The 72,089-nt window shown below is 39.5% G+C and overlaps 3 protein-coding genes across 3 annotated transcripts; 1 reads left to right on the forward strand and 2 right to left on the reverse strand.

Moving 5' to 3' along the window:
• The first annotated feature begins 2,183 nt into the window (after window positions 1–2,183).
• Window positions 2,184–9,433, forward strand: mep1a.2 (meprin A, alpha (PABA peptide hydrolase), tandem duplicate 2). The gene is made up of 13 exons (XM_030772195.1): window positions 2,184–2,277; window positions 2,742–2,795; window positions 2,995–3,035; window positions 3,152–3,227; window positions 3,389–3,506; window positions 4,241–4,416; window positions 4,609–4,830; window positions 5,384–5,530; window positions 5,938–6,153; window positions 6,569–7,009; window positions 8,439–8,606; window positions 8,781–8,967; window positions 9,283–9,433. The coding sequence occupies exons 1-13, from the start codon at window positions 2,184–2,186 to the stop codon at window positions 9,431–9,433; spliced, it is 2,091 nt and encodes a 696-aa protein (XP_030628055.1).
• Window positions 9,434–10,344: 911 nt separating this feature from the next.
• adgrf3b (adhesion G protein-coupled receptor F3b) lies at window positions 10,345–28,813 on the reverse strand. The gene is made up of 18 exons (XM_030772196.1): window positions 28,745–28,813; window positions 28,402–28,550; window positions 18,430–18,490; window positions 18,278–18,290; window positions 17,866–18,009; window positions 16,369–16,524; window positions 16,183–16,241; window positions 15,641–15,699; window positions 15,368–15,456; window positions 15,041–15,289; window positions 14,656–14,889; window positions 13,211–13,395; window positions 12,882–13,061; window positions 11,150–12,475; window positions 10,977–11,018; window positions 10,834–10,869; window positions 10,641–10,710; window positions 10,345–10,492 (listed from the first exon to the last, which is right to left on the reverse strand). Exons 1-17 carry the CDS (start codon window positions 28,811–28,813, stop codon window positions 10,651–10,653), a joined length of 3,111 nt encoding a protein of 1,036 aa, XP_030628056.1. The 3' UTR covers window positions 10,345–10,492; window positions 10,641–10,650.
• A 2,732-nt stretch (window positions 28,814–31,545) lies between these two features.
• LOC115810272 (adhesion G-protein coupled receptor F1-like) lies at window positions 31,546–39,424 on the reverse strand. Its single transcript, XM_030772197.1, has 9 exons — window positions 39,277–39,424; window positions 38,414–38,605; window positions 37,075–37,262; window positions 36,356–36,526; window positions 33,505–34,887; window positions 32,968–33,009; window positions 32,769–32,828; window positions 31,737–31,794; window positions 31,546–31,613 (listed from the first exon to the last, which is right to left on the reverse strand). Exons 1-9 carry the CDS (start codon window positions 39,422–39,424, stop codon window positions 31,546–31,548), a joined length of 2,310 nt encoding a protein of 769 aa, XP_030628057.1.
• Between the last annotated feature and the right edge of the window lie 32,665 nt (window positions 39,425–72,089).

Here is a 72,089-nt window from a genome sequence, read left to right on the forward strand (position 1 = left end):
TCTATATGTGTTATCACATCGCTGAATTAAGCCATTAACGGTGCTGAAACAACGCAACTCATTTTTATCAATACAAGTTGTATTCTTCTCATTGTCACAGACGTCATAAGCAAGCCCGGTCTGAGTGCTGCATGTGTTTCACAGTAGAAAGTGACTTGTGTGTTTTCTGTCTGTGAACAGGGGTGAAATCGTGCAGAGATGTAAATGCGACTCAGAGGGATCAAGACTGTGGCCATTTGTGTATGTAATTATGCATGAAAAGGAGTTTAATCTGTTATTAGTTTTGTCCACTCATATTCCAAAAAATGCTCAGCAATGTATCATAATCATATACTTATTATGTACCTCATACAACCATGCACTTACATACTGCCGGTTTTATTCCCTTCCCTTATTAAAGTCTCAGGACAACATTGGATAGGCCTTTTCATTATAAAATCTAAAGTTATACTCAGACACACACACACACACACGCAGCCTCACACACACACAATGTCACTATTTTACCGTCAACTTTGTGCACATGTAGTGTTATATAGTTATATAATCATATCCATCATACATCTTACTATCTGGTTCTTATGGTAGCTGCCATGATTACTCAGCATTTTTTCAGTTCTGTAACGGTTCTCCTACAAACAGCAAGTTCCTGTCTCTCTCTCTCTCTCTCTCTCTCTCTCTCTCTCTCTCATCTCTTATTCACTCACACACACACACACACATGCACACGCACACGCACACACACACACACTCTCTCTCTTTCTTCCTCTTATATTGTCTGTGATTCAAACACCCAAGGCCTTACACTCTGACACATGCAGTTTCACATAAACAGCAAGAGTAGGTATGAAGACTAGGTATGACTGTATCCATCAGTTTAATGTGGAGTTTTAAAAACAATGTAAAATAGCATAGTTGGTGTGTGCTTGACCGACTCTTGGTGCTGTACTGTTTCACCCTTCTCTCCTCTTCAGCCTTCATAATAAAACCTCTGCTGGTTCATTCAAATTAAAGTATACTCTTCCAAACAAAACAGTCTGTAAAACTGATGTTTGCTTTTCTTTTTTTGAACAAAACAAACAAACAAACAAACAAAGTATATATATATATACAGCATACACACACACACACACACACACACACACATACATACATATATATATATTTAGATTTATATGAATTTTGATTTAGACACTAGAATTTTGTATCAGCATTTTGGTGCTTACTGCATGTAAGCATAGTTCAAACAAAAACATAGAGCCACATTCTACACTGGGGGCCTATCAGACATGATCAGCTGGTACACGGATGGATTGCTTCGTAAAACGTGAAAAATGTGGTTTGCCATAACCTCACATGTGCGATCCCAGTGAGATTGTGCGCAGTCACAGACACTGTCAAGAACACTAATTGTACCCCTGCTAAACACATGTATTACAAACGTCACATCGCCAAGCTTTATTGACAGCAAGAGACTACTCTAAAAAGCTTACTGACTCCTAGTCAGTCTTTAACTGTTGTGATGTGGAAACATTATATCACAGAGTTACCTTGTTATTGTTGTAGTGCTTCACTCCAACAGGAACAATTATGGGATCCGGATGTTCATCATGTAAAAAAGCCGTGTATCTGTTTGTAGTCCATAGATATCGAGGCAAAGCTACACAGACACACACACACACACACACACACACACACACACACACACACAAACTGAGACCACTGACACCTCAGAACAGGTGGGGTGTAGTATATTTTTGCATTTGGCTTCCTATGTGCTGAAGTAGCATCAGGAAATGTTATGGTTTAAGTTTCAGTGGTTTAATCTTCCGATCAGCTAATAGGAGTCTGGTTAAATACTATATATGCAAAATAGGTTTGCTCCTTTGTCAGATCGTTGGGTGGCAAACAAAAACATCAGCAACAACCTGCGTTCATAATATCGTCACTTTATCAATTATTAGACGAGATTAGAGCAAGGCTGTTCATGTTTCTTAGCAAGGCGCCCACGTGAGTTGAGCTGTATGAAAATGCTGACATTTAGTTATGTCCTTTGGTTATGAGCCTCCATATAACCAAAGGTCACAGAAAAAAAATGTTCACACCAAGTGATCGCTGGTAATTATTCTCTACGTTGCCAGATCAAAGTATCACAGTCCTCACAGACTTTATTGGTGAAGATAATGCCTGTCAAGAGACACAAAGTTTTGCTCCACTGGATTTACCATGGGCTCCTTGTGGATGATCGTCCCACTGTCTCTATTATTCGTGTTCAAGGTATTGAAAAGTTAAATCGCATGTTTAATCTTGTCTTTATTCAGGGTATCTTTTTTAATAACTTTAGGGCATTTTTTTCCTTTCATCAATTGTGCTTTCATAGTAAATAAACAACCTCACAATCAGAGTGAAATAAATTTACTTGTCATCTGTTTTAGGTTCACAGTCTTCCTACAGAACATGGTAGGTTTTGCTGCTTAATTTCCTCTTCTTCTGAGAAGCCCTGGGGTTGTACTGGTCAACATTTGAGTTCACTGTTCATTTACAAAACAGTAATCTGCGCATCAGTGGATATTGTTTATAACATGTTAACTGCTTTGTATTTTTATCGCTATTGTATTAAAGTGGTGTGAATCTTAAATACCAATTTGTGAATTTTGAATACATTTTTGGCGAATTGAGCTTGAACGACAAACTATTGATGAAGTTGTGTCTGTTCCTCATCGGCCAATGGTGAACATCAGGTGTAGATGCCGATGCGGGAGAATTACGTGAAGACATCTTTGACATAAATCTAGGTTTGTATTTATTTACAATAGAGGAAATGCATACAGTAATTTAAAATCCAACAATAATAATATCCAATTTAAACTCTAAAGAGAATATTGTAAATTGAAACAAAGCTGTATTTACTTGCAACATTTAAGTGTTGAAAACGTCTGGGAGGTTGCTTAGATTGATGCGTTGCGCAACCACTATCTCATGTTTGCATTTCAGAGTCCAAAAAAGAACTGTTTGAGGGAGATATTGTTGGTGATGTAAGTAATCTAATCTTGTAAATATCACGTAAACATTCATTCAGTCATGTTAGATACTACAGATGGAAAGAACTACTGTTGTTTATAACATATATGTTAATATTGTGTTTCTACAGATAAGGAGGAATGCAATCTTGGATGAAACAAAAAGATGGAAATTCCCCATTCCTTATATACTGACAGATTCACTAGGTACCCATACCACCATCAAATCCTTCATCTTATCAACAGTATCACTGACAAATATGAAGCACTATTATACTGTCTCTCTCTCTCTGTCTCTGTCTCTCTCTCTCTCTGTGTTTGTGTATGTGTGCATGTATGTGTGTGTGTGTATGTTTGCTCTTTTAAAGAACTGAATGCCAAGGGTGTAATTCTCCAGGCGATGGAAATGTACAGGCTCAAATCTTGTGTGGACTTCAAGCCCTATGAGGACGAGAGCACCTACATATCCTTCTCCAAACAGGATGGGTAAACTTTGCGAAAATCATACACCGATCAAGGCTGTGCTTTTGCAATTTTATTGACTCTGCTTTGCAAAGCGTTATGGGAAGAAGAGATTAGAAACCCTTATCTTTGCATCTGACCACATGCACCTTTAACATTTCTTGACCTACGCAGCTTTTTCTCCCCAGAAGATTTCGGTTTGGCTTTCAGGCAATTCACTTACATTTCATATGCTAGCATCTTCAGCTTGTAATGCACATGTTTTTGCATTGTCTTTGAAGCTCAAAGTGTTTTTACCAATTGGTTTGAAATGAACAGGTTCAAACTTTTATCTACATTACATTTACATACCTCTTATGTACATCCGTCCATAAGAATGAACAACATTAACTTGTGAAAAAGTATTTTGTACAAAGTATTTTGCACAACAAAATATTTGTGCAACAATGGCACATGATTTTGTTTCTTGCAAAAGACAAAATGATGCAGCTTTTCTTTGCAAAAGCGGTAGTTGTTATGAAATGGTTATGCAGATATTGTGTTGCATGAGGTTCTGCTCGTTATGATACAGTTATCAAGATGTGTCTGTGATAGATTTCATCATATAAATTCTGTCATAGGTTGGTCCAGTTGCATAAACTATGTAATTTGTGGATTCTCTGTGTATGTACACATTCATTGATTTAATAAAAGAAATTCCCATGCAAGTGAAGTTTATATTTCAAAATGCTCTCTTATTGTATCGCTGTACGTCTCAGGTGCTGGTCATATGTGGGAGATTTTCAAACGGGTCAGGACCTGTCCATTGGAGAAAGGTGTGACACTAAGGCCATTGTAGAACATGAGCTCCTCCACGCTCTTGGCTTTTACCATGAACAGTCACGGTCTGATCGGGACGACTATGTCCAGATCTGGTGGGATCAAATCATACCAGGTAAGGTACCAACAAATGAGGAAGTAAAGGTTTAAAAAAAAATTAAATAACAATATAAGTACATGATGTCTATATGCAAAATTAAATCTGGTTTGTACCTCACCAAAGATGACATTTTGACCCCACAAAAATCTTACTTTTGTATTTGATGACTGATGAACGCATGCATTTTCATGCTTTTCCCATGTGTAGGAAAAGAACACAACTTTAACAAGTATGAGGATGATTTCATTACCGATCTGAACACCCCCTATGATTATGAGTCTATCATGCACTACAGGCCCTTGTCTTTCAACAAGAATGCAAGTATACCAACCATCACCACCGCCATCCCCGCTTTCAATGATGTCATTGGACAGCGGTTGGACTTCAGTGCCGTTGACATTGAGAGGTTAAACCGCATGTATGACTGCGGTGAGTCACACAAATTTGGAACCTGATGGCTGAGTAACTTACTGAGAAATGATAATGGATAGTTACCTAGCAGCTGAAACCGTAATATTACTTGCCACATATGTAATGAAGAACTCAGATTCCTCATTTTGGGAGGTGGGTGGGGTGGGGGTCTCAGTGGATAGTACACATTTAGTTGTCTCAGTATTCAAATTTAAAATAACTGACTCCTTATGGTGGATACCAGAGTGACGCTTGACTTTACGCTTCTTCCGCCAACAAAATGCCAAATAATGGAATTACTCCCAGAATTTTGTTGCTTTCCTCCAGTGGAAGCACAGACACTTACAGAATTTATGCCAAGGCTCACAGACACTGTTATGTGTCAGCATCACTTATTCCATCACTTCCTCTTGAGGTGAAGCCAATGTCCAATAGTAGCACAAATCTCCAAAATTCCATATGGTTGTTAATACTGTTCACTTGTAACATATTGTAGCGCCCTCTTCAGGCTGTTTGTTTGTTGTACATGGTACACGAAGGTATATTTCACCAATGTTTATGTGCATTGTAGCTTCCACACTTACTCTCCTGGACCAGTGTGCCTTCGAGCAGATCAACATCTGCGGCATGATCCAGAATGAGGCCGATGGTGCAGACTGGGTCCAAACTGTGACTTCTCCAGGGGACCAGGACCACACTCTTGGAGGAAAATGCAGGGGTATGAAAGAACGTTATGCAACCCCTTATCTTGAGTGTGCATGCTGATCTCAGGGACATTCAAAGTCAGAGATCTGTTCACATGTCAGTCAGTCTGTGACATGTAGTGGTTAGCGTACAATATCACTCACTGTTTCAAACAGCAGGAGTTCTGAATGCAGAGGCTGGAGTTGAACAGTGCAGTTGTATCTAACTGAAGAAAATTACTTTTGTTTGTCACTATTCACTGAATTAGTTTTTTTATTGACTGAAAATAAAAAAACCTTTGAAGCTGCGCACAAATTATTGACAGTTTTATAAGTTGAGAATGAGTTTGCCTGTCCACCTTGGGACAAAGAGAGTACCAATGTTCTTCATCGTAATGTTGGTTGCTTCAGTCAAAACAACATATTATTCATTTTTATATAGATGCTGGCTACTTCATGAAGTTCGACACATCAAATAAAGAAGTAGGACACAGCGCACTGCTGGAGTCCCGAATCCTCTACCCCAAGAGAAAACAACAGTGCCTCCAATTCTTCTACAAAACCACAGGGGGCGCTGGTGACCTACTGACCATCTGGGTTCGTACAGATGATGGCACAGGCAATGTTCGGCAGATGCAGAAAGTTCACACTATCACCGGTATGATTAGTAGTTACACTATAGCTCACTGGTATACTTTTTACATTACTGTCTGATGTGAATGATGAACAGCCTCTTCTGACTGTGTGTTGTAAACAATGCTTTTGGACACCTTAATTTATTTCACTTCTTTTATGGAAACGAAAGTACTATATATCAAGGGTGCTTGGGCCATGTTTCTCTAGAGCAGCTGCTTTGTGCTCTCATCTTAGGACCACTTTGATTTTTTTCCCTAAGAAACATAATTGCACACTTCATCCATTCAGAAATTCATTATGACTGTAGAATTTCCCAACTGAATATATTTACTATAAATTAACCAGCAGGTTAACATGGGGAGTAGATTTTCAAGTCAAGTCATTACTCAACCAGATCTTAAGTTTTGAAAAATAGGTGTCCTGTTTACATTTTTCAGGAGACAGCGATGAGTCCTGGAAGATAGCCCATGTCACTCTAAATGCTGAGAAGAAGTTCCGGTACATCTTCCAGGGCACGGTGGGTTCAAAGAAAACATCGGGAGGAATCTTCATTGATGATGTCACCCTGTCTGAGATGGCATGCCCAAACGCTGTCTGGCAAATCCGGAACTTCACACATTTACTAACAAGCATGCCTCAGTGGGACAGCATCAGAAGTGAGCGGTTCTTCAGCTCCGAGGGCTACAGTTATGGAATAAGCGTGTATCCAAATGGCAGGAATTCCTCAGGCTACTTGGCAGTGACATTTAACCTGTACAGTGGGGAGAATGATGCTGTGCTGGAGTGGCCTGCTGCAAACAGACAGGTGACTATCACCGTGATGGACCAGGACCCCGATGTTACACAGCAAATGTCCAACAGCAGGAGCTTCACCACTGGTCAGTCTCATGATCTTATTATCTTATTATTATTTTTATTTAATTTTTTATTTATTGTGGGAAAAATGATGATCAAATACTTCTACAACAAGTACAACAGTGTAACTGTGTATGTGTCTCTGGGTGAGTTCATGTGTGCTTCCCTCCTGTCAAACCAACTCTGGGCAACTATTGAATACGCAAATGTGCACAATAAAGAGCACTTCAATAATTTGGGATTATTATGGAGTCAGTAACATTCCTCTTAAAGTGCTGAAGTCCCATAGGAATCACTTTGAGTCATGACATAATACACAATTACTCAGGTGCTCATAAGCACCATTGTTAGCTAAAACAGATGTGTATGTGGGCTTTGACAACAGATCTGAAAATGCGTTAGATACACAGGGAGATGTTAGGTACAAATCTCATTTAGCTTTATCACATATTTTTTTTTTTTAAACAATTCAAAGTCAAAGCTATTATGAAAGCAGGCATTTGAACGCCTTTTCCAGTTCCAGGTCACAATATGCTAAGACCAGAGGAGCAAAAATCCAGTCCTGGAAAACAGATGTGTGCACTCTTTAGCCAATCAGAGACCATATGTCTCTTGGTTGACTAGAAATGCAGAACTTTTCCCCTCCTGGGCTGGGTTTGGGCACCTCTGGCATAAATAGTATGTGTATTCATAACATCCCGCGTAGACACTTAATCAGAACATATTATCCAACATGATGACATATTTGCGCTGGTAAGATTTGTGATGAATAACATACTTGAAGTTACTACATTCAAAACAGATGATAGTTAGTGTTTGAACGTCAGATAAAACGTGAGAGTACCGAGTCTTGTTTTGGCTCCTCTGGGTTTTGTATATTGCGAGGACTCATTGACTTTTGAAAGGAAGGGGACAAGTGGGCAACTTGGATGGTAAATCAGTAGTGGCTGTTACGGTGATAAGATTTGAACAGCTATATCTTTCTTGTTTTACTATTTGCTTAAAATGTGAATATGAAATGTTTCAGCACTGAGGTTGCCAGCATCTCTGTGACTTGTGGGGCTACAGAATGTTCATCCAAGGTAGCTGAATGAATAGATTATCCATTTAGCATTAGTGAACTATGGGGGTGGCCCAAATCTATATATGACACAACAACCATTTTCCACAGTTACTACACAACCCACAAAATGGCACACGTAAAAGTGCATATCCATGTAAAAGTGCATATCAGTGAAGAGGATAATGAATATCCTTAGTCTAAATGCCTTACAGAGTTATATTAAGACTATTTTACATATGTTTGTATGTATGCTTGTATGTATATATGTATGTATCTGCCTGCCTGCCTGTCTGTCCGTCTATCTATCTATCTATCTATCTATCTATCTATCTATCTATCTATCTATCTATCTATCTATCTATCTATCTACCCATCTATCTATTTTCCAGACACAAACCCAAGGTGGAATAAGCCATCCACTACTGGAGTGTTTGATGAGAGCTGTCAGTGTTTCCGGAGCAGTGATTATGGATGGAGCACCTTCATGTCCCATCAGCAGCTGAGTAGAAGAAGCTTCCTGAAGAACGACGACCTAATTGTCACTGTCAACGTAGATGGTGACTCACTTAACAATGCTAAAGATTAAATCCAGGCCACATAATGAAGTCCGCTTTGATCTCTTTAAACAAGAAGTAATATGAAATATTTTTGGAGTGTGCTCTCAAGCATATGAGCTCTTCTTCTTCGTTCACAGTATATTCACATTCATTTGTCTTAAAATATGTCTCCAGATCTAACACATCTCATAAAGACAGAGGTTCCAGTCAAACCCAAAACATCCATTGATCTTCAAGCGGTGGAGCAGAACCATGAAGCTCCCAAACCCAGGAGGGCACGCTCTGTAAGGGATCACTGCCAACCGAACCCCTGCCTGAATGGAGGCGTTTGTGTCCAAAATGAGGGCAAAGCCACGTGCAGGTTGGTATGATACCAGGGTTGGGCAGTCTTCAGTCTCGGGGGATTATATAGAATCATAATGAAACAATACATTTACTTTGTTCAGTGATTTATTTTTTCCATTACAATATAATACAATGCATCTCTATACATCCATACTTCATTTAAATGTATATATGTATTTCACACACACACACACACACACACACACATATATATGTATGTATGTATGTATGTATCTATAGGCAATTCTACTCACTACATATAGTTTTTCATTTTTGGACTACATGGTGACACAGTAGCATGCATACTGAGAGCAATGAATGCTTTCCCCAGGTGTGCCTCTGGCAAAGCCGTGGTCTACTCAGGAGACATGTGTGAGAAGCAGCATGTTGATGGGGGAATCATGGGAGTTTTCATCGGTGGGATTGCAGGCACTGTGGTTCTTACTGGTGCCATTATAGCAGTCTTACGCAAACCACACTGAAAAAACTATCTGTGTTATCTGCTTTATTTGTAATGTCTCTAATCATCTTTTTCTTTCTTCTCTTTTCTCTTTTCCCTTAATTATGCAACCTTTGGCCAAACACAGGGCTTCCTTTTTTTTTAAGTAGCCATGAGATATTTTAAGGAGGTGCCCTTTATCACAAGAGAAACATAACAAAAATGTTCAAATAAAGCTTGAATGATACTTGACATTGGTGGTACTAATAGTTTATCTTTATCTTTTTATTCCACCATTTACAGCTGGAATCGACTTAAATTAGAGACTAATTATGCAGAGTATTACAGATAGCAGTGTAAACATAAAATGGCTTCCCACTGTTTCATGTGCTATATCCAGACAACTCAGAGATGAAAACATTTGTTTGTAATTGTTATAAGTGTGTGTACCCAAATCCATTACAAAATTTCTTGTCCAGTTGTAGCAATTCAAAGATGAAACTGCAACTGTAATTGGTAAAATGGCAAAATGCTGTTTTTCTTGACAGTGACAAACTATTAAATTAAAACTATGCGGTCATTAGAGTTCATCTCAGTTCCTTTTTGGTTCAGACAGTGTTTTATGGCATAAACAAAAGAACGTTCAGGAATGATTTGAATATTGACTATTGCAGAATTTGCAGTTACAGACAGAATAAGTAACACACTAACAATAATATTTTAATGTTGTGTTGCAAGTCCTCCTCTCTTTATAAATGTAGAAAAGCTAGATTAGCAAACTTAGACTAACAAAGACTAACAAGCTGTCTTGATTGCCTGTACTCAGGGGGAAAAAAAAGAAAAAGAAATCAAACAAACGAAAAAACAAAACACAGCTATGCAACTTTTGGGCCTCTGTCAAAATTTCATTAGTTCAGTGGGTTCTCTGTCAGTACAGCAAAGACTGCTAAATGATTTGTGAATGCCACTGTATCACTAACTGAAATGACTGCCTTCATGTTGGACTGGCCAGGCCGTCTTTGAGCTGCTGAAATTAGTACTCTATTCTTCTTTGTTGTCTTGCAGTGGTATTATCCTAATATTGAGCATCTGTTTTTTCCACCTGTGACCAAAACATTTAGAAAGTAAATGACTTGTGCGCTGTTGTTTGTGCATATGTGTGTGTGTGTGTGTGTGTGTGAGTACACGTGTATGTGTGTGACATATGTCTGTATGTGTACGTGAGAGTGATCTGTTTAATGCTTGCTTACCTGCTGTGTGTCAGTTCTTTGAGAAAGAGGCTGAGGTCAGGTGCCTCTTGCTTTCACTTTTGGTTGGTTTCTAATGAGCAAAAAATCAACAAAAAAAAGCAAATTCAGTTTTCTGATGTTTTTTTTTTTTTGACATGTATAAAAATATAGAAAATAAAGTTTTGAAAACATTTGGGAAAACTCATGAACTCACCCCACCAAGCACATATTTTAAAACCTCATCTCTGACCTTAAACATAAAAGACGAGAAAAGAGAGGACAGAGTGTTAGAAATGTGAGTCTTTCATCTTAGGTCTCGCAAAGTTTCTAATACATCATATAAAATAGGCGAAATACCCGTTTTTCTCCAAAAACTCCTGTTAGTAATATGAAGAGGCCCTGAAAACACATAAACCAGTGATTTAAAATATTTTTTTTCCATAAGACCCATTGATAGTCACTGCAGTTATGTGTGTACGTGTGGGTGTGTGTGTGTATGAGTGTGTGTTTTAAGAGTTAAATGGCTGTACCTGTAAGGAGTTGACAATAGTGAAAGCGTAATTAACCAAGATAGTTGTTATATTCGTGCTGTCCGTCATTAAAAATACAAATAATCCTAAAATCCACGTGCCGCCAAATATAGGTGTTAAGAAGACAATTGCTTTGATGATGCTCTTTGCAGCCTCTTTTTCATCTATTTTATTGTTCTCAGCAACATTTGGTCTCAAGAGTGTAAAGATGACTACAATCATGGAGAACATGTTGATGAACACAATGGTTCCAACTGGGAAGAGGAAGGCATGGATCGACCCTCTTAGTGGTGCCTCGTAAGTAAGCCAACAAGAGGATCTGTCGTGGTACTTTATATTGGTTCCTTTGTCATAATACACATATGTGGTGGCCACGGTGACGGTGGGACAGAAGTAGCCGATGAAAATGGAGAGTATCATATACGTCTTCTTCCTAAGTGGAGAGAATACGAAGATGAGTTGGTGAAGAAGCATGATGCTCAGACAAAGCATCCAAAAAAACATCGCCAGATAGAAAAAGTGTTTGGCCACCACTAGGACGAGACACAAGGTGTCAGAAAGTTTATCTGGGAAGGAAGATGCGATGAAGCTACAGTCAGCCAGTAGCAGACAAATCGCAATGTTGACCAGAGAAGTGTGACGAAAATGCGAGAGGTTGGATTTGACCACAGCGTTCCACACCAAAGCCTCAATGAGAATGAAGACTACAAGGGAGCAGATGGAAATGCCCAGTCCAATGTAGGTAATCTCTTCCATTAGTGGCAAGGGAATGGCATGTTTGGACATCAGGATGGTAAAGGGAGTGAGATGGTCGCATTCACAGATACTGGTATCGTTGGGACCAGCTGTCCAATTACAGCCTTCTTGCGACCATTTGTTTTCTGTGATGTTCCAGAACACACATTGCACTTTGGCATTTTCTGGCTTGCGTTCGCTCAGCGGGAAGGCCAGCTTGATAGCCACTGATGAGCCCGTGTTGTTCTCCACAGTAGCCGATACCACGATGCTGGGATATTCTGAGTTATTGAAGTTCCCCTTTGGAAGACGAGATGCTATTTTCTGAATCCCTACTGTTTTTACACTACCTGCAGATGAATTCACCTCAACATCTACATTAAAAATGACCTTGCTGCAGACAGTATTGTTCCTGCACACCTGAACCTGTATGTTTGTAGTGTTATGTCCTTCGCTCATGTTTAGTCTAATGTTTTTAACCAGGCCCTCTACAGCCGTGAGATACTTAATAGACATGTCATAATCTTTCTCTGGATCTCCTGAATCCCAGGTGGTGGCATTAAGCATCCTGCTGGCTGAGTCAACAAAATCCTGGAAGAGAATGACACTGAATTTATTTCTTTGTTCATCATTTTTCTGTTTAAATTTTATGATTTGTACAAATTCCTTTCCTGTTGTCTGTCTAATTCAGTCACTTTTTCAAAGACTATGCAGATGCTTCTCAGTCAGCTATGCAGTGGAAATTGTTTCTTCCCAATTTAAATGTATTTTGGGTTCAAATGTAGAATAAAATTAAACACAAGCATGTGTAAGTTAACTAGGTAACTAAAATGGGCTATGAACATTAAACGATTAAAAATAATAATGACCAAGATTCAAGATGTTAAATGAAAGGAGGCGTAGTTTAATCAAATCAGAAAATGTCTACCTCATGAGGTTATGTGAACTATGAAGACTGGCTGTGTGTGAAATAGGACAGCAAAATGCATTTGCTCACAGGCATTAGCGACTCTTCAAACACAATGTATTCTGTTGCTTTATTCATTGAATAGAGGACATCAATTGAAGCCTGCACGTCACCATAGGTGGCCTCCTCTCCGCTATCTGTAGTGTTCTTCAAACTAGAGAAGATATGAACAGCAACTTCCTGAGTTGCTCCAAGTCCTAATTCAAAATCCTGTGAGGATGAAGATGAATTATGACATTTAAATTATAATTTGGACAGATCATTTGCATGAACTCTTTTTTTGTTTGTTTGTTTCTAGTAAATTTGTAATCATTCTATTCTGTTCTAGTCACTGTTCCAAAGAATGCACACATACTTACTGCTGCTAAATTGCGCACTTTATTGAGCTCCTCTTTGACGCAGAAGGAGACCTCAGTGTCCCACTTATTTCCGTTGCATTTGCGTCTTATTTCTCCTACTCTACCAGACTCACAGGCTGCTAATGCTGTCTCCCCATCCTTGGTTTTCGGCCACACACCTTCCGCTTCACAAACTTTTTCTCCATCTGAACAAAAACTTTACATTAGCTAGGAGTTTCAAACATGTGAAATGATTCAAACTGATACACACCACTCTCTCTCTCTCTCTCTCTCTCTCTCTCTCCCTCTCTCTCTCTCTCTCTCACACACACACACACACACACACACACACCAAAACATAGCAGTACTAAGACTAGTTGAAAACACATTTGTAATAATTATTCACATTTGTTCACAGAAGTGGAAAAAAAACCTAAATTAATATTGCTTTCTCCTCCCTAAAATTCAAAGACTGTGTTGTCAGAAAGAACTGATTTATAAAACAGTGTTTGGAATATATCCTTTGAAACAAAACACAAAACACTGCTTGAAGATTAATGATAGAAGAAAAAAAGTCTGGATATAGAACAAACAAGCGTGCCCAACATAGTTAAACCATGAACAGTTTCACATTTACCCCCCCCCCCCCCACACACACACACACATTATATATATTGCAAAGGACAACCATTTATTAAATCTCCAAAATTAATTAAATATAACTTACCACGTATTATTGGTATGGTTATGCTGGCTTCATTTTTCTGATTCCTACTATTTGTGAAACTACAGGTTCCGAGGACGCTTTTAGTTCCTGAACCACAGCTGATGGCTTCTGTGGCAGCGTAAGTGATCATTAAGTCCTTCACTGAAAATCAGAAACAGCATTGTAAATATGATTTATGATAGTAAAAAAATCCTTTTCTTGTCTCAGACCACAGAGAAACCTTCACTTCACTGCCTAAACTGTCTTAAATTAGCTAACCGAAGTCTTAAATCACATTCAACAACCTGGTAATATTCAATTCAATTCAATTCAATTCAGTTCAGTTCAGTTCAGTTCAGTTCAGTTCAATTCAGTTCAATCATATTATATTCAATTCAATTCAATTATATTTGTATGGCGTTTTTTTACAATGGACAATATCACAAAGCAGCTTTACAGGATGCCTGACCTAATACCCTCAGCGTGCAAGCCCAAGGCGACAGTGGTAAAAAAAAACTCCCTTAGACAGAGATAGGAAGGAACAAAGAGTCAGTAGGGGGAGCACATCTGCCTCTCACAGTCCCAGCCAAAAACTGTGATATTACCTTAATACTTTTGGTCCAAGTCATGCAATGTAAGTGGCCAGTTTCAGATGGAAAATACTGGGTCCTTTGTATAAAACCCTACTATTGCAGTAACTGTTTTAAGTGCTACCCCTGCTGAATGAGCTATTTTAAAACAAGTTGGTTGCGGTTCTTACTTGGACCGGTGTTGTGTGTTGCAACTTTCCCATTGAATTTAAAGAGGACAGTGTATGGCTCAGTGCTGTTCTGAATGGTGCAACTGACAGTAACTTGAACTGATTGTACATCAATGCAGTCTGCAGACTGGGGATTACTTGTTATTGTTATTTTATCCGGCAAGACAGCAACCCTCAGCTCTGTAGAAGCTATATGTGACACTGATCCTTTCATAAAGTGGCATCTGTAAGTACCTGGGGACATAAAAATGCACAAGATGTGATGGATAAATTTGAATTTACAGGGAAAAAAACCCCTAAAGTACTTCTTTTAAAGAATGAGGACCGTTACATTTAGAGAACAGGCAGAATAGGAGGAAGCTTTCACATAAATGAGAGTGATTACCTGCCCAGATTTCTGTGACATTGAGAAGCGTTAGTGAAGTTACGTTTGTACAGCTAGATGTGACTTTCACTTGTGTTCCAGGTCCAAGTTCTGTTTCCGCATTCTGTCTCAATACCTCCCATTTGCAACTTTCTGCAGTCTCCTCTGTAGTACAATTCAGTATTTGTTGTGATTTATAGCACACTTTATCCTGAGGTGCATACATAGTCACCATTCCTAAAGAACAAAGGAAAACAAATACATTCAAGGCTTGTACTTATACACTTAAATACATACAGCATGCGGGGGGGTGCTTACCAGTTGACTGAACGGAGATGATTAGTTGGCTTTGCAAAGTTGAAATGATACTTTGAAGTTTAGCAGTGCTAACTGGTGCACTGAGATCCACTTCAAATTCAGTCTCCGTATTTCCTTCTCTTTTGGTGAGAGAAAGAAAAGAAAAAAGGTCTGTTAAAGAAGACCTATAATGGGACTTCTGATATGTAAAATGAACTACGCTTGATGTATTGCAAATCAGTCAACCACAGAAAATATCCAGTTTCATATGTTTCAAATTGTAGACAGCGGTTCCATAAGTACTGGAGGGGAGCATTGTATTACCTGGGTCCAGTTACATTCAGTGAGTTAAATCCATTCAGCTTTTCAAATTGGGTGGTCAGCTAAAATTTAAAGAGCACAGACGTAAATATTGATGAAGATTTTTTGTGAAACATTTCTAATAGCGTGATAGTGATAACTCCAGTTGATTCCTTGATATTTGCTGCATTTGCGATGGTTACTATTTATCATCAGTAATCACTGATTATTTATGACACAACTTCCACAAAAGAGAAATCTGACAAGGAAGTGTTCTTTAGTTCAAAGGTTGTTAAGAATTTGCAAAATTTAGAGGTGCACCAGGGCCACAGTAGGATAGCTGCACAGGACTAATTCAGTAAAACTACTAAACCACTGATGAGCCAGATTTTCAGAGTATTTTTGTTGAAAATAGAATTTGAATATTTGCATGTCCAATCACAAAATATTATCTTCCAAAGAAACAAGAGTTTTCCTTGGAAAGTTAGACATCATCCAAACAAAATAGTGGTTTCATGCAAAGTATCTGATTAAATAACATTACAAAGAGGGACTTTAACACATACCATGGTGCTTATAGAATCCAGTGAAGTCAGGGTGGTTTGAACAGTACCTCTGAGAGACACTATACCAAGAAAGAAATAGTTTAAACAAGTGGGTGCTGTTGGATCTTTTGGATCCCTTCATGTGATAGATTTCTAGTTGTCGCATGAGTGACTGAACAAGTATCGGCAAACCAACAGACTCCATACCGTTAACTTTGGGAATACACAGAGGCGTAAAGTGGGATACATTCTCCTTGCATGGTAGTGTACTGCAACATGTCGGAAAAGCATTGCACACGGCACCACTCCAAAGGTAGCCTGAGGCACACGAACAGTTCGTCTGGTCGCCAATGAGCTCACACTCTGAAAGAAAAAAACAAACAACAAAACCCATAAACAAAACACACACACACACACACAAACTCCAATGCTTTCACCATAAATGAGCCAAAATCCACAACTACAGTTGAAAGTGTCACAAAATGACTGATCTTGATCACTTTAGATAGATTTCAAGGCCACTAGTTTACTGTTCTGCCTGAATCAACTCGCAAGCTCTTAAAGGTGGTTGCTGATATACTCTTTACATATTTTCCTGAATCAACATGCAAGCTCTTGATTGCAATTGTAATTACATATCAGTTTATCAGCTGATATATTTTATATGCATATTCTGCTCAGAAATTTTTCTTTTACCTTTAAAATTGCTTTGCAGAGCTATATGTTTTGTTTCAGATTGCAGCTGACAATGAAATAGTCACTGAAATAGTTGTCCTAATATCAATGTCAATTTGTCAATTGGGTTAAATAAAAGTCACACAGGAAAATAAATGTAGTAGAAAAAAAAATTAAATTCTCCAGATGTGCTCTGCAGTTTGCATATTCTGAGGCTGGTTTCACACATTTCACAATATATTTTCAGTTCATGGAGTTGAACAAATTGCAACATGCTGGAGACTGTTGAGTCCTGTTAATGTTTAAATTAAAATGCTTCACATTATTTTTTAAAGAAACAAGACAAAAATAAATTAAGAAAAGCAAATTCAAAACTTAAGCCAACCCAAAGCAGCACATTTTATTTGAGGTGTAGCAGTCAGTCTGTCTGGCTATGAGGGTGTGTGCTCCCGGCATTCAAACGCGCTCTGATAAAGACAAGAGCACGCTTTCACAGAAGACGCCATTCAAATAAGTCTAAAGATTTCCATTTACTTTCCATTTACGGGTGTGTGAGTAAGTGAGGCTGGACTGCGATTCGGGAAACTGTCATAAAAGTTTTCAAGACCATTTCCTGTCATTAGACATTGCAGGCCAGTTGCCTGCACCACTGCTGATTCTGAATATGAACAGTGATCACAGGGTTGGGTTGTCATTCAAAATACCATCAACAGTTTCAATGTCCTTTTGAGACTGGACTGTGTATCCAGCTGCTTTGCAAGTGGTTATCTTTCTGCTGACAGCCAAATTTGACCACAGTGTTTGTCATGTTTATTTACACTTAATTAAAGACATTTGTTAATTGATACTGAAGTTGACCTGATGTACAGTTTATGCTGTAACCTAATTCATCGAATGCAAATATAATTTAGATAGTGTGCACACAGGGCAAGATGCACAGCCCATGCAAATTATGTAAAAGCTGGATATTTCATCCCTTGGATGTACTGAACTTTGCTTTTTTCATGAATATTACATTAAGAAACTTACCAGCAATAATATTGGCGCTGACAATGACAACAGTGACGACAGGGTCCCCTATGGGGACAGATAGTTGCACGATACCCTCCAGAGGCCCAGCAACATCTAAGGTGGCATTTCCTTCAATTAAGAGCTCACCTGCATAGAACTCTTCTGAGGGTTCAGAGGGGAAAAGTGTGTGAAAAGGTGCAAACACACATTTGTAATATGGCTATTGCACAGGTTTTGGACTAGGAGTTTTACGGTAGAGAGGACTATTATTACACAGATTGTGAGTGTGAGTGTGTGTGTGCGTGTGTGTGTGTGCGCTTGCGTGCATACGAGTGTGCGTGTGTGTGTGCGTGTGTGTGTGTGTATTGCATCTGTAATAAATCTGTAATTATGTGGAGCCGCGGACACTAACATAAACAAAAGCACTCACCTGTTGTTGTACCCTGCTCAATGAAAGAAAAAGTGAGGCAAATCACTGTATTGTATTCCTCATGATATTAATAATATATAGCATGACAGACCACTTTCATCAGTAATATTCTTCTAGCCAGTGGAAAAACAATGCGTTTTTTTTTTTTTTACCTGATTGAAACAGATTCGCATGCTACAGAGTAGCAAGCCTGCTCTCAGCAACAGCATGAACCTGAGGGAGAGATCAAAGATGAGCAATCACTAACTATTACAAATTATAATGATAAATACCAACTAATACCAACTAATAAACACATACAATTCCTGAGGTCACTCATTCGCTCACTCTATCTATTATCTATCTATCTATCTATCTATCTATCTATCTATCTATCTATCTATCTATCTGTCTAATAAATATCACATATTTTAGTGCATCTAGATCATACCAACATTTGACCTGCCAAGTTTGCCTCACATACAGGCCCTTCTAATATATCAGTTGAAATGACTTTCTCTTGAACATTTTTCTTAAAAAAAAAAAAAAAAACTGTAATAGTTGTATTCCATACTGAATTTATATATGAATATATGTATGTGTACAATTACAGACATCAAGCCTAAATAATATTGAAGCCTAATTAATATTGGATAACATTGTATAACATAGTAACATATTTCAAACAGGATTTAAAACAGATTTTTCAGTATGACTTCAATTCAATGCAGACTCACGTTCAAAAAGTAGACAAGACACAACCAAAAAGTTTTACAGTAATTCACCTATATTTTAGATCACACTTTATGTTGCAGAGTTCAAAGAGCTTCATACTCGTGTCTCAAAATGACTCTATGACCCTCTGGCTCTAGGTGAATCAGCGATTACCACAGAAGATGTACTTGTTCTGATAGTTCAGCCCAATAAAATATTTAATAAAAACAAATAAATACATAACCAAACTGATGCCTTAAATCCAGAAACGTACTCTTGATTGTATTCATATTGTGTGAAATATCACACAAATGGGATACTGTTACACTTTAGGTGCACTGTGGTTTTGAAAAACCACAAAACGGACCCAGAGAAAAAGGTCTCACTGTGTCTGGTATCTTTGTTACTTGTTTATTTACATACTAACCACACTAGGACAGTTTTACTCTGGCACACAAATAGACTGTCTCACACACACAATGGCCACTGCGAGCGAATGGGGATGACTCACTGACATACCCACAATTAAAGTCTAAAGCACTATGCATGTAGTATGTGTACATAATAATTGTACTAATGCCATCACTGTGCGTTACTGAAGGGGAAGAGATATAAAGGAAAGGAAACACACATTTTTATGAGACTCCCCAATAATGATACTGGACAGCTGAAAGATGTAATTCTACAATAAATATCTAAATGTTGTTTTGATATATGTTTCCACCATCTTTACTTTTACAAAATTTTAACAGAACACAATATTACAACTTCACTAAGACATCTTCACATTGTCCTGTTAAAAACACACAGCTGATGAAAGACAGATTTATGCATGGATGTATAAATGAAGGATGGAGAGAAAGGGAAAAAAAGACAAACCAACCTTGATGCCTGCATTGTGAAACCAAAAGTTCAGCAATGAGAATGAAAAGTGTAATCCATGATAAAAAGTCAAGTCTGCAGAGCACAGCGTGCCTCCGGAATGAACCTCAAGTGAAAAAGCTAATGGAAAAAGTTAACAAAGCTGAGCTCTCAGAACTCTCGGCTCTATTTGCATGAGGCTCGTGTAGGTTAGAAGTCAGCACCCATCACTGTACCTACTTGTTTTCCATTGGGATTTGGATAACAAATCCACCTAATAAAAGCAAAAAAAAAAAAAAAAGAGAGAGAGAGAGAGGGAGAGAACCTTCGGAGAGACGACATCTTCTTGAAAAGCAGATCTAGTTTGACATGAAAAGAATAAGCCATGTTTTCTATAAACCTTACACCTGACTTAAAAAGCAGCTGTCTTTTTTTTTTTTTTTAGCATAAGGGTAACAGAACTTTCTACATTTTGTGGTTCATTTGTTGGGTCAATATCCTTTTCCTGTATGCTAGTTTACAGTGGTGCTAGAAATTTTGTAATTCTTCAGAACTCTTTTATGAATTTCTGCATACATTTGATTTAACATGTGATCAGATTTTGATCTAAGTCATACAACCAGATTAAGAGAACCTAAAGAGTAAATGACATAGAAAATATCACTCATTCAATCATTTTTTTTACTCTTTTACTCATTTATTGATCAAAATGATTCAACGTTCAATGTCTTTTTTGGAAAAAGTAAGAGAACCTAAGCTTTCAGTCACTTGTGTGACCCCCTTTGGTAGCAGTAACTTCAGCTAAGCATTTATGGTAACTTTCGATCAGTCCCGCACATTAACTTGGAGGTATTTTGACCAGTTCCTTCCTACAGAACTGCTTCAACTTGGTGATGCTGGTGGACTTTCTTGCATGAACTCTATGGTTCAGGTACTGCCACAGCATTTCTGTTGGATTAAGATCTTAAACTCTTTTATCCACTGACACGTTTCACCGCTGGGATGAGATTCTTATGCTGGAATACAGTGTCAGGTCTTCACCAAACATGTTTCTCACTTGAGACAAAAAGCTATGATTACGACTCAATGACTTATTCCTTCAGTAGTTTTCTGGCTCTGCCAGCTGGTCAAACTTTAAATGAGGAACAATGTTCTTCCTGGAGACAAGTGACTTTCTCCTTACTCCTTTCTTCAAAGCACACCATTCCTACTCAATGTTTTCCTGATGGTGGACTCATGAATACTGACATTAGCCAGTGCAAGAGGGGCCTGTAGATCCTTAGACATGACCCTGTGGTTGTCGATGATCTCCTTGAATATTATATACCTTAGAATCAAGTGTATGTTTTTTAAATAGGCCAGGGCCACCCAAACTCACATTCTCTGATGACCCTTTGATTGACACTCCTAGCTCTAATATTCCCCTTAACTGAACTGATCATCTTAGAGCTTCACAAACTTTTTTTTTAACAGAGACATTTAATGCTGGTTAATTTTGTATGTTATTTGTTTTTTGGACGGTTCTCTTTATCCATGTTTATGAGATTTAGGATGAGACCTTTCACATCTCCATATGAGTTACTCTCCACAAGTATTACTTCATCTCACATCCAATTTTTCAAAGAAGTCCACCCTCTATTTTTTTTGTTTGTTTAATTTAATTTAATTATTTATTTATTTATTTATTTTTTGCATCAGTACGGTTGTGACACTGTAGTTCTGAACTGGCCAAATATCTCTCACAGCTCTCGCTCTCACATCCTCTGTCTCTATATTCATCTCTTTTATCTCTTCAGAATTTACACTTGAGGGTCTAGAGTTTAATCAGATTTTGACTGGTGATGGAGGCACACTTTGGTGATCAACAAGCAAAGCGCAATCACTCTGAGCAGAACAGGAAACAGATGCCGTCAGTGAATGGTGCGGAGAACTTTCCTGTGTAACAAAAGAGGTCAAAATTTCTTAATATGCAAACATATATGGTCCATAGCAGCACAGAGAAACTCTTTGCCCTTTGTTGCAGAAACAAACCACATCCAAAATGCTGATGTAATTCCAGCCGGTGTATGTTGGCTTGAGACTGCATTGAAATCTAATGACATTGTTTAATATATAGTAACACGTGATAGCATCTACACTGGTTTTCGTCAGCCTGTCTCCATCACTCTGTCAACATTGAGTCAGTTTACAATGCATCAAGTTAAGCACTATAGAAGAAGAAGAGACAGTTCATCTTCATCATCAAGACACATACTGTCATACTGACATTTGCCTGAACAAGCAGACACCTCACTCATTATACAAGTTGCCTGAAAATACTGAAGACAGAAAAAGTGCATGCAAACCAACTAAGAAAAAATACTAGTAGAAAGGGAGACACAGTCTCAAAACAAGCAGAACAGAAGTATTGTACAGAGCAGAAGTATTGCACAACAGGAATGCTAAAATTTCATTTGCCATTTAAACAAAAATGGGTATACTTTAATTCAATTGCATCTTGACACACTATGCAGGTGGAGACAGTGGAGTTTACCTGACAGTTTTTGAAGTAATTACTCCACATGATGTTTCTCCCCAGATGATTTAAAGTAGAGTTCCTATCGGACGTCATAGAACCTAACTATTTGTGCTGTATTTCTTCCATTTGTCATATCATAGTAAACAGGGCCGTGCACAGACATTTTGGGAGGCAGGTGCTCAAGCAAAGAAGAAAGGGCACCCCTCTCATAATTATTTACAAAAAATAAAGTTACATACAGTAGCACATCTTTTATTTACTTACATATTTATTTATTTCAATACCCATACACTCAGCAGATTTCTACAAAATGATCAGTTCACACAGAGACGACGGTCTTTAGCATTCACTATTTCTACATTTATCACAAGGACAGGCAACAGCAATGAAAACAATGCCACATTGTCCATGCTTTCATGGGTAAGACTGCTTGGTGACAGAGTTGATTATTACAACAGTAAACCTCACCAGACTGTAACTGTCAGTGGCTAAACAGCATAGGCACCCTACATAGCTACTTCTTCTGCAGACAAATTGTAATAGACTATTTGTCATTTGGCAATGTTTTAATAATATTTAAGGCAAGTACATGACATAGATTACTGCAAGTGTTGTCATGTCGACCTAACTTACATAAAGTTAGTTCAACTGTAATGCTGACAAAATAATATTCTAATATTATATACTAATATTCAGCGATAGTAGCTTCATGTCTTATTTAGAATTGTGGGCCTATAATAAGATCTCAATAAAATTAGAAAAGCAGTTAAACTTTCATATCTGAGCTTGTAAAGGTCCTGGACTACTGTACTGAAATGACAATAAGTTGGCTTGCCCAAAACCACGTGTAAATTCTGTGTCACAGGAGTAAGAATCGATAATTTACTAAACTATATCTTAAAGCTTTTGCTAGTCAGTATGACCATGTAAACAGTGGACGAATCATACATTTGCACATTTTCTTGTGACAGGTGACAGATCAACTAACATTTCTGATATCCAAATATAATTGCATAGACTATTAACGCAATGCATATTTATTTGTTTTAGTTGCCGGACAAAGGAACTATCCTACGTCTTCACTGACGACGCTATTTTACGACAGACTGGCTTGCTTGTTATTAAGCTTAATGGTGGGCTATTGCCTAAGTTAGGCTGACTGTATTGAGACGTTTTAATAGTGGTTTAATTTCACAACAGTGACAAACAGTGCCGAGGCTTAGAGCAAATACTCTCGTTACCTGGCTGTCACCAATGAAGGGAGGTCAGAAACACGTAGATGCTGCTCTGCAGTGCGCTCGATTTGCATGCGTTAACTGTGGTGGCTGTGACATGGGATGTCGAACAGGGAGGGGCAGGGGCTCGTTCGGTCTTGCAGAGTTATAGCTCAAATGCAGTTGTCGGACATTACAACACGCTTTTAATTGAGAATTCACGGCATCATGCCATGGGCCAAATTTAAATCTTAAATACAAAATTAGAAAAAGCAATAAAAAAAAATGTCCTGCAAAAAGGGCACTTATCTAGTCAGAGGCCAACAAGGCAGGTGCTTGAGCACCACCTGGGGTCTATCTGTGCATGTGCCTGATAGTAAAGGTTTAGACATGGTTAAAAGGGACCTGCTTTTTGATGGGCCAAAAGAGTCAACAACCAGAAGTGCACACATGACGTTCTAATAGAAATCCTGTTAGGTTTCAGCATACTGCTACAGGTTCTTTATTGGCCTAAACAGACTTATTCACTGTATCCTGTGTATCCTGTTTATTTCACAACCAGTTGTGAATCACCTGTGAATCAATACATGAATCAATAATGTTTTGAATCATTTTAGTGAGGTGGCGTGTGTGTTTCTAAAACATAGTTGCACTTCCGACCCCTGACTGTTGGCTGCATTCTGTGTGCAGTTAAGACAAACATGTTGTGACTGCTTTGATTTTGTGCTTTGCAAACACCAGTCTCCTTTTTGCTCAATCCAACCTGGTCATGCTCTCAACTACTATTGAGCTAACTACTGCAAACATGAGCAAATGATTTTTTTAATGGTTTATTTCATTATTAAAAGTAATGTTTGCAATGACATACAATATACACTAATAAACAATCAAATGCCAGACATTTCGTGGGGGTATTTCAGAAAGCAGGTTTTGTGAAAACTCAGAGTTGGATAATGCAGAGAAAGTAATAACCCTCCCAATAGTGGAGCCCTGTGGCTTTATTCTCCTAGCAAAACAAAGCCATAGGGATCTTCTATTAGGAGGTTTACTACTTTCTCTGAGTTAACTGAGTTTTCACTAAACCTGCTGTCTGAAATACCCCCCATGAGTTGTTGCATGGGCTAAATGTTTGATACAGTTTGAGCTAGCTATGGCAACCAAACTACTTTGCATTGCACAGAATGCTATAATTAGGTGTGACATTTTACTGTTTTTAAGTCTCATTCAGAAATAAGAACTGTTCATTATCCAATCAGATCTGAGTATTCAGCAAAGGCATGACATTACATCACACAACTAGCATATTTGAAAGTTTTAGCTCTCTGATATGAAAGCAGCCAAAGATATAGATTACAAACTGTCTCAATATGAAGTGACTGATAGACCACATACAGGAGATGCAACTCTCAAACTTGATCACCATTACAGATCTACTTGGAGCAACTTCAATCATCTTCATGTTAACTCAAGACATCACGAGACTTGTAGATGCTTTTCCAGTGTGCTCTTGTGTGAACTTGCACTTGATTACTGTCATTTGTTCACAGCAACACACATATCCATACGATGATTTGAGCAATTTAGAAGAACCAAGGCAAGTAACTTTGGAAATTTGCAAATGTCTTTGTTGTTCTTGAGTTATTTGTTAGGCAAATCGGCATACTCGCTGTTTTGCGTGTTTATTCAAAGCTAGGTAAAACTATTCGATTTGATTCTGATGTCAGTATGTCTTTGAACCTTGGTCTGCAGAGAGGTCACGTCACAGTTACCATAAAAGACAACATACCAAAGCTAAGGTGGGCACTCTTTCTCATCACAGCTTTACAGCCACATGACAAAACAAAACAAACAAAATAAAACAAAGTGAAAACGTCAAAGTGAAAAATGTATAATCTGGCCAGGCCATAGCATGTGAGTAAGTGGAAGGATTTTCAGTTGTGGCCTGAATTACATTTACATGATAATTTACATGGTAATTACTATGTTTTTATTTTCACAAATTATTTCATGTCTTTCTTCTGGATGGACAACACCAACGTCACCTGTCTGCCTTGCCAGGTCACTATAAGAGATCAGAAAGAGTTGAGACAATGGCCCTCATTTACGAAACGAACGTACGACAAAAAAATGAGCATACATTCATTTCCACGCAAAGCTCGGCATTTATCAATATGGACGTGAGCGGTGGCCACGATCAAATCTCATGTCAAGTCTCAACTAGTGTACACAAGTTTTCGAGTCGTGGTTTTGCAGTGCAGCATAGTGGCGAGTCTGAGAATTGTTATTAGACCATAAATTCTGACTGGCATCTAAGCATATGCAGCCACATATTCATCAAGTAACAATATGTAGCCTATGGAAAAATATTTTATTCTGTAAAGGCCTGCATCAACTGGTATGTTTCATATATCCCAACATAAATATATATTTTCAAATTGTTTGCAGTTAACGGGGTTAACAGTTTATTTGGTGTGGGATTAATTTGTCTTTAACTTTGAGATAGACTACTTGTTAGACTAAGCTACTGTGACATAATTACAAGCAATTAAAAGCAGTGAGTAGATATGGAAGCTCTAATGTGCCTTGAATTTATATTTAATTTAGATGCCGTTTTCTCTTGATATCGTGTTATTTTTCTTTGTTTTCTCGAGAAAACAAAGCTTCGTTATTTCGTGATAATGACATAAAGTCGAGATCTCGAGAAAACAAAGAAAAATAACACACTATAAAGAGAAAACGGCGTCTAAATTAAATGTAAATTCAAGGCATCTTTGGGCTTCCATGGGTAGGCAAACCGATTTGCAATGTGATTGGCTCAATTGGACATGCGATGTCTGAGTTTCCATTTCAAGGTCGGAGTACGTACTCCCGTTCTTGGGAGTTTGAACTCACAAGTTCAGCTTAGGTGTCTGGACTCCCAATGATGCAGGAGGATGCAGTACACTCAAACTACATTTGAAACAGCAGCGTTCTTGCTGGCTAGAGGCTCTGGAGTTAGCTTGCTTGGTCTGCTAGTAGATGTCACATCTCCAAACATTTAGGACTTTCAAGGAGGCGCTACTGACCTATATTCGAATTCTGAAATATTAATTTCTCACCTGAAAAATCTTAAAAACTGCATTTGATGACAGAACAACAGTCATAATACAAAATTTACAGTTATGTGGTAGCTTACCTGACGCTATTGCCATTATTTTTGTGAAATTTGGGTGAAAAGCAGTCTGGGAAACTTGACTGCCGAAGTTCACACAAGTCAGCTCTTGATGCATCCTTGATAAAACCTATGAATCGAGAACACATCCGGGTATTCGATCTGTTCTTGGCTAGATGTGAACTTTGAAATGGAACAGCACTTAGGCCATGACTGATGACGTTTCTCAAGTTCACGAAAACACAAGCACGGTGGAGAATTCTTATTGAGAAACGGCTTTTCTCTTCTTGAATGCATTATGCCCCTCCATGTTGTAAATTCTAGGGGCAAGGCCTCTAAGGCGAGAATATTTGGGGCGTGATATTTAAATGACGATCGTTTTCGGGCGCCACATTTATTAACACCCGATCATTCTTATGCTGTAACTGGCGAGATACAACGTTTCAAGAATCACACGTGAACTCAGTTGTGAGATGATTTCTGCCCTTGGATCTGCACTATTTTCTATGTTAGATTGATAAAAAAGGGCCAGTGTGAGGAAAAGGTGCCCCCCCCCCCCCCCCCCCCCAGCAAACACAGGGCGTTCAGCCAGCGTAAACTAACGTTAGCCTATGGTTGTCCTATGGTTAGATTTACAAGAACCTTCTCCCAACATTTAGAGAACGTTCACTCCAGATTATTATGCATCAGAACATTCCCCAAATGTTTTGGGAGCTAAAAACTCAAACGTGCTCCTTTGCTTACATTGTGGTTTTCACACAATATTCCTATTTGGTTGTATTTTGGTATTTATTCACACAACCATATGAGAACGTTCCTAGAACATTGCACAGAGGTTGCAGTGTAAACAGCATAATTACCAGAGGTGGACAAAGTACACAACTCCATTACTTGAGTCAAAGTATAGATACTCCTGGTCAAATATTACTCCAATACAAATAAAAGTTATTCAGTTAAATTTTTACTTGAGTTAAAATACTGGAGTACTTGCTTTTAAAAATACCTAAGTATTCAAAAGTACATTTTCTTTTTAATTTCAACACATTGTCGTATTCTTGCCACAATGCATTTACAGAGCCTAATGACTCTGAAACAACATACTGAATGCACTGACTTGCTTGTAGAACCTGTAGAATAATAAGCTTGTGGACTATGCTACAAAGCCTATGGAAACACAGTTGAATCGAATGTTTCCTCTATAAAAGACAGAGTATAGCTTCAGTTAAATAGGCCCTAGGTTAACTCAGACTGGCCGTAAAAGGATAAACACGTCATAATGTTGTAGGATGGGTTCATTTTACTTCTGCTACATAGCATTGCCTGAAATGTGAAACAGCTGGATTTACAATAAAACCCTGGATTTACTATATGCTAACATTAAGGACGCATATAGCTCTACAGCCCTTCCCCCCACTTGGCAGATCGGATCACAACCTGATCCACCTCTCACCCCAGTATAAGCCTCTAGCCCAGCGGCAACCTGCAACGACTAAGACAGTCAGGAGATGGTCATAGGATGCAATTGAGGCTCTGAGGGGCTGTTTTGAGGCTACGGACTGGGAGGTTCTGACAGAGCCACATGATGAGGACATAGAGGCGCTAACACAATGTATTATGGGTTACATTAACCTCTGTGTGGACAATGTCAACCCCAACCACACAGTACGGTGTTTCCCAAATAACAAACCCTGAATCACCAGAGACATAAAGGCCCTCCTTAATGACAAAAAGAGGGCCTTCAGAGCTGGGGACAAGGAGATTAAGAGGGTCCAGAAAGCATTGATTGTTAAGATCAATGAGGGCAAGGACGCCTGCAGGAGGAGGATGGAGTACAGGCTGCAACAGAATAACACAAGGGAAGTGTGGAACGGTATGAGGAGAATCACCGGCTACAATGAGACCAGCAGCTGTATGAGAGAGGACAATGTGGCTAGGGCCAATGAGTTAAACCTGTTTTTCAACAGGTTTGACACTGGAGCCCTTGCCCACTCACCCCCCAGCCCCTTGACCATTCACACCTCCTAAATCACCATGCAGCCCTCCTCCAGCCTTTCTGAGGTCCCTCCTGCTCCTCCCGCCTCACCACTCCCCCCAACCATGCCAGGTGGCCAGGTGAGAAGACAACTGAATTTTCTTGCTACTTGTGTAAGCCAGTGTGAAAACCACAATAATGGTGTTAATAATATTTGTGATTTACCGGCTATACAGGACATTTAAATTCTCCAGGACGTGTGTGTGTATGTGCGTGTGTGTGTGTGTTTATTTGAATTTCTTTGTAAGTAAGATAAGATCTGTGTTTCTGTAGAAAGGGTAGAAAGTAAATATTAACTCATGCTAATTATTTATCAAAGATATATTAAATTACATAACATTGCATGATTATTAGCCCATTCAGTTATGTAAGAACAGAAAAGCTATTAATCCATTCATGAATGGTCTTAACAAAGGAAAAAGAATGTCTACATGACATGAACAACTTCTCTGTCAATAAAAGGAAACAAAAATATGAAAGCAGATTTTTTTTTTTTTTGCTTGTTTTGGGGTGGGGTGGGGTGGCCTTTGTTTATGGGTTGAATACATATTAAAAGATGTATCCCAGTCCCCTTCACATGCTACCTGTTTATATAATGTATCTCACTGTTTGGTCATTCACTGCCAGCAGGTCTGCAGGGAGACTGCTGACTCTATCAGCTCATTGTCACCATTATCAAGACATTTTGGAATGAGATATTGACAGAAAATTGTGAATACCAACGACAAAACGTTTTCCATTACTATGGAGCACAAAGGTGGACATCATCACAAACCAAATACAATTTTTTAGTTTTCGGTTTGAGATAGCTTATAGTTACATGAATTATCAAAGCACGTTAAAGGTAACAATACGAATTGTATGCTAATTTAAAATAAATATGTGTATAGCTTTTTTGATATTGAACACTGCTGACAGCTTTTAATGAAAGCCTTTGGATATAAATATACATATACATGAAGAATTAAAGACATTTGTGGTTGTTATATTTAACGATTAAGTTGTGTAATAACAACATTAACAGGCACATTTGTGGATCATGTCATAATTTATGTTTAGTCTATCACTGCTTTCACCCCAAACAAAAAGCGTTGCCTTGAGCAGAACAGGAGGGATTTTTCATTATTCCTAATTTTACCCCAAACAAAAAGTGTTGTTTTGAACAGAACTGGAGGGATTTGGCATTATACCTGATTACTCTGTGGGTTTCATACAGAGGCATTTGTCTCAGAATTGTTATTTGAACTGTCAAATTGCCTCTGAGGGTGTCACAGCCTGCACCTCCATTTTGTTTTGTTCCGTCTTTGTGCTCCTGTTCTGTCTGTCTCCGCCCCTCACCTCTTCCCGTTTGTCTCATTATTAACCTTGTTAGTTTTAACCAATTCTGTTTTGCCCTGTTTAGTTTCCCTCTGTATTTAAGTCCTAGTGTTTGCCTTGTCCATTGTCTATCGTTGTTTGTGTTTTGAGCACGCTGTTATGCTGCACCTTTTGTTATCGGTTTTTGTTCCTGTTTTTCACTTGTATTTTGATCTTCATTTTAAGTAAAGTCCTCCGTTTGTCACCTTCATCATCGTGTCTTTGCACTTGGGTCCTGCACCACACCACCAGCGTGACAGAGGGGCAAACATTTTCCTAATTTTTGATTGCCCAGTTAAAAGACACATTAAAAAAATGGAACAAATACAATAATTTTTTGAATGAAAAAAAAAAAAAGTATAATAAACCCTACAAAATATACCAGGGGGGGTATTTCAGAAAGTAGGTTTAGTGAAAACTCAGAGTTAGTTAACTCAGAGAAAGTAGTAACCCTCCTAATAGAAGAGCCCTATGGCTTTGTTTTGCTAGAAGAATGAAGTCCCAGGGCTCCTCTATAAGGAGGTTTACTACTTTCTACAAGTTAAGTAACTCTGAGTTTTCACTAAATCTGCTTTCTGAAATATCCCCCAGGACATGAGAAGAAGAGGAGACTTCCCTGGTCACCAATAAAAACTATGCTCACATACAACAAAACATGGTCCTAATGGAAATAGAGAGTAGCAAAATAAGTTTCTCCGCACATGCTTACAGAAGCACAACAAAACAAAACAAAACGACAACAGCAACAACACCACCGCCACCAACAACAAAACCCATCAGCGCCATCTAGTGACAATTAGGATACACTAAGTACCAGTTTTCATTGAGTTTCATATTTGCATTTTGTTTATGTTTGTATATGACACTGGTGAGAATTAAACTGCAATAAACTGAGGAAGAGAAACAGAGGCAGAAGAAAATGTGGCTGCTTTGGCTAAAGAAAACAAAAAAAAGACAGATCATAAATATTAATTGTTACCTTTTACTATTTGTATGATTTTCCTTTCTTTTTTTTTTTTTTACCTTTTTTCCAGTCTTTCCTTTTTAAATGAGCTAAAGAACAAAAAGGACATAGTTTTTATTATTATCGATTTTATTATTTATAGGCTGATAAAGTGATAAATCCTTGAAAAATAAAATAGCTCAGTAAAGTACCCTTTCCTTGATATCTGTCAGACAGATGGAAGGAGCCAGTGAGATATAACTGCGCCGTTCATTCTCAAACATCACAGAGTGAGCTGCTATACACAGGCGGATTAAAAATGCCATATCCTCAAACACTTTGATGATTTTTTTTTTTTTTTTAATTTTGCATCAAAGTGTGTTGATAAATTACAAAAATGTGGTTTGTTGTCAACTTTTGACAACTTTTAGTTTCATATAGCTCAACGTAGTAATTGCAGAAGTCCTGTCTTGCACCACCTTCATTATAAGGTAACAGCACTAAGAATTAGATGCTCCTGAACTGCTGGAATTAGATGAAGATGGTCTCCTTGAGTAATTGTACACATCTGAAAATGAAGAGGCCAGAGTGTAAAATGCAGTATGTACACAACTTTCATGAACTCTTCATGGTGGTAGAGAGAAAATTCACTGACAAGAGTTCCAGCATTTTGGTTTGAGACGTCACTTACTTTTTCTCTTTCGTCGAAATATGTTCAAACTACTTGATGATGTTCCAGCACTTGTAGTCTATGACAGAGAGAGAACCGTAAGCATAACTGAGCAAACATAACTTTGCACATAAAGAACATAATGTTGGATTTATCTGTTCTAGTGTTAATACTGTGCAATCATCTGTGTGCTTCCAGTATCAGACATCCACTTACAACAGCCCAAATTTCAAGTCAGATATTAAATATATATAATATCACTGCCCTCTCAGATCATATTTTTGCCCCCTCAGTTTTAACTGTAGCCTAATGATAATGTACATGTTTGCCCCCTTGCAAACCTCAAATGCCCCCTCTGTCATTGCACCCTGCAGCTGGCCCTGAATAAACTGCAATGCTTTGTAGGCAAAGTTCCTGTTGTTGTTCTCATAACTGCTGGACTGCTGCGTACATGCATATTTACACGTCTCATTTCTTTTGTTAACCTGATATTTCTTTCAGTTAAAGTTACTATCTTTCACATTAAAGAATAAGGGGGCTGTGACTCAGCATCATGGTTCTGAGTTTCCACATGCACTATGTTGCCGTGGAGATGCCTGCCCACTAACAGGCCAAAAGAATGGGAGGTGGGAGGGGCCTATAAGAGCATAGGAAATTAGACATGCCAAATTTGGAAGAAAAATATCTTGCTGTTTTATTAATCCCCAATCTCTTTATAAAAAGAACAAGATTTCTTGACACATTTGTGTTTCTTTCTTTGCTTTAGAGCGAATGTGCATGTTATGCATGTACAGTATTTTGTAATTCTGTCTTCCATATTGTTGGGTGGATTTCCTTTCGGTTCCAGCAGTGCTGAGCATGAGTCTTTTCCCAGGCAGATGAGATCTGTGGCACTGTGATCAGGTCACCTAAATAGCCAAACTGTCCTCACAGAAAATCTCACAATCAACAATCAAGAACAATGAACATACAATATTACTGCAAAAACATAAGAGATTTAAACACGAAGAGTGTTAGCTGAGAAGAATAAAGAACTAATAAAAACATGCTTACTTTTGTTCTGCTGGAGATTGAGCTTACTGATGTGAGCTTTCCTGTTAGAGAGGTCAGGATCTGCATGCATAAGATAGCATGTCACCACAGATATACAAAACTTAAGTAAATGAAAATTATTCTTTAATCATCACTAATCATTTACTTGCTTAGAATAGTATACACAACTACATAAAAGAGGGACAGTAAATATTAATACCTTGCTATCCAAAAGTGTTCCAAACACCAGGATAAAGAATCCCTTTGACAAAAAAATATAGACAAGACATTGTTAAACATAAACATATCTTCCTATAATATGCATCAGAGACCATTGCCTGTAATAAATTCAAATCCCAGGAAACAAAAGTAGCACTCAAAAATAGATATTAATGAAAGCCTATATGTTAGCACAACATGAGGAAGTTAATGTCACTGTTATGTTATATTATAATTTGTGTTAGTTTTGGCTTTATTGAACCTCTGTTAAGCAGGATTTGTTCGATAATCTGAACATTTTACTGTGAAGTTACTCAATACGGAATTAAACCCAATACAGGACATAACCTGTGTCTGACTGATGTCCTTGAGTTTTCATACATGGGCTGCAGTATACTCATGCGCATATGTAAAAGTGTGGCTATCACAGGACACCTGACACAATGTGAGTCCAAATATTTTGACAAAACAGGAAAAAAAGTGGCCCCTGACCTGACCCACAGTTCAAATATGGTCCTACAGAATGGCAAGCTCTCACCTGCAATGAATTCAGCAACGCAAACACAACATGAAGTCCAAAATTCCGATAATCAACCATTGTTCCAATCCCAAATCCCCAAGTGAGACCAAAGATGGGTGTTAAAAAGGCAACACACTTGACGATGACCAAAAGCGTATTCTTTTCCTCCGGTTGAGTAGATTCTCCCACTCCCCTCCGCAGAAGCTTGGCTATGACCACGATCACGATAACTAAATTTACGGCCACAACAATCAGGGCAGGAACCACAAAGGCCAGGAGGGTTTTCTGTTCCCCAAAGGCAAGCCAGCAAACATGATTTTCTGAAATGTATCCTCCATTAGGTTGTGTCACTGCCACCGTGATTACCACTATGATAAGAGGAACCCCGTATCCTACTGTGAAAGATATCGCCGTCATTGTTGATCTTGACATCTGGGATAAGACCATGACCGTGCGGTAGAGCAACAACAGGGCCGAGACCAACATCCAGAAGAAAAGGGCAAGGTAAAAAAAGTGGATGAAAAACGTTGCTGTAACGCAGGCATTTATTAGCGTCTGCCCTCTACCATTCTGTTGCGCTCTCTGTTCTGATATAGATGCTCCAATAATGAACCATATGTCAGCAATCAGCAAAGACACAGCTATGTTTACTATGGACACATGTCGGACATATGACGTAACATTTTTAGTCACGGACTTCCAAACCACAATCTCGATGATGAGGCACAAAACCAAGGATCCCATTGAGATGCCAACCCCAATATAGGTGATAAAATCCAGGATCTTGTTTCTAAAAGGAGCGTAGGGAGCCATAAGAACTGAAAAGGAGGTGGTGTGATTACATTCACAAGTCACAGTTCCATTAGCCCCAGATGTGAGATTGCATCCTGTGCTATCCCATCCACCAGAGTTATTAAAAAGGCTAAAATTCCAGAAGACACACATTGGTTCTTCAAGTGTGTCATTTCTTAATTCAAAGTTAATGGAGATGTTGTTGATGCTGTTGCTCACGTTGACCAAAAGGACAATTGCTTCGATGGAACTGTTGGTGACATTAGTTTTACTTCTGGAAGGCAAGATGCTGTTCAGAGTTGAGAATGCCACGGTAGTAATGGACGTGTTTTCAGTTGTCACCTCGGTTGCTGGAACGGTCACCTCGGACGAGTTGACTGTTACGGTGTTCTTTGATTCTGTCAAGTGGATCTTCTTAAGATGAATGAATCTTGTTGTGATTTCAATTGGATCATCTGCAAGGGACCTTACAATTGTTTCCACAGAACCCAGAAGAGAAGAGCTGGTATTTCTGGCTGGAGCGTCATCGGCCTCATTTTCATTATTTAGCACATTCCAAGAGCCGATGCTCTGGGCAGACACCACCACATCCATTGTCTGGAGGAAATTCTAATAATGAAACGAATACAAATGAGGGTTAAATGAATTCTTTTTTTTCTGTTACTAAATTAGGATCAACAGTGAGTCTAATATTGTCTCTACCACATCCAAATTACTGAGAGAAAAAAGGAAAAGAAAGAACGATAGTTAATGCAATAAAATAGAATACCACATTTTATACCTGTTCCATACTCAGGTGCCACACACACACTTAAGCTACAAATCTAATGCTACATTGTGTCAGAGAGATAAAGCTTTAGATGTCAAATGTTTGGTATGGCTGACTGTCACCACATTAAAGAAAAAAAAATACAATCAAGCTTCAATTTTTGTACCTTAAACACCAACTCTATTTAAAGTTTTTCTTTGGTTTTGCTTCAGTTAAAAGATTACTTTGATGGATGCGTGCTCTTCAATGAGCTTTGATATTCAGTAATAAAAAATGCTTCCAGGTAGTTACTGATTCAGATTTGGCAAAATGACATAAATTTTTGATTAAAAGGTTGATTACTCATCAATCTTGATTACTGGTCCAACCAAAGCTCCATCACTCAGTGAATCCTACAATTCTAGAAGCACATCTCAGGAAAATTCACATATAATGACTTACCTTGTACAGTATAGTATTCATTTTAAAAAATGTCCTCTCATCGAGTGAAAAATAGGAAAAAGCAGTTTAATGGTTAATGCTCGCAAAAGCTCAAAAATAGTCCGTAGGGGTGAGCCTAAATAGTTGACTATTAGACGATTCGATGTAAGGAGCCTGATTCGATTGCCATTCTCACAGTCAAATAGTCGCAAAATATGGTTGTGAAACAAGGATCGTTCCATTCCGGCTATATGGAGGTGCTGAATGTCTGATATGATAAATGCTTATGCCAAGTGTTACTAGATTAAGCTGCAGCCTGCATTGAGAGAGTGGGGGGACTCATGCAAAGTGTGGACAAGTGTTGATGTGAATGGGGGAGGCCATGTTGGGAGGGTCGACGGGGAAGTAGTAGGTGTAGTAGAACCACAACTGAAAAAATGGCATGTTTTCACTGCTCCTGCTGAGAAAGAAAATAAAGGCGATAAAAGCTGCCATACCGCACTCCTGTTCCTTCAGTCTCATCACCTACAGTGGGAGGACCCGTGTTGTATGTGGACTATTACCTCGAGAGCTTTTGAAATTTAACGTATCAGATAATGAGTCAGCCGGTAGTCTTGGTCCAAGCGAGGAGGCAAAAGGTAACAGAAGTCAAGAAGACAAATTGTTTAATTGGGTGATTCAGCTGTTTTGTCTGGTGTGGAAAAAATGGAAGCCAATGTCGCAAATGAGAATATGGATCAATGAGAAAAAAAAAAAAAAAAATCATGGTTCGACGATCAGTTGATGGTAGGTAAGACTTGACGAATTAGATTCGACTACTTAAATTCTTAGTTGGGGATGCCCCTAATAGCCTGTGAAAACAGAAAAGACTTTTAGATGTGCACATACCTGCATAACAGGTTTGTTGACTGTGATGCCTTCTGAAACACTAGCGATTGAGTTTAGTATAGTAACTATAGAAGAGATTGTGGCAGTTGACTCAACTATTTCCTCCTCATTGTTTGCTGTCACATTATTTAGTTTCTCCACAAATTCTGGAAGGGTGTCTCCAACTAAATTCTGATGAAAAAAAAAAAAGACAGAAATGAATTGAACAGAATGCTTGATCACACAGAATGAAGGAGTTCCTCTTCTTCTTCTTCTTCTCTTGTCTTATTTTGTTATTTTCCCTTATATTTCTTATTATTATACATTATTATTTTTTCAGAAATCAGAACAAGTCTGTTCTAGAAAAGAGTCTGTTCACTCATTACACATACACACTGACATTTTTGAAGAGACTATTTGACTATTTGATATATCAGTATTTTAACACCCCTTTCTGTGACGCCACCAAAATCAATTATTCAGATCTCAGACACAAGACAAAATGTGAGCAGGTTTGTTAAATTAACTTTCATAAACTAATACTATTAAAACTCAGTGGACAATTGAATATTTCACTTTAATATATAATTGAGCAATATATGAAATAGATATTAAAAATGAAAATATTTACACATTTTTAAAATGTTATGTAGTAATCACTTTAATATGAATAAATATTAATCAGTGCAAGGACTTTATTATGGGTTACTTAGTATAAAACTGAAGGGTTAAATACTTACTGCTGATTCTGTTTGAAGTTCTATGATTTCACGAAGGACACAGTTGTCTTCAGTCACTCTCCACTGACCCTTCCCATTGCTTTCTACACACTGAATGGTTTTATTACCAATTTCATTGTCTTCACAGCCTACCACGCTTGTCTGGTTTTTTTTGCCGACACCATACTCTGCATGCTCACACACATACTCTTTGGACAAAATAATGTAAAAATAATGTAAAACTGAATATCTACAATTCTGCAGAGCCTTCATGATAAAATGTTATAAATCCATGTTTTATACATGTATTTAAATTCATTATCATTGTCAGTTCAGTATCCATATCAGTATCCATCCATATATATTACCAGTATTTAATCAATTCATAACTGTGGACATATCACCATGTGGTTCATTCAAAACAGGGACAGAATTAACAATGAATTTTATAATATATGGTAATTACTTGTACCCACAAGGCCTGATTATTCTTACTAAAACCTCAGTAGGTTTATCTTCCATCGGCCATTCACAAATCAAATGTGTGTGCAGTGCTGGATGCATAATAGCACCACCCACCACTACTAACCAGTTGCTGGGACACAAAAACATCATTTTACCATCAAATTGCATACTCCACTAGGCTGGACACAAATACTTCACCATTAATTAAATGATCTAAATCATCAAAATGTTCTGGTTTGCTTTAATAATAACACGCAAAACATCTACACTGGGGGATCTATTCATAACACCCTCTGGTGTGACCTCATTTTCTAGCCATAAGAGTCAGTTACTTATTAGGTGCAGAAATCTCATCAAAAAAAAGATTACACAATTAATCATACAGTCAGACAACTCTAATTGTAACATGCAAGCAGACAGAAGTGCTTTGTCCAGAGAGAAATAATGGAAACTCACGATTGGTTGGTTTGATTATGGTCAGCCTCATGTTAACTGAGAAGCGTGCACTTGCTGTGGGCGACTTCAGCATACAAACAAAGTTGGGGTTTTGGTTACACCCGTTCGTACTGGTTTGGTAATTATATTTCACACATTTCTCATTGTTTATGGCTTCCTGGGAACCAGCTGTTCAATCAAAGTAGAACAATAGGCAGGCAAAATCAGTGAGAACAGCCTATAGATATTCTCTGTATGTCTTTTTAATTGATTAGCAATGAAATAAACTATGGATAAAGTATAGATTTCTCTATATTTGACCTTCATACGTACTTCATACATGTCACTTCATACGTACTATCGTATACGTATACTACATTCACTGGCACTATAGAACACAAACAATACCACTGAAAAATGAATAATTTTAAAGTCCAAAGATTGTTATTGCAATTTTTACCCAACACTGTGTCGCCATTCTTCAGTTGAACTTCGTAGGCTTTATTTACACAACAGCGAAATTCAACCTCATCATTGCACTTGACTGTTTTATCCTGAAAATTTGCCACAATATTAGGATCTGGTTCAATTCTGACATTAGACCACAGAACATATGGCACTCCGTTCCTTCCATATTTGCATTCGTATCGCCCTGTGGAAGAAACAGATGAAACACATCAGAAACACATCTTTTATTATAAAATTAATTGAAGAAACAAGAATGTTAGCATATGATTGTGAGTGAACTCAATAACAATAATGTCAACAACTACAGCTACTATAGCTACACCTCCTAGTACAACAACAGCAACAACAGCAACCACTACTACCAATATGACTACTACCACCACCACCACCACTATTATTACCTCAATTAATAAGGATAACTGTTTTAATCATGAATTACTGCAGAAACTGCCATAGGGGAGTCTTTGGGTGGACATATACTATTCATAATTATTTTATATTTATGTTCTTGAAATTTTGTAAGAGTGAATAGAACAAATCTAAACACTGTGAACACAGCACATTGGTTAGGACCATTGTTTCCTGATGACAGTGACTTGACAAAAAAAATTACATCAAAATTCAAATGAATCAATGCCTTAAATACCCTTAGAAAAGAAAGGAAAACCATTGTTAACCTTTGACACCAGTCACTTGCTTGACATATCATACTAGCCTGGTAAAAGTAACAATTTACAATAACACATCAAGAAAGCATAAGACATATTTATCTTTTAGGGTGAAGAATCAACTGCTTACCAGTCTTAAAAGTAAAATTTATTTTTACCGTTTTGTTGAAATCAATGAGAAACTCACCCACATCATCAGATGACACACTCTTAACTATGAGCTTGTTGCCTGAGAGCTCGTACTTTGAACTTTGATCAACTGGCTCTCTGTTATTCCCCTTTGTCCACACTGGATTCCCTAAAGAGCCATCTGGTCTTTGACACGTTAATGTCATGTTGTCTCCGGGATACACTTTGCCATCTGTAAACTTTTTGTACACTTCCAGGGAAAAGAAAGTTTTTCAGTGTAAGTCATTATGAAAGATTGAAAGAGTTTTCAAAACATGCAGCTACATAACTTTATTTGAAACTGTATGAATTAAAATATGATATAAAATGGTGCAATATTTATGAACCTACCACTCTCAACAAAAGAGTTGTCATTAATTTCAAAACCAAAATCCTTTTTCAGTGCATTTGCAAGTTCTTTATTTTTTTTATTGACTTCATTCCAGTCGAGAGGGGTAATATAGAATATGCTTATGTCTGCAATCACACTGCCTTGCCTAATCAAACAAAAAGACAGAAAACTCAACACAAATATTATACCAATATATTAATCTGTCATGTTGAGTATTTGAACAAAAAAAACAACAACCAACGAACCAAACAAACAGACAAACAACCAATTAACCAACCAACCAACCATCCAAACAAACAAACAAACAAACAAACAAACAAACAAACAAACACTTTAATTTGGATGAGTGCTACTGCTGTTTTTTTTTTTTTTTGCATCCATGGATACATGGCCTTTAATAGCATCATAGCATCCTACAGCGTATAGAATATAACTACAACATCCTGGAAATTAAGCAATATAAGGGTAAGAATACAGAGAGATTGTGATCAGTGAGGATGAACAGAGCATTCAGTCCTGAGTATGGAATAATGATTTAGAGATTGTACAGTCTTAACTTTTATTATCTTAAGACTGGATTTATATTTATTATTGCATACCAACAGCTAAACAGGCTATCCATCATCATCAGGCATCAGTGCAGTAAATTTTGACTAGCTGTTATGATTGGGTGTGACAGAGGGCTGGCTGCTGGGTGCAATGACTGAAGGGGCATTTGAGATTTGCAAGGGGGCAAACATGTACATTATGATTAGACTACAGTTAAAACTGAGGGGGCAAAAATTGTATCTGAGGGGGCTGTGCTCCCTTTTGCCCCCCCTGGCACTGGTCCTGGTGTGACATACAACCTGAATCAAGCTTAGTGGAACAATGTAGAGGCTAGGAGTTAAAAATCGAGTTGTGATGCCGATCTTTAAACACATGTTAACAGAACCTGAACGTAACTGAAGGTGGTAGCCCAGTGCACAAATCTGAAAGGCTCAAGTCAAGCAATATTGACTGGAAAGGTCTAAACATTTCTGATATGGGTTTCCAAATGGAGCTGAGCTAGCTGTTTACATGAATGCAGTTTGGGGGGGGGGGGTGTCAAAAAATTGAGGGGCAACAATGTTCTAACTGAAAAGGCTTTACTCCTTCCTCTGGCGCCTCGCCTGCACACAATCTTTGAGATGAAGATGGAGAAGACGATGTGACAAATTACCTAAAGCCTGTAACTTCGGCTGAGTGATAGCCTGGTATTCCCCGATAATTATCATCAACCTGTGAAGAAGAGAAATGCCGGTCTTTGTTTGCAGTTAATAGTGTTTTGAGATAGTGTTTGAGAAATTCTAGAATACAGGCAAAGGATAGAATTCCCTTTAGTGTTTGGAGTGTTTCAATAATGTCTGCCGCATTTAATGCTCCCTACCTTAAAAGCAGTTGTATGTAAAGAGTATGTAAATCTATAGCTCATTCTATTTTAACCCAGAGCCCCCACAGCTTTACATTATATACACTCACTGACTGCTTTATCAGAAACACCAACCTCGTTGGGGTATGTTTAGAGACTGTGGGCCATCTGTTGCCATGCAGAGTTTGCATTAGCCATGCTCTGGCCTTTTATCAATAGTCAGTTTCTGATCCAAGGATCACTGTTGGCTGGATTTGGGTGGTGTACCACTCAACTCAGCAGTGACACTGACTTGTGTAAGAACAACAGAAATACTGCTGTGCCTGATACACTCTTGCCAGTGTGACACCCACTCCCATGCCACTATCATGTCAATGTCAGTGCTGAGATGAAAATAAGTATATGAGAAATGGGGTATGGAGTGGCTGAAAATGATGCATAACAACAGATGGGTTACAGTCTATCACTATACATTTAGATTGTTTGTAATACAGTGGACAGTGAGTATATATCTCGACTGAAAATTAATCCAGTTTAACTCAGTTACATTGAATTTTATTTGTATAGCACTTTTTTTGTTACAGTGGACATTGTCACAAAGCAGTTGAACAGGCACCTTGTACACAGCAGATTGTGTAGGCATACAGTCCAAGTCAAGAGATAACATCAGATAAAATACTTACAGTCTTCCCAATGTTTTTAGCATATCTTTGAAATTTCTCAGATGTCTTATCATTCAAGGCAAGGTCATATGGTTCACTGATGCTAAAAGACATTTTAGAGGATGTATCTGTTGGATAAAGCACATGGTCTAGAACTGGATATTTGTTAAGTACCAAAAATGTGCATTCAAGTACATAGCTGGGCTTGTGTCTCAAATCTCAGTAGTCAACATGGTCTATCAAGTTAAGTTAATGAAACGTCATTAGCTTTTCACTCTCTGAAATTGACATTCAAAAACTCATTTCGATGGTTGATGCACTACTGAACACAAAGCTCTGAATCTTGGAGGATATTTTACTTAAGCAATGATAAGTGTTTCCTTCTGAAATGCTTAAAAATTATACCTGTGGGTTATGCGAGACTTAATAAAAACATGTACAATTTGAAGATTACCATAAATATTTGGCTGTGCATACTTACACACCAGGATATATTTGACAACCAAAAAATTAATCTTGATTATTTTTTCTTATACAGGGCCAAAATGTTTTTACTTCACATACCAGGTTTTGTTGAAGTGGATTTTGTTGTCTTGGCTGTGGTTGCTGTAGTCATTGTTTGTACAGCTGTAGCTAATTTGGCTGTTGTAGTTGTTGTTAATTTAGCTGTTATAGTTGTTGATGTAGTCGTTGCAGTCATTGCAGAGGTAGCTTTTGCTGGAGTGAGATATTTAAATTTACCTCCTTGAAAAACAAAATCCTAAACACATCTAGAAATATCAAGCAACTTCCTATGTTTGACTAAGACTACTGAACTGGTACTTGTCAATAAGAATAGTCTACACCTTTTAACACACCACAGACTGATGTGTTTCAATGTAAAGCTGTTTAGATCTTGATATCTTTCTATAAAAAAACTACAAAGCTAAAGGAACAATTGATAAAAATGCTGATACACCCTACCAACAGGCGTTTCAGGCTTTTAAACTTTTAAGTGTCTCTCCAGCATTTGTTGCTTACACTTCGAGAGTGATATTAAAGTAGTACATTCTTGCAGATGAACTTTAACATGAAAATTGAAAAAAGAGGAACTTCAAAGCTGTACGATGTACCTTGGCATGGATTGCTGATGCTTATGGGAAGGTGTGGCTGACTGGTGTTATAGCCATTCCAACAGGTGCAAGTGTAGCTTCCAACTGTATTGGTACAGTTTGAGCTGGGCCCACAAACAGATGGGGTTTTTCCACACTCATCGACATCTGGAAATTGCAGAATGAAGAAAAGAACCCTTTAAGTGTCTCTCCAGCATGTGTGGCTTAAGTAACTACGTTGTGAGGAAGACAGTGTTGTTCTAAAATTATTCAAGTTCATGCTTTTTGATTACAGGCACTCATATCTGGAAAAGCAAACGTCAAGACTGCGAAAAAACATTATTCGAAAAGTCTTAAAGTAAGGAGAAAGTATTCTATACAGACTTAGGTGTAGGAACACAAGTCCATGTGGGCTTGAAAATGGTGAGGACCATGAAAAGTTGTCTGAGTCACCTTGGCCTGTATTGCTGGTGCTTATGGGAAGATGTGGCTGACTGGTGTTATAGCCGTCCCAACAAGCACAAGTGTGGCCTCCAGGGTGATTGCTGCAGTTTGAGTTTGGCCCACAAATAGATGGTGTTATTCCACACTCATTCACATCTGGAAATAAAAGCGTGACAAAGGATAGCTTAAGATGTCCAAGTCAAACATGATTGTACAAATGGGATGTTGAGAATACACTTCGAGAGTGACATTAAAGTAGTACATTCTTGCAGATGAACTTTAACATGAAAATTGAAAAAAGAGGAACCTCAAAGCTGTACGATGTACCTTGGCATGGATTGCTGATGCTTATGGGAAGGTGTGGCTGACTGGTGTTATAGCCATTCCAACAGGTGCAAGTGTAGCTTCCAACTGTATTGGTACAGTTTGAGCTGGGCCCACAAACAGATGGGGTTTTTCCACACTCATCGACATCTGGAAATTGCAGAATGAAGAAAAGAACCCTTTAAGTGTCTCTCCAGCATGTGTGGCTTAAGCAACTACGTTGTGAGGAAGACAGTTTTGTTCTGAAATTATTCAAGTTCATGCTTTTTGATTACAGGCACTCACATCTGGAAAAGCAAACGTCAAGACTGCGAAAAAACATTATTCGAAAAGTCTTAAAAGTAAGGAGAAAGTATTCTATACAGACTTAGGTGTAGGAACACAAGTCCATGTGGGCTTGAAAATGGTGAGGACCATGAAAAGTTGTCTGAGTCACCTTGGCATGTATTGCTGGTGCTTATGGGAAGATGTGGCTGACTGGTGTTATAGCCGTCCCAACAAGCACAAGTGTGGCCTCCAGGGTGATTGCTGCAGTTTGAGTTTGGCCCACAAATAGATGGTGTTATTCCACACTCATTCACATCTGGAAATAAAAGCGTGACAAAGGATAGCTTAAGATGTCCAAGTCAAATATGATTGTACAAATGGGATGTTGAGAATACACTTCGAGAGTGATATTAAAGTAGTACATTCTTGCAGATGAACTTTAACATGAAAATTGAAAAAAGAGGAACTTCAAAGCTGTACGATGTACCTTGGCATGGATTGCTGATGCTTATGGGAAGGTGTGGCTGACTGGTGTTATAGCCATTCCAACAGGTGCAAGTGTAGCTTCCAACTGTATTGGTACAGTTTGAGCTGGGCCCACAAACAGATGGGGTTTTTCCACACTCATCGACATCTGGAAATTGCAGAATGAAGAAAAGAACCCTTTAAGTGTCTCTCCAGCATGTGTGGCTTAAGTAACTACGTTGTGAGGAAGACAGTGTTGTTCTGAAATTATTCAAGTTCATGCTTTTTGATTACAGGCACTCACATCTGGAAAAGCAAACGTCAAGACTGCGAAAAAACATTATTCGAAAAGTCTTAAAGTAAGGAGAAAGTATTCTATACAGACTTAGGTGTAGGAACACAAGTCCATGTGGGCTTGAAAATGGTGAGGACCATGAAAAGTTGTCTGAGTCACCTTGGCATGTATTGCTGGTGCTTATGGGAAGATGTGGCTGACTGGTGTTATAGCCGTCCCAACAAGCACAAGTGTGGCCTCCAGGGTGATTGCTGCAGTTTGAGTTTGGCCCACAAATAGATGGTGTTATTCCACACTCATTCACATCTGGAAATAAAAGCGTGACAAAGGATAGCTTAAGATGTCCAAGTCAAACATGATTGTACAAATGGGATGTTGAGAATACACTTCGAGAGTGATATTAAAGTAGTACATTCTTGCAGATGAACTTTAACATGAAAATTGAAAAAAGAGGAACTTCAAAGCTGTACGATGTACCTTGGCATGGATTGCTGATGCTTATGGGAAGGTGTGGCTGACTGGTGTTATAGCCATTCCAACAGGTGCAAGTGTAGCTTCCAACTGTATTGGTACAGTTTGAGCTGGGCCCACAAACAGATGGGGTTTTTCCACACTCATCGACATCTGGAAATTGCAGAATGAAGAAAAGAACCCTTTAAGTGTCTCTCCAGCATGTGTGGCTTAAGTAACTACGTTGTGAGGAAGACAGTGTTGTTCTGAAATTATTCAAGTTCATGCTTTTTGATTACAGGCACTCACATCTGGAAAAGCAAACGTCAAGACTGCGAAAAAACATTATTCGAAAAGTCTTAAAGTAAGGAGAAAGTATTCTATACAGACTTAGGTGTAGGAACACAAGTCCATGTGGGCTTGAAAATGGTGAGGACCATGAAAAGTTGTCTGAGTCACCTTGGCATGTATTGCTGGTGCTTATGGGAAGATGTGGCTGACTGGTGTTATAGCCGTCCCAACAAGCACAAGTGTGGCCTCCAGGGTGATTGCTGCAGTTTGAGTTTGGCCCACAAATAGATGGTGTTATTCCACACTCATTCACATCTGGAAATAAAAGCGTGACAAAGGATAGCTTAAGATGTCCAAGTCAAATATGATTGTACAAATGGGATGTTGAGAATACACTTCGAGAGTGATATTAAAGTAGTACATTCTTGCAGATGAACTTTAACATGAAAATTGAAAAAAGAGGAACTTCAAAGCTGTACGATGTACCTTGGCATGGATTGCTGATGCTTATGGGAAGGTGTGGCTGACTGGTGTTATAGCCATTCCAACAGGTGCAAGTGTAGCTTCCAACGGTATTGGTACAGTTTGAGCTGGGCCCACAAACAGATGGGGTTTTTCCACACTCATCGACATCTGGAAATTGCAGAATGAAGAAAAGAACCCTTTAAGTGTCTCTCCAGCATGTGTGGCTTAAGTAACTACGTTGTGAGGAAGACAGTGTTGTTCTGAAATTATTCAAGTTCATGCTTTTTGATTACAGGCACTCACATCTGGAAAAGCAAACGTCAAGACTGCGAAAAAACACTATTCGAAAAGTCTTAAAGTAAGGAGAAAGTATTCTATACAGACTTAGGTGTAGGAACACAAGTCCATGTGGGCTTGAAAATGGTGAGGACCATGAAAAGTTGTCTGAGTCACCTTGGCATGTATTGCTGGTGCTTATGGGAAGATGTGGCTGACTGGTGTTATAGCCGTCCCAACAAGCACAAGTGTGGCCTCCAGGGTGATTGCTGCAGTTTGAGTTTGGCCCACAAATAGATGGTGTTATTCCACACTCATTCACATCTGGAAATAAAAGCGTGACAAAGGATAGCTTAAGATGTCCAAGTCAAATATGATTGTACAAATGGGATGTTGAGAATACACTTCGAGAGTGATATTAAAGTAGTACATTCTAGCAGATGAACTTTAACATGAAAACTTGAAAAAAGAGGAACTTCAAAGCTGTACGATGTACCTTGGCATGGATTGCTGATGCTTATGGGAAGGTGTGGCTGACTGGTGTTATAGCCATTCCAACAGGTGCAAGTGTAGCTTCCAACTGTATTGGTACAGTTTGAGCTGGGCCCACAAACAGATGGGGTTTTTCCACACTCATCGACATCTGGAAATTGCAGAATGAAGAAAAGAACCCTTTAAGTGTCTCTCCAGCATGTGTGGCTTAAGTAACTACGTTGTGAGGAAGACAGTGTTGTTCTGAAATTATTCAAGTTCATGCTTTTTGATTACAGGCACTCACATCTGGAAAAGCAAACGTCAAGACTGCGAAAAAACACTATTCGAAAAGTCTTAAAGTAAGGAGAAAGTATTCTATACAGACTTAGGTGTAGGAACACAAGTCCATGTGGGCTTGAAAATGGTGAGGACCATGAAAAGTTGTCTGAGTCACCTTGGCATGTATTGCTGGTGCTTATGGGAAGATGTGGCTGACTGGTGTTATAGCCGTCCCAACAAGCACAAGTGTGGCCTCCAGGGTGATTGCTGCAGTTTGAGTTTGGCCCACAAATAGATGGTGTTATTCCACACTCATTCACATCTGGAAATAAAAGCGTGACAAAGGATAACTTAAGATGTCCAAGTCAAACATGATTGTACAAATGGGATGTTGAGAATACACTTCGAGAGTGATATTAAAGTAGTACATTCTTGCAGATGAACTTTAACATGAAAATTGAAAAAAGAGGAACTTCAAAGCTGTACGATGTACCTTGGCATGGATTGCTGATGCTTATGGGAAGGTGTGGCCGACTGGTGTTATAGCCATTCCAACAGGTGCAAGTGTAGCTTCCAACTGTATTGGTACAGTTTGAGCTGGGCCCACAAACAGATGGGGTTTTTCCACACTCATCGACATCTGGAAATTGCAGAATGAAGAAAAGAACCCTTTAAGTGTCTCTCCAGCATGTGTGGCTTAAGTAACTACGTTGTGAGGAAGACAGTGTTGTTCTGAAATTATTCAAGTTCATGCTTTTTGATTACAGGCACTCACATCTGGAAAAGCAAACGTCAAGACTGCGAAAAAACATTATTCGAAAAGTCTTAAAGTAAGGAGAAAGTATTCTATACAGACTTAGGTGTAGGAACACAAGTCCATGTGGGCTTGAAAATGGTGAGGACCATGAAAAGTTGTCTGAGTCACCTTGGCATGTATTGCTGGTGCTTATGGGAAGATGTGGCTGACTGGTGTTATAGCCGTCCCAACAAGCACAAGTGTGGCCTCCAGGGTGATTGCTGCAGTTTGAGTTTGGCCCACAAATAGATGGTGTTATTCCACACTCATTCACATCTGGAAATAAAAGCGTGACAAAGGATAGCTTAAGATGTCCAAGTCAAACATGATTGTACAAATGGGATGTTGAGAATACACTTCGAGAGTGATATTAAAGTAGTACATTCTTAGCAGATGAACTTTAACATGAAAATTGAAAAAAGAGGAACTTCAAAGCTGTACGATGTACCTTGGCATGGATTGCTGATGCTTATGGGAAGGTGTGGCTGACTGGTGTTATAGCCATTCCAACAGGTGCAAGTGTAGCTTCCAACTGTATTGGTACAGTTTGAGCTGGGCCCACAAACAGATGGGGTTTTTCCACACTCATCGACATCTGGAAATTGCAGAATGAAGAAAAGAACCCTTTAAGTGTCTCTCCAGCATGTGTGGCTTAAGTAACTACGTTGTGAGGAAGACAGTGTTGTTCTGAAATTATTCAAGTTCATGCTTTTTGATTACAGGCACTCACATCTGGAAAAGCAAACGTCAAGACTGCGAAAAAACATTATTCGAAAAGTCTTAAAGTAAGGAGAAAGTATTCTATACAGACTTAGGTGTAGGAACACAAGTCCATGTGGGCTTGAAAATGGTGAGGACCATGAAAAGTTGTCTGAGTCACCTTGGCATGTATTGCTGGTGCTTATGGGAAGATGTGGCTGACTGGTGTTATAGCCGTCCCAACAAGCACAAGTGTGGCCTCCAGGGTGATTGCTGCAGTTTGAGTTTGGCCCACAAATAGATGGTGTTATTCCACACTCATTCACATCTGGAAATAAAAGCGTGACAAAGGATAGCTTAAGATGTCCAAGTCAAATATGATTGTACAAATGGGATGTTGAGAATACACTTCGAGAGTGATATTAAAGTAGTACATTCTTGCAGATGAACTTTAACATGAAAATTGAAAAAAGAGGAACTTCAAAGCTGTACGATGTACCTTGGCATGGATTGCTGATGCTTATGGGAAGGTGTGGCTGACTGGTGTTATAGCCATTCCAACAGGTGCAAGTGTAGCTTCCAACGGTATTGGTACAGTTTGAGCTGGGCCCACAAACAGATGGGGTTTTTCCACACTCATCGACATCTGGAAATTGCAGAATGAAGAAAAGAACCCTTTAAGTGTCTCTCCAGCATGTGTGGCTTAAGTAACTACGTTGTGAGGAAGACAGTGTTGTTCTGAAATTATTCAAGTTCATGCTTTTTGATTACAGGCACTCACATCTGGAAAAGCAAACGTCAAGACTGCGAAAAAACACTATTCGAAAAGTCTTAAAGTAAGGAGAAAGTATTCTATACAGACTTAGGTGTAGGAACACAAGTCCATGTGGGCTTGAAAATGGTGAGGACCATGAAAAGTTGTCTGAGTCACCTTGGCATGTATTGCTGGTGCTTATGGGAAGATGTGGCTGACTGGTGTTATAGCCGTCCCAACAAGCACAAGTGTGGCCTCCAGGGTGATTGCTGCAGTTTGAGTTTGGCCCACAAATAGATGGTGTTATTCCACACTCATTCACATCTGGAAATAAAAGCGTGACAAAGGATAGCTTAAGATGTCCAAGTCAAATATGATTGTACAAATGGGATGTTGAGAATACACTTCGAGAGTGATATTAAAGTAGTACATTCTAGCAGATGAACTTTAACATGAAAATTGAAAAAAGAGGAACTTCAAAGCTGTACGATGTACCTTGGCATGGATTGCTGATGCTTATGGGAAGGTGTGGCTGACTGGTGTTATAGCCATTCCAACAGGTGCAAGTGTAGCTTCCAACTGTATTGGTACAGTTTGAGCTGGGCCCACAAACAGATGGGGTTTTTCCACACTCATCGACATCTGGAAATTGCAGAATGAAGAAAAGAACCCTTTAAGTGTCTCTCCAGCATGTGTGGCTTAAGTAACTACGTTGTGAGGAAGACAGTGTTGTTCTGAAATTATTCAAGTTCATGCTTTTTGATTACAGGCACTCACATCTGGAAAAGCAAACGTCAAGACTGCGAAAAAACATTATTCGAAAAGTCTTAAAGTAAGGAGAAAGTATTCTATACAGACTTAGGTGTAGGAACACAAGTCCATGTGGGCTTGAAAATGGTGAGGACCATGAAAAGTTGTCTGAGTCACCTTGGCATGTATTGCTGGTGCTTATGGGAAGATGTGGCTGACTGGTGTTATAGCCGTCCCAACAAGCACAAGTGTGGCCTCCAGGGTGATTGCTGCAGTTTGAGTTTGGCCCACAAATAGATGGTGTTATTCCACACTCATTCACATCTGGAAATAAAAGCGTGACAAAGGATAGCTTAAGATGTCCAAGTCAAACATGATTGTACAAATGGGATGTTGAGAATACACTTCGAGAGTGATATTAAAGTAGTACATTCTTGCAGATGAACTTTAACATGAAAACTGAAAAAAGAGGAACTTCAAAGCTGTACGATGTACCTTGGCATGGATTGCTGATGCTTATGGGAAGGTGTGGCTGACTGGTGTTATAGCCATTCCAACAGGTGCAAGTGTAGCTTCCAACTGTATTGGTACAGTTTGAGCTGGGCCCACAAACAGATGGGGTTTTTCCACACTCATCGACATCTGGAAATTGCAGAATGAAGAAAAGAACCCTTTAAGTGTCTCTCCAGCATGTGTGGCTTAAGTAACTACGTTGTGAGGAAGACAGTGTTGTTCTGAAATTATTCAAGTTCATGCTTTTTGATTACAGGCACTCACATCTGGAAAAGCAAACGTCAAGACTGCGAAAAAACATTATTCGAAAAGTCTTAAAAGTAAGGAGAAAGTATTCTATACAGACTTAGGTGTAGGAACACAAGTCCATGTGGGCTTGAAAATGGTGAGGACCATGAAAAGTTGTCTGAGTCACCTTGGCATGTATTGCTGGTGCTTATGGGAAGATGTGGCTGACTGGTGTTATAGCCGTCCCAACAAGCACAAGTGTGGCCTCCAGGGTGATTGCTGCAGTTTGAGTTTGGCCCACAAATAGATGGTGTTATTCCACACTCATTCACATCTGGAAATAAAAGCGTGACAAAGGATAGCTTAAGATGTCCAAGTCAAACATGATTGTACAAATGGGATGTTGAGAATACACTTCGAGAGTGATATTAAAGTAGTACATTCTTGCAGATGAACTTTAACATGAAAATTGAAAAAAGAGGAACTTCAAAGCTGTACGATGTACCTTGGCATGGATTGCTGATGCTTATGGGAAGGTGTGGCTGACTGGTGTTATAGCCATTCCAACAGGTGCAAGTGTAGCTTCCAACTGTATTGGTACAGTTTGAGCTGGGCCCACAAACAGATGGGGTTTTTCCACACTCATCGACATCTGGAAATTGCAGAATGAAGAAAAGAACCCTTTAAGTGTCTCTCCAGCATGTGTGGCTTAAGTAACTACGTTGTGAGGAAGACAGTGTTGTTCTGAAATTATTCAAGTTCATGCTTTTTGATTACAGGCACTCACATCTGGAAAAGCAAACGTCAAGACTGCGAAAAAACATTATTCGAAAAGTCTTAAAGTAAGGAGAAAGTATTCTATACAGACTTAGGTATAGGAACACAAGTCCATGTGGGCTTGAAAATGGTGAGGACCATGAAAAGTTGTCTGAGTCACCTTGGCATGTATTGCTGGTGCTTATGGGAAGATGTGGCTGACTGGTGTTATAGCCGTCCCAACACGCACAAGTGTGGCCTCCAGGGTGATTGCTGCAGTTTGAGTTTGGCCCACAAATAGATGGTGTTATTCCACACTCATTCACATCTGGAAATAAAAGCGTGACAAAGGATAGCTTAAGATGTCCAAGTCAAATATGATTGTACAAATGGGATGTTGAGAATACACTTCGAGAGTGATATTAAAGTAGTACATTCTTGCAGATGAACTTTAACATGAAAATTGAAAAAAGAGGAACTTCAAAGCTGTACGATGTACCTTGGCATGGATTGCTGATGCTTATGGGAAGGTGTGGCCGACTGGTGTTATAGCCATTCCAACAGGTGCAAGTGTAGCTTCCAACTGTATTGGTACAGTTTGAGCTGGGCCCACAAACAGATGGGGTTTTTCCACACTCATCGACATCTGGAAATTGCAGAATGAAGAAAAGAACCCTTTAAGTGTCTCTCCAGCATGTGTGGCTTAAGTAACTACGTTGTGAGGAAGACAGTGTTGTTCTGAAATTATTCAAGTTCATGCTTTTTGATTACAGGCACTCACATCTGGAAAAGCAAACGTCAAGACTGCGAAAAAACATTATTCGAAAAGTCTTAAAGTAAGGAGAAAGTATTCTATACAGACTTAGGTGTAGGAACACAAGTCCATGTGGGCTTGAAAATGGTGAGGACCATGAAAAGTTGTCTGAGTCACCTTGGCATGTATTGCTGGTGCTTATGGGAAGATGTGGCTGACTGGTGTTATAGCCGTCCCAACAAGCACAAGTGTGGCCTCCAGGGTGATTGCTGCAGTTTGAGTTTGGCCCACAAATAGATGGTGTTATTCCACACTCATTCACATCTGGAAATAAAAGCGTGACAAAGGATAGCTTAAGATGTCCAAGTCAAACATGATTGTACAAATGGGATGTTGAGAATACACTTCGAGAGTGATATTAAAGTAGTACATTCTTGCAGATGAACTTTAACATGAAAATTGAAAAAAGAGGAACTTCAAAGCTGTACGATGTACCTTGGCATGGATTGCTGATGCTTATGGGAAGATGTGGCTGACTGGTGTTATAGCCATTCCAACAGGTGCAAGTGTAGCTTCCAACTGTATTGGTACAGTTTGAGCTGGGCCCACAAACAGATGGGGTTTTTCCACACTCATCGACATCTGGAAATTGCAGAATGAAGAAAAGAACCCTTTAAGTGTCTCTCCAGCAGTGTGTGGCTTAAGTAACTACGTTGTGAGGAAAGACAGTGTTGTTCTGAAATTATTCAAGTTCATGCTTTTTGATTACAGGCACTCACATCTGGAAAAGCAAACGTCAAGACTGCGAAAAAACACTATTCGAAAAGTCTTAAAGTAAGGAGAAAGTATTATATACAGACTTAGGTGTAGGAACACAAGTCCATGTGGGCTTGAAAATGGTGAGGACCATGAAAAGTTGTCTGAGTCACCTTGGCATGTATTGCTGGTGCTTATGGGAAGATGTGGCTGACTGGTGTTATAGCCGTCCCAACACGCACAAGTGTGGCCTCCAGGGTGATTGCTGCAGTTTGAGTTTGGCCCACAAATAGATGGTGTTATTCCACACTCATTCACATCTGGAAATAAAAGCGTGACAAAGGATAGCTTAAGATGTCCAAGTCAAATATGATTGTACAAATGGGATGTTGAGAATACACTTCGAGAGTGATATTAAAGTAGTACATTCTTGCAGATGAACTTTAACATGAAAATTGAAAAAAGAGGAACTTCAAAGCTGTACGATGTACCTTGGCATGGATTGCTGATGCTTATGGGAAGGTGTGGCTGACTGGTGTTATAGCCATTCCAACAGGTGCAAGTGTAGCTTCCAACTGTATTGGTACAGTTTGAGCTGGGCCCACAAACAGATGGGGTTTTTCCACACTCATCGACATCTGGAAATTGCAGAATGAAGAAAAGAACCCTTTAAGTGTCTCTCCAGCATGTGTGGCTTAAGTAACTACGTTGTGAGGAAGACAGTGTTGTTCTGAAATTATTCAAGTTCATGCTTTTTGATTACAGGCACTCACATCTGGAAAAGCAAACGTCAAGACTGCGAAAAAACATTATTCGAAAAGTCTTAAAGTAAGGAGAAAGTATTCTATACAGACTTAGGTGTAGGAACACAAGTCCATGTGGGCTTGAAAATGGTGAGGACCATGAAAAGTTGTCTGAGTCACCTTGGCATGTATTGCTGGTGCTTATGGGAAGATGTGGCTGACTGGTGTTATAGCCGTCCCAACAAGCACAAGTGTGGCCTCCAGGGTGATTGCTGCAGTTTGAGTTTGGCCCACAAATAGATGGTGTTATTCCACACTCATTCACATCTGGAAATAAAAGCGTGACAAAGGATAGCTTAAGATGTCCAAGTCAAATATGATTGTACAAATGGGATGTTGAGAATACACTTCGAGAGTGATATTAAAGTAGTACATTCTTGCAGATGAACTTTAACATGAAAATTGAAAAAAGAGGAACTTCAAAGCTGTACGATGTACCTTGGCATGGATTGCTGATGCTTATGGGAAGGTGTGGCTGACTGGTGTTATAGCCATTCCAACAGGTGCAAGTGTAGCTTCCAACGGTATTGGTACAGTTTGAGCTGGGCCCACAAACAGATGGGGTTTTTCCACACTCATCGACATCTGGAAATTGCAGAATGAAGAAAAGAACCCTTTAAGTGTCTCTCCAGCATGTGTGGCTTAAGTAACTACGTTGTGAGGAAGACAGTGTTGTTCTGAAATTATTCAAGTTCATGCTTTTTGATTACAGGCACTCACATCTGGAAAAGCAAACGTCAAGACTGCGAAAAAACATTATTCGAAAAGTCTTAAAAGTTAGGAGAAAGTATTCTATACAGACTTAGGTGTAGGAACACAAGTCCATGTGGGCTTGAAAATGGTGAGGACCATGAAAAGTTGTCTGAGTCACCTTGGCATGTATTGCTGGTGCTTATAGGAAGATGTGGCTGACTGGTGTTATAGCCGTCCCAACAAGCACAAGTGTGGCCTCCAGGGTGATTGCTGCAGTTTGAGTTTGGCCCACAAATAGATGGTGTTATTCCACACTCATTCACATCTGGAAATAAAAGCGTGACAAAGGATAGCTTAAGATGTCCAAGTCAAATATGATTGTACAAATGGGATGTTGAGAATACACTTCGAGAGTGATATTAAAGTAGTACATTCTTGCAGATGAACTTTAACATGAAAATTGAAAAAAGAGGAACTTCAAAGCTGTACGATGTACCTTGGCATGGATTGCTGATGCTTATGGGAAGGTGTGGCTGACTGGTGTTATAGCCATTCCAACAGGTGCAAGTGTAGCTTCCAACGGTATTGGTACAGTTTGAGCTGGGCCCACAAACAGATGGGGTTTTTCCACACTCATCGACATCTGGAAATTGCAGAATGAAGAAAAGAACCCTTTAAGTGTCTCTCCAGCATGTGTGGCTTAAGTAACTACGTTGTGAGGAAGACAGTGTTGTTCTGAAATTATTCAAGTTCATGCTTTTTGATTACAGGCACTCACATCTGGAAAAGCAAACGTCAAGACTGCGAAAAAACATTATTCGAAAAGTCTTAAAGTAAGGAGAAAGTATTCTATACAGACTTAGGTGTAGGAACACAAGTCCATGTGGGCTTGAAAATGGTGAGGACCATGAAAAGTTGTCTGAGTCACCTTGGCATGTATTGCTGGTGCTTATGGGAAGATGTGGCTGACTGGTGTTATAGCCGTCCCAACAAGCACAAGTGTGGCCTCCAGGGTGATTGCTGCAGTTTGAGTTTGGCCCACAAATAGATGGTGTTATTCCATACTCATTCACATCTGGAAATAAAAGCGTGACAAAGGATAGCTTAAGATGTCCAAGTCAAATATGATTGTACAAATGGGATGTTGAGAATACACTTCGAGAGTGATATTAAAGTAGTACATTCTTGCAGATGAACTTTAACATGAAAATTGAAAAAAGAGGAACTTCAAAGCTGTACGATGTACCTTGGCATGGATTGCTGATGCTTATGGGAAGGTGTGGCTGACTGGTGTTATAGCCATTCCAACAGGTGCAAGTGTAGCTTCCAACGGTATTGGTACAGTTTGAGCTGGGCCCACAAACAGATGGGGTTTTTCCACACTCATCGACATCTGGAAATTGCAGAATGAAGAAAAGAACCCTTTAAGTGTCTCTCCAGCATGTGTGGCTTAAGTAACTACGTTGTGAGGAAGACAGTGTTGTTCTGAAATTATTCAAGTTCATGCTTTTTGATTACAGGCACTCACATCTGGAAAAGCAAACGTCAAGACTGGGAAAAAACATTATTCGAAAAGTCTTAAAAGTAAGGAGAAAGTATTCTATACAGACTTAGGTGTAGGAACACAAGTCCATGTGGGCTTGAAAATGGTGAGGACCATGAAAAGTTGTCTGAGTCACCTTGGCATGTATTGCTGGTGCTTATGGGAAGATGTGGCTGACTGGTGTTATAGCCGTCCCAACAAGCACAAGTGTGGCCTCCAGGGTGATTGCTGCAGTTTGAGTTTGGCCCACAAATAGATGGTGTTATTCCACACTCATTCACATCTGGAAATAAAAGCGTGACAAAGGATAGCTTAAGATGTCCAAGTCAAACATGATTGTACAAATGGGATGTTGAGAATACACTTCGAGAGTGATATTAAAGTAGTACATTCTTGCAGATGAACTTTAACATGAAAATTGAAAAAAGAGGAACTTCAAAGCTGTACGATGTACCTTGGCATGGATTGCTGATGCTTATGGGAAGGTGTGGCTGACTGGTGTTATAGCCATTCCAACAGGTGCAAGTGTAGCTTCCAACTGTATTGGTACAGTTTGAGCTGGGCCCACAAACAGATGGGGTTTTTCCACACTCATCGACATCTGGAAATTGCAGAATGAAGAAAAGAACCCTTTAAGTGTCTCTCCAGCATGTGTGGCTTAAGTAACTACGTTGTGAGGAAGACAGTGTTGTTCTGAAATTATTCAAGTTCATGCTTTTTGATTACAGGCACTCACATCTGGAAAAGCAAACGTCAAGACTGCGAAAAAACATTATTCGAAAAGTCTTAAAGTAAGGAGAAAGTATTCTATACAGACTTAGGTGTAGGAACACAAGTCCATGTGGGCTTGAAAATGGTGAGGACCATGAAAAGTTGTCTGAGTCACCTTGGCATGTATTGCTGGTGCTTATGGGAAGATGTGGCTGACTGGTGTTATAGCCGTCCCAACAAGCACAAGTGTGGCCTCCAGGGTGATTGCTGCAGTTTGAGTTTGGCCCACAAATAGATGGTGTTATTCCACACTCATTCACATCTGGAAATAAAAGCGTGACAAAGGATAGCTTAAGATGTCCAAGTCAAATATGATTGTACAAATGGGATGTTGAGAATACACTTCGAGAGTGATATTAAAGTAGTACATTCTTGCAGATGAACTTTAACATGAAAATTGAAAAAAGAGGAACTTCAAAGCTGTACGATGTACCTTGGCATGGATTGCTGATGCTTATGGGAAGGTGTGGCTGACTGGTGTTAAAGCCATTCCAACAGGTGCAAGTGTAGCTTCCAACGGTATTGGTACAGTTTGAGCTGGGCCCACAAACAGATGGGGTTTTTCCATACTCATCGACATCTGGAAATTGCAGAATGAAGAAAAGAACCCTTTAAGTGTCTCTCCAGCATGTGTGGCTTAAGTAACTACGTTGTGAGGAAGACAGTGTTGTTCTGAAATTATTCAAGTTCATGCTTTTTGATTACAGGCACTCACATCTGGAAAAGCAAACGTCAAGACTGCGAAAAAACATTATTCGAAAAGTCTTAAAGTAAGGAGAAAGTATTCTATACAGACTTAGGTGTAGGAACACAAGTCCATGTGGGCTTGAAAATGGTGAGGACCATGAAAAGTTGTCTGAGTCACCTTGGCATGTATTGCTGGTGCTTATGGGAAGATGTGGCTGACTGGTGTTATAGCCGTCCCAACAAGCACAAGTGTGGCCTCCAGGGTGATTGCTGCAGTTTGAGTTTGGCCCACAAATAGATGGTGTTATTCCACACTCATTCACATCTGGAAATAAAAGCGTGACAAAGGATAGCTTAAGATGTCCAAGTCAAACATGATTGTACAAATGGGATGTTGAGAATACACTTCGAGAGTGATATTAAAGTAGTACATTCTTGCAGATGAACTTTAACATGAAAATTGAAAAAAGAGGAACTTCAAAGCTGTACGATGTACCTTGGCATGGATTGCTGATGCTTATGGGAAGGTGTGGCTGACTGGTGTTATAGCCATTCCAACAGGTGCAAGTGTAGCTTCCAACTGTATTGGTACAGTTTGAGCTGGGCCCACAAACAGATGGGGTTTTTCCACACTCATCGACATCTGGAAATTGCAGAATGAAGAAAAGAACCCTTTAAGTGTCTCTCCAGCATGTGTGGCTTAAGTAACTACGTTGTGAGGAAGACAGTGTTGTTCTGAAATTATTCAAGTTCATGCTTTTTGATTACAGGCACTCACATCTGGAAAAGCAAACGTCAAGACTGCGAAAAAACATTATTCGAAAAGTCTTAAAAGTAAGGAGAAAGTATTCTATACAGACTTAGGTGTAGGAACACAAGTCCATGTGGGCTTGAAAATGGTGAGGACCATGAAAAGTTGTCTGAGTCACCTTGGCATGTATTGCTGGTGCTTATGGGAAGATGTGGCTGACTGGTGTTATAGCCGTCCCAACAAGCACAAGTGTGGCCTCCAGGGTGATTGCTGCAGTTTGAGTTTGGCCCACAAATAGATGGTGTTATTCCACACTCATTCACATCTGGAAATAAAAGCGTGACAAAGGATAGCTTAAGATGTCCAAGTCAAACATGATTTTACAAATGGGATGTTGAGAATACACTTCGAGAGTGATATTAAAGTAGTACATTCTTGCAGATGAACTTTAACATGAAAATTGAAAAAAGTGGAACTTCAAAGCTGTACGATGTACCTTGGCATGGATTGCTGATGCTTATGGGAAGGTGTGGCTGACTGATGTTATAGCCATTCCAACAGGTGCAAGTGTAGCTTCCAACGGTATTGGTACAGTTTGAGCTGGGCCCACAAACAGATGGGGTTTTTCCACACTCATCGACATCTGGAAATTGCAGAATGAAGAAAAGAACCCTTTAAGTGTCTCTCCAGCATGTGTGGCTTAAGTAACTACGTTGTGAGGAAGACAGTGTTGTTCTGAAATTATTCAAGTTCATGCTTTTTGATTACAGGCACTCACATCTGGAAAAGCAAACGTCAAGACTGCGAAAAAACATTATTCGAAAAGTCTTAAAGTAAGGAGAAAGTATTCTATACAGACTTAGGTGTAGGAACACAAGTCCATGTGGGCTTGAAAATGGTGAGGACCATGAAAAGTTGTCTGAGTCACCTTGGCATGTATTGCTGGTGCTTATGGGAAGATGTGGCTGACTGGTGTTATAGCCGTCCCAACAAGCACAAGTGTGGCCTCCAGGGTGATTGCTGCAGTTTGAGTTTGGCCCACAAATAGATGGTGTTATTCCACACTCATTCACATCTGGAAATAAAAGCGTGACAAAGGATAGCTTAAGATGTCCAAGTCAAATATGATTGTACAAATGGGATGTTGAGAATACACTTCGAGAGTGATATTAAAGTAGTACATTCTTGCAGATGAACTTTAACATGAAAATTGAAAAAAGAGGAACTTCAAAGCTGTACGATGTACCTTGGCATGGATTGCTGATGCTTATGGGAAGGTGTGGCTGACTGGTGTTAAAGCCATTCCAACAGGTGCAAGTGTAGCTTCCAACGGTATTGGTACAGTTTGAGCTGGGCCCACAAACAGATGGGGTTTTTCCATACTCATCGACATCTGGAAATTGCAGAATGAAGAAAAGAACCCTTTAAGTGTCTCTCCAGCATGTGTGGCTTAAGTAACTACGTTGTGAGGAAGACAGTGTTGTTCTGAAATTATTCAAGTTCATGCTTTTTGATTACAGGCACTCACATCTGGAAAAGCAAACGTCAAGACTGCGAAAAAACATTATTCGAAAAGTCTTAAAGTAAGGAGAAAGTATTCTATACAGACTTAGGTGTAGGAACACAAGTCCATGTGGGCTTGAAAATGGTGAGGACCATGAAAAGTTGTCTGAGTCACCTTGGCATGTATTGCTGGTGCTTATGGGAAGATGTGGCTGACTGGTGTTATAGCCGTCCCAACAAGCACAAGTGTGGCCTCCAGGGTGATTGCTGCAGTTTGAGTTTGGCCCACAAATAGATGGTGTTATTCCACACTCATTCACATCTGGAAATAAAAGCGTGACAAAGGATAGCTTAAGATGTCCAAGTCAAACATGATTGTACAAATGGGATGTTGAGAATACACTTCGAGAGTGATATTAAAGTAGTACATTCTTGCAGATGAACTTTAACATGAAAATTGAAAAAAGAGGAACTTCAAAGCTGTACGATGTACCTTGGCATGGATTGCTGATGCTTATGGGAAGGTGTGGCTGACTGGTGTTATAGCCATTCCAACAGGTGCAAGTGTAGCTTCCAACGGTATTGGTACAGTTTGAGCTGGGCCCACAAACAGATGGGGTTTTTCCACACTCATCGACATCTGGAAATTGCAGAATGAAGAAAAGAACCCTTTAAGTGTCTCTCCAGCATGTGTGGCTTAAGTAACTACGTTGTGAGGAAGACAGTGTTGTTCTGAAATTATTCAAGTTCATGCTTTTTGATTACAGGCACTCACATCTGGAAAAGCAAACGTCAAGACTGCGAAAAAACATTATTCGAAAAGTCTTAAAAGTAAGGAGAAAGTATTCTATACAGACTTAGGTGTAGGAACACAAGTCCATGTGGGCTTGAAAATGGTGAGGACCATGAAAAGTTGTCTGAGTCACCTTGGCATGTATTGCTGGTGCTTATGGGAAGATGTGGCTGACTGGTGTTATAGCCGTCCCAACAAGCACAAGTGTGGCCTCCAGGGTGATTGCTGCAGTTTGAGTTTGGCCCACAAATAGATGGTGTTATTCCACACTCATTCACATCTGGAAATAAAAGCGTGACAAAGGATAGCTTAAGATGTCCAAGTCAAACATGATTTTACAAATGGGATGTTGAGAATACACTTCGAGAGTGATATTAAAGTAGTACATTCTTGCAGATGAACTTTAACATGAAAATTGAAAAAAGTGGAACTTCAAAGCTGTACGATGTACCTTGGCATGGATTGCTGATGCTTATGGGAAGGTGTGGCTGACTGATGTTATAGCCATTCCAACAGGTGCAAGTGTAGCTTCCAACGGTATTGGTACAGTTTGAGCTGGGCCCACAAACAGATGGGGTTTTTCCACACTCATCGACATCTGGAAATTGCAGAATGAAGAAAAGAACCCTTTAAGTGTCTCTCCAGCATGTGTGGCTTAAGTAACTACGTTGTGAGGAAGACAGTGTTGTTCTGAAATTATTCAAGTTCATGCTTTTTGATTACAGGCACTCACATCTGGAAAAGCAAACGTCAAGACTGCGAAAAAAACATTATTCGAAAAGTCTTAAAGTAAGGAGAAAGTATTCTATACAGACTTAGGTGTAGGAACACAAGTCCATGTGGGCTTGAAAATGGTGAGGACCATGAAAAGTTGTCTGAGTCACCTTGGCATGTATTGCTGGTGCTTATGGGAAGATGTGGCTGACTGGTGTTATAGCCGTCCCAACAAGCACAAGTGTGGCCTCCAGGGTGATTGCTGCAGTTTGAGTTTGGCCCACAAATAGATGGTGTTATTCCACACTCATTCACATCTGGAAATAAAAGCGTGACAAAGGATAGCTTAAGATGTCCAAGTCAAATATGATTGTACAAATGGGATGTTGAGAATACACTTCGAGAGTGATATTAAAGTAGTACATTCTAGCAGATGAACTTTAACATGAAAATTGAAAAAAGAGGAACTTCAAAGCTGTACGATGTACCTTGGCATGGATTGCTGATGCTTATGGGAAGGTGTGGCTGACTGGTGTTATAGCCATTCCAACAGGTGCAAGTGTAGCTTCCAACTGTATTGGTACAGTTTGAGCTGGGCCCACAAACAGATGGGGTTTTTCCACACTCATCGACATCTGGAAATTGCAGAATGAAGAAAAGAACCCTTTAAGTGTCTCTCCAGCATGTGTGGCTTAAGTAACTACGTTGTGAGGAAGACAGTGTTGTTCTGAAATTATTCAAGTTCATGCTTTTTGATTACAGGCACTCACATCTGGAAAAGCAAACGTCAAGACTGCGAAAAAAACATTATTCGAAAAGTCTTAAAGTAAGGAGAAAGTATTCTATACAGACTTAGGTGTAGGAACACAAGTCCATGTGGGCTTGAAAATGGTGAGGACCATGAAAAGTTGTCTGAGTCACCTTGGCATGTATTGCTGGTGCTTATGGGAAGATGTGGCTGACTGGTGTTATAGCCGTCCCAACAAGCACAAGTGTGGCCTCCAGGGTGATTGCTGCAGTTTGAGTTTGGCCCACAAATAGATGGTGTTATTCCACACTCATTCACATCTGGAAATAAAAGCGTGACAAAGGATAGCTTAAGATGTCCAAGTCAAACATGATTGTACAAATGGGATGTTGAGAATACACTTCGAGAGTGATATTAAAGTAGTACATTCTTGCAGATGAACTTTAACATGAAAATTGAAAAAAGAGGAACTTCAAAGCTGTACGATGTACCTTGGCATGGATTGCTGATGCTTATGGGAAGGTGTGGCTGACTGGTGTTATAGCCATTCCAACAGGTGCAAGTGTAGCTTCCAACGGTATTGGTACAGTTTGAGCTGGGCCCACAAACAGATGGGGTTTTTCCACACTCATCGACATCTGGAAATTGCAGAATGAAGAAAAGAACCCTTTAAGTGTCTCTCCAGCATGTGTGGCTTAAGTAACTACGTTGTGAGGAAGACAGTGTTGTTCTGAAATTATTCAAGTTCATGCTTTTTGATTACAGGCACTCACATCTGGAAAAGCAAACGTCAAGACTGCGAAAAAACATTATTCGAAAAGTCTTAAAAGTAAGGAGAAAGTATTCTATACAGACTTAGGTGTAGGAACACAAGTCCATGTGGGCTTGAAAATGGTGAGGACCATGAAAAGTTGTCTGAGTCACCTTGGCATGTATTGCTGGTGCTTATGGGAAGATGTGGCTGACTGGTGTTATAGCCGTCCCAACAAGCACAAGTGTGGCCTCCAGGGTGATTGCTGCAGTTTGAGTTTGGCCCACAAATAGATGGTGTTATTCCACACTCATTCACATCTGGAAATAAAAGCGTGACAAAGGATAGCTTAAGATGACCAAGTCAAACATGATTGTACAAATGGGATGTTGAGAATACACTTCGAGAGTGATATTAAAGTAGTACATTCTTGCAGATGAACTTTAACATGAAAATTGAAAAAAGAGGAACTTCAAAGCTGTACGATGTACCTTGGCATGGATTGCTGATGCTTATGGGAAGGTGTGGCTGACTGGTGTTATAGCCATTCCAACAGGTGCAAGTGTAGCTTCCAACTGTATTGGTACAGTTTGAGCTGGGCCCACAAACAGATGGGGTTTTTTCCACACTCATCGACATCTGGAAATTGCAGAATGAAGAAAAGAACCCTTTAAGTGTCTCTCCAGCATGTGTGGCTTAAGTAACTACGTTGTGAGGAAGACTGTGTTGTTCTGAAATTATTCAAGTTCATGCTTTTTGATTACAGGCACTCACATCTGGAAAAGCAAACGTCAAGACTGCGAAAAAACATTATTCGAAAAGTCTTAAAGTAAGGAGAAAGTATTCTATACAGACTTAGGTGTAGGAACACAAGTCCATGTGGGCTTGAAAATGGTGAGGACCATGAAAAGTTGTCTGAGTCACCTTGGCATGTATTGCTGGTGCTTATGGGAAGATGTGGCTGACTGGTGTTATAGCCGTCCCAACACGCACAAGTGTGGCCTCCAGGGTGATTGCTGCAGTTTGAGTTTGGCCCACAAATAGATGGTGTTATTCCACACTCATTCACATCTGGAAATAAAAGCGTGACAAAGGATAGCTTAAGATGTCCAAGTCAAATATGATTGTACAAATGGGATGTTGAGAATACACTTCGAGAGTGATATTAAAGTAGTACATTCTTGCAGATGAACTTTAACATGAAAATTGAAAAAAGAGGAACTTCAAAGCTGTACGATGTACCTTGGCATGGATTGCTGATGCTTATGGGAAGGTGTGGCCGACTGGTGTTATAGCCATTCCAACAGGTGCAAGTGTAGCTTCCAACTGTATTGGTACAGTTTGAGCTGGGCCCACAAACAGATGGGGTTTTTCCACACTCATCGACATCTGGAAATTGCAGAATGAAGAAAAGAACCCTTTAAGTGTCTCTCCAGCATGTGTGGCTTAAGTAACTACGTTGTGAGGAAGACTGTGTTGTTCTGAAATTATTCAAGTTCATGCTTTTTGATTACAGGCACTCACATCTGGAAAAGCAAACGTCAAGACTGCGAAAAAAACATTATTCGAAAAGTCTTAAAGTAAGGAGAAAGTATTCTATACAGACTTAGGTGTAGGAACACAAGTCCATGTGGGCTTGAAAATGGTGAGGACCATGAAAAGTTGTCTGAGTCACCTTGGCATGTATTGCTGGTGCTTATGGGAAGATGTGGCTGACTGGTGTTATAGCCGTCCCAACAAGCACAAGTGTGGCCTCCAGGGTGATTGCTGCAGTTTGAGTTTGGCCCACAAATAGATGGTGTTATTCCACACTCATTCACATCTGGAAATAAAAGCGTGACAAAGGATAGCTTAAGATGTCCAAGTCAAATATGATTGTACAAATGGGATGTTGAGAATACACTTCGAGAGTGATATTAAAGTAGTACATTCTTGCAGATGAACTTTAACATGAAAATTGAAAAAAGAGGAACTTCAAAGCTGTACGATGTACCTTGGCATGGATTGCTGATGCTTATGGGAAGGTGTGGCTGACTGGTGTTATAGCCATTCCAACAGGTGCAAGTGTAGCTTCCAACGGTATTGGTACAGTTTGAGCTGGGCCCACAAACAGATGGGGTTTTTCCACACTCATCGACATCTGGAAATTGCAGAATGAAGAAAAGAATCCTTTAAGTGTCTCTCCAGCATGTGTGGCTTAAGTAACTACGTTGTGAGGAAGACAGTGTTGTTCTGAAATTATTCAAGTTCATGCTTTTTGATTACAGGCACTCACATCTGGAAAAGCAAACGTCAAGACTGCGAAAAAAACACTATTCGAAAAGTCTTAAAGTAAGGAGAAAGTATTCTATACAGACTTAGGTGTAGGAACACAAGTCCATGTGGGCTTGAAAATGGTGAGGACCATGAAAAGTTGTCTGAGTCACCTTGGCATGTATTGCTGGTGCTTATGGGAAGATGTGGCTGACTGGTGTTATAGCCGTCCCAACAAGCACAAGTGTGGCCTCCAGGGTGATTGCTGCAGTTTGAGTTTGGCCCACAAATAGATGGTGTTATTCCACACTCATTCACATCTGGAAATAAAAGCGTGACAAAGGATAACTTAAGATGTCCAAGTCAAACATGATTGTACAAATGGATGTTGAGAATACACTTCGAGAGTGATATTAAAGTAGTACATTCTTGCAGATGAACTTTAACATGAAAATTGAAAAAAGAGGAACTTCAAAGCTGTACGATGTACCTTGGCATGGATTGCTGATGCTTATGGGAAGGTGTGGCTGACTGATGTTATAGCCATTCCAACAGGTGCAAGTGTAGCTTCCAACGGTATTGGTACAGTTTGAGCTGGGCCCACAAACAGATGGGGTTTTTCCACACTCATCGACATCTGGAAATTGCAGAATGAAGAAAAGAACCCTTTAAGTGTCTCTCCAGCATGTGTGGCTTAAGTAACTACGTTGTGAGGAAGACAGTGTTGTTCTGAAATTATTCAAGTTCATGCTTTTTGATTACAGGCACTCACATCTGGAAAAGCAAACGTCAAGACTGCGAAAAAAACATTATTCGAAAAGTCTTAAAGTAAGGAGAAAGTATTCTATACAGACTTAGGTGTAGGAACACAAGTCCATGTGGGCTTGAAAATGGTGAGGACCATGAAAAGTTGTCTGAGTCACCTTGGCATGTATTGCTGGTGCTTATGGGAAGATGTGGCTGACTGGTGTTATAGCCGTCCCAACAAGCACAAGTGTGGCCTCCAGGGTGATTGCTGCAGTTTGAGTTTGGCCCACAAATAGATGGTGTTATTCCACACTCATTCACATCTGGAAATAAAAGCGTGACAAAGGATAGCTTAAGATGTCCAAGTCAAATATGATTGTACAAATGGGATGTTGAGAATACACTTCGAGAGTGATATTAAAGTAGTACATTCTAGCAGATGAACTTTAACATGAAAATTGAAAAAAAGAGGAACTTCAAAGCTGTACGATGTACCTTGGCATGGATTGCTGATGCTTATGGGAAGGTGTGGCTGACTGGTGTTATAGCCATTCCAACAGGTGCAAGTGTAGCTTCCAACTGTATTGGTACAGTTTGAGCTGGGCCCACAAACAGATGGGGTTTTTCCACACTCATCGACATCTGGAAATTGCAGAATGAAGAAAAGAACCCTTTAAGTGTCTCTCCAGCATGTGTGGCTTAAGTAACTACGTTGTGAGGAAGACAGTGTTGTTCTGAAATTATTCAAGTTCATGCTTTTTGATTACAGGCACTCACATCTGGAAAAGCAAACGTCAAGACTGCGAAAAAAACATTATTCGAAAAGTCTTAAAGTAAGGAGAAAGTATTCTATACAGACTTAGGTGTAGGAACACAAGTCCATGTGGGCTTGAAAATGGTGAGGACCATGAAAAGTTGTCTGAGTCACCTTGGCATGTATTGCTGGTGCTTATGGGAAGATGTGGCTGACTGGTGTTATAGCCGTCCCAACAAGCACAAGTGTGGCCTCCAGGGTGATTGCTGCAGTTTGAGTTTGGCCCACAAATAGATGGTGTTATTCCACACTCATTCACATCTGGAAATAAAAGCGTGACAAAGGATAGCTTAAGATGTCCAAGTCAAACATGATTGTACAAATGGGATGTTGAGAATACACTTCGAGAGTGATATTAAAGTAGTACATTCTTGCAGATGAACTTTAACATGAAAATTGAAAAAAGAGGAACTTCAAAGCTGTACGATGTACCTTGGCATGGATTGCTGATGCTTATGGGAAGGTGTGGCTGACTGGTGTTATAGCCATTCCAACAGGTGCAAGTGTAGCTTCCAACTGTATTGGTACAGTTTGAGCTGGGCCCACAAACAGATGGGGTTTTTCCACACTCATCGACATCTGGAAATTGCAGAATGAAGAAAAGAACCCTTTAAGTGTCTCTCCAGCATGTGTGGCTTAAGTAACTACGTTGTGAGGAAGACAGTGTTGTTCTGAAATTATTCAAGTTCATGCTTTTTGATTACAGGCACTCACATCTGGAAAAGCAAACGTCAAGACTGCGAAAAAACATTATTCGAAAAGTCTTAAAGTAAGGAGAAAGTATTCTATACAGACTTAGGTGTAGGAACACAAGTCCATGTGGGCTTGAAAATGGTGAGGACCATGAAAAGTTGTCTGAGTCACCTTGGCATGTATTGCTGGTGCTTATGGGAAGATGTGGCTGACTGGTGTTATAGCCGTCCCAACAAGCACAAGTGTGGCCTCCAGGGTGATTGCTGCAGTTTGAGTTTGGCCCACAAATAGATGGTGTTATTCCACACTCATTCACATCTGGAAATAAAAGCGTGACAAAGGATAGCTTAAGATGTCCAAGTCAAACATGATTGTACAAATGGGATGTTGAGAATACACTTCGAGAGTGATATTAAAGTAGTACATTCTTGCAGATGAACTTTAACATGAAAATTGAAAAAAGAGGAACTTCAAAGCTGTACGATGTACCTTGGCATGGATTGCTGATGCTTATGGGAAGGTGTGGCTGACTGGTGTTATAGCCATTCCAACAGGTGCAAGTGTAGCTTCCAACTGTATTGGTACAGTTTGAGCTGGGCCCACAAACAGATGGGGTTTTTCCACACTCATCGACATCTGGAAATTGCAGAATGAAGAAAAGAACCCTTTAAGTGTCTCTCCAGCATGTGTGGCTTAAGTAACTACGTTGTGAGGAAGACAGTGTTGTTCTGAAATTATTCAAGTTCATGCTTTTTGATTACAGGCACTCACATCTGGAAAAGCAAACGTCAAGACTGCGAAAAAACATTATTCGAAAAGTCTTAAAGTAAGGAGAAAGTATTCTATACAGACTTAGGTGTAGGAACACAAGTCCATGTGGGCTTGAAAATGGTGAGGACCATGAAAAGTTGTCTGAGTCACCTTGGCATGTATTGCTGGTGCTTATGGGAAGATGTGGCTGACTGGTGTTATAGCCGTCCCAACAAGCACAAGTGTGGCCTCCAGGGTGATTGCTGCAGTTTGAGTTTGGCCCACAAATAGATGGTGTTATTCCATACTCATTCACATCTGGAAATAAAAGCGTGACAAAGGATAGCTTAAGATGTCCAAGTCAAATATGATTGTACAAATGGGATGTTGAGAATACACTTCGAGAGTGATATTAAAGTAGTACATTCTTGCAGATGAACTTTAACATGAAAATTGAAAAAAGAGGAACTTCAAAGCTGTACGATGTACCTTGGCATGGATTGCTGATGCTTATGGGAAGGTGTGGCTGACTGGTGTTATAGCCATTCCAACAGGTGCAAGTGTAGCTTTCCAACGGTATTGGTACAGTTTGAGCTGGGCCCACAAACAGATGGGGTTTTTCCACACTCATCGACATCTGGAAATTGCAGAATGAAGAAAAGAACCCTTTAAGTGTCTCTCCAGCATGTGTGGCTTAAGTAACTACGTTGTGAGGAAGACAGTGTTGTTCTGAAATTATTCAAGTTCATGCTTTTTGATTACAGGCACTCACATCTGGAAAAGCAAACGTCAAGACTGCGAAAAAACATTATTCGAAAAGTCTTAAAAGTAAGGAGAAAGTATTCTATACAGACTTAGGTGTAGGAACACAAGTCCATGTGGGCTTGAAAATGGTGAGGACCATGAAAAGTTGTCTGAGTCACCTTGGCATGTATTGCTGGTGCTTATAGGAAGATGTGGCTGACTGGTGTTATAGCCGTCCCAACAAGCACAAGTGTGGCCTCCAGGGTGATTGCTGCAGTTGAGTTTGGCCCACAAATAGATGGTGTTATTCCACACTCATTCACATCTGGAAATAAAAGCGTGACAAAGGATAGCTTAAGATGTCCAAGTCAAATATGATTGTACAAATGGGATGTTGAGAATACACTTCGAGAGTGATATTAAAGTAGTACATTCTTGCAGATGAACTTTAACATGAAAATTGAAAAAAGAGGAACTTCAAAGCTGTACGATGTACCTTGGCATGGATTGCTGATGCTTATGGGAAGGTGTGGCTGACTGGTGTTATAGCCATTCCAACAGGTGCAAGTGTAGCTTCCAACGGTATTGGTACAGTTTGAGCTGGGCCCACAAACAGATGGGGTTTTTCCACACTCATCGACATCTGGAAATTGCAGAATGAAGAAAAGAACCCTTTAAGTGTCTCTCCAGCATGTGTGGCTTAAGTAACTACGTTGTGAGGAAGACAGTGTTGTTCTGAAATTATTCAAGTTCATGCTTTTTGATTACAGGCACTCACATCTGGAAAAGCAAACGTCAAGACTGCGAAAAAACACTATTCGAAAAGTCTTAAAGTAAGGAGAAAGTATTCTATACAGACTTAGGTGTAGGAACACAAGTCCATGTGGGCTTGAAAATGGTGAGGACCATGAAAAGTTGTCTGAGTCACCTTGGCATGTATTGCTGGTGCTTATGGGAAGATGTGGCTGACTGGTGTTATAGCCGTCCAACAAGCACAAGTGTGGCCTCCAGGGTGATTGCTGCAGTTTGAGTTTGGCCCACAAATAGATGGTGTTATTCCACACTCATTCACATCTGGAAATAAAAGCGTGACAAAGGATAACTTAAGATGTCCAAGTCAAACATTGATTGTACAAATGGGATGTTGAGAATACACCTTCGAGAGTGATATTAAAGTAGTACATTCTTGCAGATGAACTTTAACATGAAAATTGAAAAAAGAGGAACTTCAAAGCTGTACGATGTACCTTGGGCATGGATTGCTGATGCTTATGGGAAGGTGTGGCTGACTGATGTTATAGCCATTCCAACAGGTTGCAAGTGTAGCTTCCAACGGTATTGGTACAGTTTGAGCTGGGCCCACAAACAGATGGGGTTTTTCCACACTCATCGACATCTGGAAATTGCAGAATGAAGAAAAGAACCCTTTAAGTGTCTCTCCAGCATGTGTGGCTTAAGTAACTACGTTGTGAGGAAGACAGTGTTGTTCTGAAATTATTCAAGTTCATGCTTTTTGATTACAGGCACTCACATCTGGAAAAGCAAACGTCAAGACTGCGAAAAAACATTATTCGAAAAGTCTTAAAGTAAGGAGAAAGTATTCTATACAGACTTAGGTGTAGGAACACAAGTCCATGTGGGCTTGAAAATGGTGAGGACCATGAAAAGTTGTCTGAGTCACCTTGGCATGTATTGCTGGTGCTTATGGGAAGATGTGGCTGACTGGTGTTATAGCCGTCCCAACAAGCACAAGTGTGGCCTCCAGGGTGATTGCTGCAGTTTGAGTTTGGCCCACAAATAGATGGTGTTATTCCACACTCATTCACATCTGGAAATAAAAGCGTGACAAAGGATAGCTTAAGATGTCCAAGTCAAATATGATTGTACAAATGGGATGTTGAGAATACACTTCGAGAGTGATATTAAAGTAGTACATTCTAGCAGATGAACTTTAACATGAAAATTGAAAAAAAGAGGAACTTCAAAGCTGTACGATGTACCTTGGCATGGATTGCTGATGCTTATGGGAAGGTGTGGCTGACTGGTGTTATAGCCATTCCAACAGGTGCAAGTGTAGCTTCCAACTGTATTGGTACAGTTTGAGCTGGGCCCACAAACAGATGGGGTTTTTCCACACTCATCGACATCTGGAAATTGCAGAATGAAGAAAAGAACCCTTTAAGTGTCTCTCCAGCATGTGTGGCTTAAGTAACTACGTTGTGAGGAAGACAGTGTTGTTCTGAAATTATTCAAGTTCATGCTTTTTGATTACAGGCACTCACATCTGGAAAAGCAAACGTCAAGACTGCGAAAAAACATTATTCGAAAAGTCTTAAAGTAAGGAGAAAGTATTCTATACAGACTTAGGTGTAGGAACACAAGTCCATGTGGGCTGAAAATGGTGAGGACCATGAAAAGTTGTCTGAGTCACCTTGGCATGTATTGCTGGTGCTTATGGGAAGATGTGGCTGACTGGTGTTATAGCCGTCCCAACAAGCACAAGTGTGGCCTCCAGGGTGATTGCTGCAGTTTGAGTTTGGCCCACAAATAGATGGTGTTATTCCACACTCATTCACATCTGGAAATAAAAGCGTGACAAAGGATAGCTTAAGATGTCCAAGTCAAACATGATTGTACAAATGGGATGTTGAGAATACACTTCGAGAGTGATATTAAAGTAGTACATTCTTGCAGATGAACTTTAACATGAAAATTGAAAAAAGAGGAACTTCAAAGCTGTACGATGTACCTTGGCATGGATTGCTGATGCTTATGGGAAGGTGTGGCTGACTGGTGTTATAGCCATTCCAACAGGTGCAAGTGTAGCTTCCAACTGTATTGGTACAGTTTGAGCTGGGCCCACAAACAGATGGGGTTTTTCCACACTCATCGACATCTGGAAATTGCAGAATGAAGAAAAGAACCCTTTAAGTGTCTCTCCAGCATGTGTGGCTTAAGTAACTACGTTGTGAGGAAGACAGTGTTGTTCTGAAATTATTCAAGTTCATGCTTTTTGATTACAGGCACTCACATCTGGAAAAGCAAACGTCAAGACTGCGAAAAAACATTATTCGAAAAGTCTTAAAGTAAGGAGAAAGTATTCTATACAGACTTAGGTGTAGGAACACAAGTCCATGTGGGCTTGAAAATGGTGAGGACCATGAAAAGTTGTCTGAGTCACCTTGGCATGTATTGCTGGTGCTTATGGGAAGATGTGGCTGACTGGTGTTATAGCCGTCCCAACAAGCACAAGTGTGGCCTCCAGGGTGATTGCTGCAGTTTGAGTTTGGCCCACAAATAGATGGTGTTATTCCACACTCATTCACATCTGGAAATAAAAGCGTGACAAAGGATAGCTTAAGATGTCCAAGTCAAACATGATTGTACAAATGGGATGTTGAGAATACACTTCGAGAGTGATATTAAAGTAGTACATTCTTGCAGATGAACTTTAACATGAAAATTGAAAAAAGAGGAACTTCAAGCTGTACGATGTACCTTGGCATGGATTGCTGATGCTTATGGGAAGGTGTGGCTGACTGG

The sequence above is a fragment of the Chanos chanos genome, chromosome 4 (genome assembly GCF_902362185.1).
Source record: "Chanos chanos chromosome 4, fChaCha1.1, whole genome shotgun sequence".
Classification (NCBI taxonomy): domain Eukaryota; kingdom Metazoa; phylum Chordata; class Actinopteri; order Gonorynchiformes; family Chanidae; genus Chanos; species Chanos chanos.

Bases quoted from the DNA above. Each gene is read 5' to 3' on its own strand.
- mep1a.2 (XM_030772195.1), top strand. From the start codon at position 2,184: ATGCCTGTCAAGAGACACAAAGTTTTGCTCCACTGGATTTACCATGGG. The intron at 2,278-2,741 runs GTATTGAAAAGT...GGTGAACATCAG, and splicing joins CTCTATTATTCGTGTTCAAG to GTGTAGATGCCGATGCGGGA. The intron at 7,010-8,438 runs GTCAGTCTCATG...TCTATTTTCCAG, and splicing joins CAGCAGGAGCTTCACCACTG to ACACAAACCCAAGGTGGAAT.
- adgrf3b (XM_030772196.1), bottom strand. From the start codon at position 28,813: ATGGTTGGGGGGAGTGGTGAGGCGGGAGGAGCAGGAGGGACCTCAGAA. The intron at 11,019-11,149 runs GTACAGCCATTT...ATGTGTTTTCAG, and splicing joins CTATTGTCAACTCCTTACAG to GGCCTCTTCATATTACTAAC. The intron at 10,711-10,833 runs GTGAGTTCATGA...TTTGCTCATTAG, and splicing joins TAAAATATGTGCTTGGTGGG to AAACCAACCAAAAGTGAAAG.
- LOC115810272 (XM_030772197.1), bottom strand. From the start codon at position 39,424: ATGACATTAACGTGTCAAAGACCAGATGGCTCTTTAGGGAATCCAGTG. The intron at 38,606-39,276 runs GTGAGTTTCTCA...TTTCTTCCACAG, and splicing joins TGTGTCATCTGATGATGTGG to GGCGATACGAATGCAAATAT. The intron at 31,614-31,736 runs GTAAGTGACGTC...CTTCATTTTCAG, and splicing joins ATTTCGACGAAAGAGAAAAA to ATGTGTACAATTACTCAAGG.